We start from the raw sequence: 62,419 nt of genomic DNA, 5'->3' as shown, positions 1-62,419 counted from the left end.
AAAGATATTTAGAAGAGGGTACAAAACAGGAGTGATAAGAAATGACAGCCATGTTTCTGGTTTGGCCAACAGGGCTGGGGATGGTATCATTCATCAAGATGAGGAACTCAGGAAGCAAAACAGACTTATGGGGAACGTGCTGAGTTGAGCTTTGGACATGTTGAGGTTGAGGAACCTGTGAGACAGAGTGGAGATACATGGGTCTAGGGTTCAAAAGAAAGTTCTAGCCTGAAGATAGAGAGTTTAGGAATTGCCAACATGGGAATGGATGGAATCAGCCAAAGGATGGGTGGTAAGAAGAGATTGCTCAGGCCTGAGCACTGAGGTACACCTACCTTTAAAGAACCAGGCTGAGGAAGGTGTAATGGAGACTAGGAGTGTGGAGTAAGTCAGGTTTAGCAGGCAGGGAAAGGGGACAGACACAGAAACTAGTAATACAGCAGTGGAATCAAGATTTGCTGACTGATCGAATATTGGGGGAGAGACGAGGGGCCAGAAGAAGGGGAATGTGGGATTCTGGGAAAATAGCAATGTCACTAACTCAGTAGGGGAAAGTGAGAGAGAAACAGGTTTTGTAGGAAGATGTGTTCTACTTTGGACATGGTGGAGGGGCCTGTGGGAAACATGAGTGGAAACATCCATTAGCCACTTAGCAATGAAAGTTGCAAACTCAGCAGAAAGACCAAAAATAGATAAATTGATTTGAGAAGAATCAGTCTACAAGTAAGGGCTGATTGCAATAAATAAGAGAGAGCATAGACGGGGCACTCTTTGAAAATAGCAGGTCTATGCTTGACTCCTCAGTGTCTATTCCATGCACTGCCAGATACACTGTGGAAATGGTGCTTAACAAGACATTGGTCCCATCAATGATGCATGGGGCCTGTAGAGACCCAGGGAAAGATGCAGTTCATGGCAGTGATATCTGTAGACCACCTGCTTCAGGTGGTGGCTCACATCTGTAATCCCAGCACTTTGGGAGGCTGAGGCGGGTAGATCACCTGAGGTTGGGAGTTCGAGATCAGCCTGACCAACAGGAAGAAACCCCGTCTTTACTAAAAATACAAAATTAGCTGGCATGGTGATGTATGCCTGTAATCCCAGCTACTCTACTCGGGAGGCTGAGGCAGGAGAATCACTTGAACCTGAGAGGTGGTGGTTGCGGTGAGCCGAGATCGCGCCATTGCACTTCAGCCTGGGCAACAAGAGTGAAACTCCATCTAAAAAAAAAAAAAAAAAGAATCATCTGAAGGCTTGTTAGAGAGGTGATTCCTGGGCCAGATCCTAGACCTATTAAATCAGTATTTTAAGACAGATAGATCTGGGGATCTGCATTTTCCCCTCTCCCCTAAAAGCAGTTCTTAAGCACCATTGAAATGCAGCGGAACATGGTGACTCAGAAGCCAGGACAAGTAACTTTCTAGGAGGAGAAAAATAGTTATGTGTAGAATCCTTCAAAGTGGGGCCATGAAGAATGAGGAGCAAGGAAAGGTCATGGCATGGGGTAAACAGGAGCTTAATGGGCACTCTTGGGAAATCAGTTTAAGTCAATAATCAGAATATAAAAGATGAGGCATAATTAATCGTGAATAAGAAACAAGAAAACAAAAATGACCATAGTGTAGGGTTCAGAGGGTCCCAGACGTAGTAGTATTAGAATTACCTGGGGAACTTCTGACTCAATATGTCTAAGATCTGAGTTGTGATTCTGCTAAGTAGCAGCACTGGGGAATCATTGTTGTAGACTTTCTCAAGATGTCTGGAACTAAGAGAAATAGCAATAGGATGGAAGCTAAATAGGAGTTATAGGGTGGAATGAGAAACAGGGCTGGGGTGGGGGAGTTCTTTAGTACTGGTAATATCTAGCATAATTTGAGGCAGAAGGAAATAAACTGAAGATACAAGAGAAAGGAGATATGCTAGTATTCTTTTGTTCTCTCAAAGACATCACTACTGCAATTACTCCTAGTATCCCAGCATTATCATTTTTTCCCTCTCCACTGATTTGTTTTCATGGGCATTCAAACATGCTGTTTTCTCTCATCTTAAAACTAAACACTGGTAAACCCATATTGACAGTTACCACACTATTTCCGTGTTTCTCCTTGTAACAAAATTCTCAAGAGTTGATTCTATTTGCTGCTTCCCATTCCTCTCTGCCCATACTCACTTGACTTCATTCCAAATGGGTTTTCACCACAGACAGAACCAAAATTGGGCTTATCCAGGCCACATGTGACCTCTGCATTGCTGAATCCAATGGCCAATTCTCATATCTCACATAATCTAATGGTATCATTTGACATAGATCACTCTCTCCTCTCTGAAATACATTATTCACTTGATGTCTAAGAAACTAAATAGTGGTGGCTTTAAAATATGGGTGAAAATTCATTTGTACTTCTTCAGTCAAGAGGTGGAGTCTGTATCTGCTTTCCTTGAATCTGCATGGGCTTGTGACTGCTTGACTAACAGGGTACAATAGAAATGATACTATGTGACTTCCAAGGGTGGCTCATTAAAGGACATGCCCCTTAAGATCAGGCACAAGACAAGGATGTCCACTCTGCCCATGTCTATTCAACATTGACATGTGTACATGACATATAAGGGTAATGGAGACTAGGAGGAAAGGGTTAGACAGGAAGTTCTAGCCAGGCAAATTAGGCAAGAAAAACAAATAAAAGGCATTCAAACTGGAAAGGAAAAAGTAAAATTAATTCTGCTTGCATATGACATGATCTTGTATGTAAGTCTAAGGAATCCACTAAAAAACTATTAAAACTAATAAACAAGTCCTAAAATTTGAAGAGTACATCAATATCCAAAAATCAATAATCAAAAATCAAGTTATTTCTATATGCCAGTAATGAATAATTTGAAAATGAAATTAAAACAATTCTATTTACAATAGCATCAAAAAGAATAAAATGCTTTGAAATAAATAAATTTAATAAAACGAGTACAACTTTCACACTGAAAACTTTAAAACATTATTTTAAAAAATTAAAGAAGACCTAAATAAACAAAAAGATATCCCATATTCATAGATTGGAAGACTTAATATTGTTAATATGGCAATATTCCCCAAATTGATCTAAAGGTTCAGTGTAATTGCTATCAAAATCCCAGTTGGCTTTTTTTTTTTTTTTTTTTTTTGGCAGATGTTGACAAGCTGATCCTAAAATTCATACTAAAATTCAAGGGACCCAGCATAGCCAAAACAATCTTAAAAAAGAACAAAGTTGGAGGACTTTTGCTTGCCAATTTTGAAACTTACCACAAAGCTTCTATAAGTGAGAAACTACAGTACTAGCATAAACATAGCCATATAGATCAATAGAATAGAATTGAGAGTCCAGAAATAAACCTTCAAATTTATAGTCAATTCAACAAGGGTACCAAGACAATTCAATAAAGAAAGAGTAGTCTTTTCAACAGACAGTACTGGGATAACTAGATATCCAAATGTAAAAGAATGAAGTGGAATTCACTTTATCACACTGAATATAAAAATTAACTCAAAATTGATCAAAATGTAAAAGCTAAGACTATAAAACCCTTATAAAAAATATAGGTGTAAATTTTGTGACCTTGAGTTAGGCAAAGCCTTCTTAGATATGACACTCAAAACACAAGTAACAAAAGAAACAATAGATAAGTTGGATTTCATCAAAATTGAAAACTTTTGTGCTTCAAAGAACACTATCAAGAAAGTGAAAAGATAGCTCACAGAATGGGAGAAAAATATTTGTAGATCATGTACCAAAAGGGACTTGTGTCTAGAATATATAAAGAACTCTTACAATTCAATAATAGAGAACTGTTACAACCTAATTTAAAAATGGGTTGGCCGGGGGTGGTGGCTCACGCCTGTAATCCCAGCACTTTGGGAGGCTGAGGGAGGCGGATCACGAGGTCAGGAGATCAAGACCATCTTGGCTAACACAGTGAAACTCCGTCTCTACTAAAAATACAAAAAATTAGCCGGGCGTGGTGGTGGGCGCCTGTAGTCCCAGCTACTTGAGAGGCTGAGGCAGGAGAATGGCGTAAACCCGGGGGGCGGAGCTTGCAGTGAGCCGAGATCGCGCCACTGCACTCCAGCCTGGGTGACAGAGCCAGACTCCGTCTGAAAAACAAAAGGGCTAAAGAACTAACTAGATATACAAACGGTTAATAAAAACATGAAAAGATGTTCAATATCATTAACCATTAGGGAAACGCAAGTCAAAATCACAGTTATACCATAAAATGGTGGTTGTCAGGGGCTGGGGGAGGGAGAAATGGGGCGCTGTTTAATAGATACAGAATTTTAGTTTGGCAAGATGAAAATGTTCTGAAGATCTATTGCACGAGAATGTGAATACACTACTGAACTGTATACTTAAAAGTGAGTAAGATGGTAACTTCTGTTATGTGTGTGTTTTCTAACCACAATTTAAAAAATACACCACAATTATACCACTTCAAGGGTATTCAAGTGTGAAGTCAGGTGGTATAGGTATCTTATCCCACTAGCATAGGAAAGCTATAATTAAAAGACAATAAGTGTTGGGGAGGACGCGGAGAAACTGGAACCCTCATACATTGCCAGTAAGAATGTAAAATGGTACAGCTACTTTGGAAAACAATTGGGAAGTTCCTCAAAAGCTTCAACATAGGAAAGCTATAATTAAAAGATAAAAACAAGTGTTGGGGAGGACGTGGAGAAACTGGAACCCTCATACATTGCCAGTAAGAATGTAAAATGGTACAGCTGCTTTGGAAAACAATTGGGAAGTTCCTCAAAAACTTCAACATAAGAGTTTCCATATGAGCCAGTAATTCCACTTGTAGGTATTGAATAGGTCTGGAATAAGCCGCTGTGATATAAAAATTATTTTAAGCAGAAGATATGTGAGTTCCTGAAATCTCTTTTATGCCTAAAAGGAGAGTCTCCCAAAAGAAGTCAAAATAACCGAAACATCATAAATCCCCATCTCAGGAACAACCAGGGAAGGTTAACTATTATCACCAGAGATAAGACGTCTCCATATCACACCTAAATAGATGTTTGTTATGAAAACTATCTATCATTTCTTCCATGTAATCTCCTAAGGGCCCATTTATCTTTCCTGAAAGTCATTGTTTTCCCACAAGTGTCCTTCTTCCTCTTGCCTTCCCCTATTACGACTGTATATAAGCCCCAAATAATCATCCCTTTGAGTCACATTCCATCGTGAACTCGTGTCTGTATGTGATTAAAGTGTCTTTTCTTTTGCTAATCTTTCATTTGTCAATTTAATTTGCAGGCCTCCAATGACTGAATCTAAAAAATAGATTAAAAGTTTTTCCTTCCCCACAGTATATACCCAGAGAAATGAAAACATATATCTCTACAAAAACTTGTACCTAAATCTTCATAGCATTATTCATAATGGCCCAAAAGTGGAAAACACCAAAAGCCCATCAAATAAAAAAATAATAATAATAAAAAAAATTAAAAAAAAAAAGCCCATCAAATGCTGACTGGATAAACACAACACGGTATAGCTACAGAATGAAGTCTCATCCAGCAATAAAAAGGAATAAAATACCGATTCACACTACAATATGGATGAACCTTGAAAACATGCTAAGTAAAAGAAACCAGTCACAAAAATCTTATATTGTGTGATTCAATTTATGATTCTACATTTGATTCCATTCCATGAACTGTCCAGAACAGACAAATCTATAAAGACAAAGTTAGTGCTTGCCTAGGGCTGGGAGGATGGAGGGATTGGGAATGACTGCTAATAGGCATAGGGTTTCTTTTGGGGGTAATAAAAATGTTCAAAATTGATTGTGGTGATGTTTATAAAATTCTGTGAGCACATTAAAACTATTGAATGGTACACTTTGAATGGGGGAATTGTATGGTATGTAAATTAGATCTCCACAAAGCTGTTTTTAAAAAAGACAAAAACAGCCATGCAGCTTTTGTTTTGTTCACCACAAACACTTGATCTTAGAGCCCTGAGCCTCCGTTAAAGAAGTCTGACGACCCTAAAGCCACCAGACTGTCACAAAACCCAAGGCACATGTAAAGGCCATGTGCTGTCCTAGCTCAGCCCAGCTTTTGCATCATCACAGCCCAGGCACCAAATATCTGAGTAAAGAAGCCTTCAGATAATTCTAGCTTTCAGGCCTTTGGGTTACCCCACTAGCCATTCAAGTCTTCCCAAATAAGGTTCCAGGCAAGCCTATCTGCGCCACAGCCTGTGCCAATACCTGACCACAGAATCTCTGAGCACAATAAAATGGTGGTTGTTTTACCCATTCAAGTCTGTTAAGAAGAAATAGATCAGTGTAAAGACCACTCTTCTAGTTTTCCTCCTATCTCACTGTCTACTCCTCAGTCTATGGGTTCTTCCCTAATCTCCCTGAATGTTGGAGTATCCCAAGTGTCAAACCATGGGCCACTTCTATTCCTATGCTCACTCCCTTGGTGCTCTCAAATGGTCTTTTGGCTTTAAATACCATGCTAATGACCCTCAAATTTATATCTTCAGCCTGGACCTCTTTTCTGAACTCTAGATTAGTATATTCACCTGCTTATTTGACATTTCTACTTGACTTCTGGCATCTAAAACTTAACAAAAACACAGTTGTTCTTTTCCTCCAAACTTGCTCTTTTTCCAGTCATCCCCATCTCAGTAAACTCCAACTCCCAGCCTTGCAGTCATTAAGACCTCTTCACTGCAAACTGGCTTACTCCCTGGCCCCCTTCAGGTCTACACCAAAATTCCTAAAGAGTTATCAAATACAGTGTAACCCAGTCTGTGTCCCTCACATTCCCTACCTACCCATCCCAGCTTTGATCTCCTCCATAGCACTCACTTCCACCTGATCGTCTAACTTTTACTAATTGGTCTCTTTCTCTTTCTACTAGAATGTAAGCTCCATGAAGGCAAGGAATTTTGCCTACTTTATTCATTCCTGTATCCCCAGTGACCAAAGATATATAATATCTTTGACACTCAATAATTATTTGTTTAGTTATTGAATGAGTAATCAAATGAGTTCAGGGGCAAGCAGGGATGAAATCAACACCATAAGTAAAGTGTTAGCCTCAAAAGGAGATATAATACATCTCTTCTCTTCAGGAAGAGAAAAAAAATGTCTACCGATTTTGAACATCTAAGCAAAGAAATGACAGTAGAACCAATCTTACATGGGGCTTACTATGGAGGTCACAAGTGTAAGCACTTTACACATATTCATGGGTGTAATCCTCTCAACTGCCTGTGGGCAGGTTCTATTATCATCACTTTATAGATAAGGAAACTGAGGCAGAGTGAGGTTAAGTAACTTCTCCAAGGTGACTAGCCATTAAGTGACAGAGCTGGAATAAAAATCAAGTTATCTGACTTCAGGGTCCATCATAACCTCCACACCATACTACATCTTGAAGGTTCTTTACTGAGGGTGATATAATAGTAGTGGGATACAGAAGTTGAAAAAAGTAGGAGAGGTCTGAAATAACTATTTGGGAGTTCAGTAGGGAGTCCATTAAACTAAAGAATTGTTGAGAAGCATTGAAGGCCTGGTGCAGTTAAACTATATGGCTTTGCAATGGACTCCATTAAGTTGGGAAGAAAGGGTCACCGAAAGAGGAGGTGGCTATTCACCCGTCAAGTCTGCTTAGATGTTGCCCTGGTTCCAAAAGCTCCTACTTTTGAAAAATAGCATCTACATAAAGCAAATATTTTATCTAATAATCCATTGAAATAAATTTATAGTTGTTCTCACAAAATGTCACTACTCACATCTACTGACAAATTCTGACACAAGCCCCTAGGAATCAGTGTACTTGTTTTTACTTGACAACCTACCAAATCCTTCATATTTACAATTACTTCAGCTGCAACAAGAACTAAAGGCAAGTCATCTTTAAGTTATGAAAACGATGGATAAATAGATAAAACAAAATGTGGCATTCACATCCAGTGGAATATTATTCAGCCTTAAAAGGAATGAAATTCTGATGTAAGCTGACATGGATGAATGTTTAAGAAATGGTAAGTTTATTTTTTTATTTTTATTTTTTTTTAAATCAATTTTATTTTATTTTTTTCTTTTATTATTATTATTATTATTATTATTATTATACTTTAGGTTTTATGGTACATGTGCGCAATGTGCAGGTAAGTTACATATGTATACATGTGCCATGCTGGTGCGCTGCACCCACCAACTCGTCATCTAGCATTAGGTATATCTCCCAATGCTATCCCTCCCCCCTCCCCCCACCCCACAACAGTCCCCGAAGTGTGATGTTCCCCTTCCTGTGTCCATGTGTTCTCATTGTTCAATTCCCACCTATGAGTGAGAATATGCGGTGTTTGGTTTTTTGTTCTTGCGATAGTTTACTGAGAATGATGATTTCCAATTTCATCCATGTCCCTACAAAGGACATGAACTCATCATTTTTTATGGCTGCATAGTATTCCATGGTGTATATGTGCCACATTTTCTTAATCCAGTCTATCATTGTTGGACATTTGGGTTGGTTCCAAGTCTTTGCTATTGTGAATAATGCCGCAATAAACATACGTGTGCATGTGTCTTTATAGCAGCATGATTTATAGTCCTTTGGGTATATACCCAGTAATGGGATGGCTGGGTCAAATGGAATTTCTAGTTCTAGATCCCTGAGGAATCGCCACACTGACTTCCACAAGGGTTGAACTAGTTTACAGTCCCACCAACAGTGTAAAAGTGTTCCTATTTCTCCACATCCTCTCCAGCACCTGTTGTTTCCTGACTTTTTAATGATTGCCATTCTAACTGGTGTGAGATGGTATCTCATTGTGGTTTTGATTTGCATTTCTCTGATGGCCAGTGATGGTGAGCATTTTTTCATGTGTTTTTTGGCTGCATAAATGTCTTCTTTTGAGAAGTGTCTGTTCATGTCCTTCGCCCACTTTTTGATGGGGTTGTTTGTTTTTTTCTTGTAAATTTGTTGGAGTTCATTGTAGATTCTGGATATTAGCCCTTTGTCAGATGAGTAGGTTGCGAAAATTTTCTCCCATTTTGTAGGTTGCTTGTTCACTCTGATGGTAGTTTCTTTTGCTGTGCAGAAGCTCTTGAGTTTAATTAGATCCCATTTGTCAATTTTGGCTTTTGTTGCCATTGCTTTTGGTGTTTTAGACATGAAGTCCTTGCCCATGCCTATGTCCTGAATGGTAATGCCTAGGTTTTCTTCTAGGGTTTTTATGGTTTTAGGTCTAACGTTTAAGTCTTTAATCCATCTTGAATTGATTTTTGTATAAGGTGTAAGGAAGGGATCCAGTTTCAGCTTTCTACATATGGCTAGCCAGTTTTCCCAGCACCATTTATTAAATAGGGAATCCTTTCTCCATTTCTTGTTTTTGTCAGGTTTACAGACAAGCAAATGCTGAGAGATTTTGTCACCACCAGGCCTGCCCTAAAAGAGCTCCTGAAGGAAGCGCTAAACATGGAAAGGCACAACCGGTACCTGCCACTGCAAAATCATACCGAAATGTAAAGACCATCGAGACTAGGAAGAGACTGCATCAACTAACGAGCAAAATATCCAGCTAACATCATAATGACAGGATCAAATTCACACATAACAATATTAACTTTAAATGTAAATGGACTAAATGCTCCAATTAAAAGACACAGACTGGCAAATTGGATAAAGACTCAAGACCCATCAGTGTGCTGTATTCAGGAAACCCATCTCACGTGCAGAGACACACATAGGCTCAAAATAAAAGGATGGAGGAAGATCTACCAAGCAAATGGAAAACAAAAAAAGGCAGGGGTTGCAATCCTAGTCTCTGATAAAACAGACTTTAAACCAACAAAGATCAAAAGAGACAAAGAAGGCCATTACATAATGGTAAAGGGATTAATTCAACAAGAAGAGCTAACTATCCTAAATATATATGCACCCAATACAGGAGCACCCAGATTCATAAAGCAAGTCCTGAGTGACCTACAAAGAGACTTAGACTCCCACACATTAATAATGGGAGACTTTAACACCCCACTGTCAACATTAGACAGATCAACGAGACAGAAAGTCAACAAGGATACCCAGGAATTGAACTCAGCTCTGCACCAAGCGGACCTAATAGACATCTACAGAACTCTCCACCCCAAATCAACAGAATATACATTTTTTTCAGCACCACACCACACCTATTCCAAAATTGACCATATACTTGGAAGTAAAGCTCTCCTCAATAAATGTAAAAGAACAGAAATTGTAACAAACTGTCTCTCAGATCACAGTGCAATCAAGCTAGAACTCAGGATTAAGAATCTCACTCAAAACTGCTCAACTACGTGGAAACTGAACAACCTGCTCCTGAATGACTACTGGGTACATAACGAAATGAAGGCAGAAATAAAGATGTTCTTTGAAACCAACGAGAACCAAGACACAACATACCAGAATCTCTGGGATGCATTCAAAGCAGTGTGTAGAGGCAAATTTATAGCACTAAATGCCCACAAGAGAAAGCAGGAAAGATCCAAAATTGACACCCTAACATCACAATTAAAAGAACTAGAAAAGCAAGAGCAAACACATTCAAAAGCTAGCAGAAGGCAAGAAATAACTAAAATCAGAGCAGAACTGAAGGAAATAGAGACACAAAAAACCCTTCAAAAAATAAATGAATCCAGGAGCTGGTTTTTTGAAAGGATCAACAAAATTGATAGACCGCTAGCAAGATTAATAAAGAAAAAAAGAGAGAAGAATCAAATAGATGCAATAAAAAATGATAAAGGGGATATCACCACCGATCCCACAGAAATACAAACTACCATCAGAGAATATTACAAACACCTCTATGCAAATAAACTAGAAAATCTAGAAGAAATGGATAAATTCCTCAACACATACACCCTCCCAAGACTAAACCAGGAAGAAGTTGAATCTCTGAATAGACCAAAAACAGGAGCTGAAATTGTGGCAATAATCAATAGCTTACCAACCAAAAAAAGTCCAGGACCAGATGGGTTCACAGCCGAATTCTACCAGAGGTACAAGGAGGAGCTGGTACCATTCCTTCTGAAACTATTCCAATCAATAGAAAAAGAGGGAATCCTCCCTAAATCATTTTATGAGGCCAGCATCATCCTGATACCAAAGCCTGGCAGAGACACAACAAAAAAAGAGAATTTTAGACCAATATCCTTGATGAACATTGATGCAAAAATCCTCAATAAAATACTGGCAAACAGAATCCAGCAGCACATCAAAAAGCTTATCCACCATGATCAAGTGGGCTTCATCCCTGGGATGCAAGGCTGGTTCAATATACGCAAATCAATAAATGTAATCCAGCATATAAACAGAACGAAAGACAAAAACCACATGATTATCTCAATAGATGCAGAAAAGGCCTTTGACAAAATTCAACAACCCTTCATGCTAAAAACTCTCAATAAATTAGGAATTGATGGGACGTATCTCAAAATAATAAGAGCTATTTATGACAAACCCACAGCCAATATCATACTGAATGGGCAAAAACTGGAAGCATTCCCTTTGAAAACTGGCACAAGACAGGGATGCCCTCTCTCACCACTTCTATTCAACATAGTGTTGGAAGTTCTGGCCAGGGCAATTAGGCAGGAGAAGGAAATCAAGGGTATTCAATTAGGAAAAGAGGAAGTCAAATTGTCCCTGTTTGCAGATGACATGATAGTATATCTAGAAAACCCCATTGTCTCAGCCCAAAATCTCCTTAAGCTGATAAGCAACTTCAGCAAAGTCTCAGGATACAAAATCAATGTGCAAAAATCACAAGCATTCTTATACATCAATAACAGACAAACAGAGAGCCAAATCATGAGTGAACTCCCATTCACAATTGCTTCAAAGAGAATAAAATACCTAGGAATCCAACTTACAAGGGATGTGAAAGACCTCTTCAAGGAGAACTACAAACCACTGCTCAAGGAAATAAAAGAGGATACAAACAAATGGAAGAACATTCCATGCTCATGGGTAGGAAGAATCAATATCATGAAAATGGCCATCCTTCCCAAGGTAATTTACAGATTCAATGCCATCCCCATCAAGCTACCAATGACTTTCTTCACAGAATTGGAAAAAACTACTTTAAAGTTCATATGGAACCAAAAAAGAGCCCGCATCGCCAAGTCAATCCTAAGCCAAAAGAAATGGTAAGTTTAGACAGACACAAAAGGATATTGTATGATTCCACTTACATGAAGTACCTAGAATAGTCAAATTTATAGGGACAGAAAATAGAATGGTGGTTGCCAGAGGCTGGCGGGAGGGAGAATGGGTAGTTATTGTTTAATGGGTATGGGGTTTCAGTTTGGGATGATGAAAAATTCTGGAGATGGATACTGGTGAATGTTGCAAAACAATGTGAATGTAATTAATGTCAACTAATTTTACACTTAAAAATGGTTAAAATGGTAAGTTTTATATATGTATATTTTACTACAAATGAAGTTATGAAACATGGAATAAGAATGCAGCCTTGGTGGAGTCTACTTCTGATGAGAAACCCACTATGTGTCTAGGACAGTTAAGGTACAAAGAGATCTATAGAGAGGCAGCGGAGCTAGGATGGAGTCTGAATATTCCCCCAATTTACATGACAAAGAGAGTTTTCAAGATTGTTATACTGCTAGTTAAGGGCAGCAGGGACTGCAGCTTTGGACTATCCTGCTTCCAGTGGCAGGGTTGGAACAGAGTCTTAGGAACTTCGGGGCAGGGCAGGGGGGCGGCAAGTAGGGGGGTTCTAATTAGCCATCAATGCTCTTTTTATGCTCAAATATCTGACATCAGGAGTCTTGCCTGATTCTTTGTAGCCCAGACTCTCAACAAGTATCTGGCTCCTAGAAGGTATTTATTACATAGCTAGTGAATGTAGATGAAAGTTTGATTTGGTTTATATAATGGAGAATAGATAATGTCTTCTTCAGAGTGCTATACCTGGTTGGAATGGAATTATATAAAAATACAGATACAAAGGTAAGGCATTATTCTTAATACAAACAGGACAAAAAGAGGCTTGAAAAATCTCCCTGAAGGTCACAGTTTATTTGCCATGATCTGCTTTCTTGGTGAGTTATGATAATTCTCACTGAAAACATGGAAAGCTCTGATTTACCTTTTTCTTTTAGTTATCTTGGAAAGAGAAAAGGGTGGGGTCTTTCTGCCTACCAAGTTTCTCAATTCTTACAAAGACAGAACAATGGATGAACAAAGTAATTTACTATTCAGAAGGATACGGGGTTTATTTGGAATAAAAATACACTAGAAAAAAATAGTTATTTGTTTCTTTTAGTGACTTTTCTAGCTCTATAACCTCCACCTCCCACCTCGGTTCTGGATGGATTTGCTGTGCAGGCAGAAATCTAAGGTAAGGCATTAAAGGTCTCACAGATCTTCCCTGGTAGATCACATTCTGCTAATCTAATCACACTTGACTATCAATTTAATAAATTTAATTATCCAAAAAATCTTATTATCCAAATTTTATATATCTGCCTCCTATAGATGAGTATCATTTTATAATACACTGAGAACAGTCAAGAATTATATCTTGTATTTATGATGTAAGAACCTATATTTAAAAACTATGACCTGTATTTATGTAACTATAATAAGGGACATTAGAAACCAAACAGATGGATATTTATAAAAACTGTTATTTCAAGAAAAGATTTAAAGAAGCTCATTCCAACTCCTTTGTATAAACTAGGGAACACACAATTACTTTAAGTAGAATTAAGTTTTTTCTTAATTGCACTCCAGATTACATCAAAGGTAAAATATTTAGCGATCTTAAGACTTTAACCTCCTCAAATTTTCAATGGATTGCCTTTCAGAATGATTTTTCTAATTAACATGAGAGGAAATCTAGCTAACAAAAGGCCAAACTCTTAGATTCTTTTCAAGAGTTGAATGAATTTTTATGTATCAACACAGGTGGATTCCAATATTCATTCACTAAGCAGAAAGGAATAATTAATTTTTATCATCCAAGTACCATACAAATAGGAAGTTAAAATAGAATTTTCATTGATGGTCAGTACAATAGATTCCATGTTATGATGAATTCCAAGATCATCAATTTCTGCATGTTTAGTAGAAAGTGTACTTTTCAGTGTTACAATGTCTTCAAAGAGTCTTCAGTTTGTCTTTATCTTGCTCTTTTTGACTGCAAAGTGCAAAAGATTCCTGAACAAACTGCCTGCACATTGGGCACTGCTGAAAATACTTCACACAGCCATCACACAGGCATGTGTGTCTGCATGGTAAGAGCACCCAGTTCACAGTCCCATTCTGGCAAACAACACAGTCCTTGCTGTTCTCTTCCGATGGCTCAACTTCACTTTCAGAGAGTCCCACCTTTTCCAACAAACTTCTGTCTGTGTTTTTTTCTTCTGAAGAGGAATTGTTGGAGGGAGTGAAATTATTTGCAGACATGAAAAGTTGCTGAAAATCAAAGAAATAAATTTAAAGATTATTATAAATAACAATTACTCTTTAAAACTGGGGGTCATAAGAAGCGGCTCAAAATTTATGAGCTAGCAAATTCAATTGCAAAGAATAGTTAGTTATCTTCTATAATTATTAACTGAAAAATATAATCATCTTTTCATAAATGGCCATTCTTTGAAACTCTGTAAACAAAAGAGACAGAGATAAGACTACAGAGTACGACTTACCTTAAGATCATGAAATTGACCTTGAGCCAAGAGTAAATATTGATACAATATTCTGCAGGATAGTTTATAAGTCCTATCAGGAATATGAATCACTGACACCATGGAAATCTAAAATAAAAATTGAACACTGGTCAGTACTTAAAATATATTATTTCACAAATATGTGAAAAATGCTTTTCAACTGCTTCTAGACACTGTCTTCTGCCAAAAAAAAAAAAAAGAAAAATCCTTCTCAAAAATAAAAGGCTGATAAATTAGAAAATTTACGTCAATCTGATTAAATCAAAATCACTGCAGAGGAATCAGTTACTGACATATTTTTGGCAGAGTTATTTTAATTGTACTCAAATTTACAAATTTAATGTGATCACAATGGACAAAGGAATCTTTGAGAGGACTGAAGAAGGAAATGGAGAGGAATTAAAATCAGTATTAAACAGTCTTTTAAGAAGCTTGGACGTAAAGGGACCAGAGAAAACACTTTTGCTTAGAGAGCTACATGCATTGACTCTAAAATTCTCATATAGAAAAATGAACACAAAAGAACAGCTAGAAAAATACTGAAAAGAGAGAGCTATGAGGGCGACTAGCCCCATCAGATAATAAAACAGACTACAAAGCCTTTAAAATTAAAGCAGTATGGTACTGGCACATGAATAGACAGATGGATGAAACAGGATAAACAGTCCAGAAACAGACCTAACTATGTACAAAAATATAATAAAGGTGTGATGTCAAATCACCAAAGAGTTTTTTTTTAATAAACAGTATTGGGACAATTGGATAGCTATTGGAAAAATATATAATTAGATGCATTCCTCATAGTGTACATAAGAATAAACTCCAGACACATAAGAGATCTAAATGTAAAAAATAAAACTGTACAAGTACTAGAAGAAAATCAACAAATTCCATTTTAGTCTCAGTGTAAGGAAAGACATTAACTACAACTCAAAGCCCAGAGGAAATACACTTGACTATATAAGAATTAAAAATATACATGATAAAAAGCACCATAAACAAAGTCAAAACACATGACAAACTAGAATAAATATTCACAAGGTGTGTCACAAATTAAAGGTGAATATTCCTAATTTATGAAGAACTTTTAAAAACTGAAGAAAAATGGCCAAAATCCTGTAGAAAAATGGGCAAAAGACATAAAGGGACAATTCAGAAAAAGATATAAACATGAGCCTTGACCATATTAAAAGATGTTTAATTAAAATTAACACTGCACCATTGTTCACTCATCAAAGTAACAAAAATCCAAAAGCTTGTCAATACACTCTGTGGAAATACACTCTCATATATTGTTGGTGGAAATGTTTTTTTCCAAAAAGGTACAATTCCAATGGCAATATCTAACAAAACAACATGCATTTACACTTCAACCATACAATTCCAACAATATTAAGATATGTATATATGAATTATTCAGCATAAGATTATTTGTTACTGCAGAATACTGGAAACTACCTGAATGTCCAAGCACAGGAGACTGGCAGAATAACTATGGAATATGCACAGCATACACACAGTGCAGTGCTATGCAGCTATTAAAAAAAAAAAGTGAAGACAATCTCTGCAAACTGGTGTGCAGTGATTTCCAGGAGATTTTCTGAAATGAAAAAAAGCAAAGTACAAACCAGCATACGTAGCATAGAGTATGTGCTATCTTTTGTGTAAGAAAAAAGAGAAAATAAAAAACAGGGAGGAAAAATCGGAAAACAACAACTATCTCTAAGGACTGGGGTGTGTGGGAATGGCGTGGAAGGGATATGGAAGAAAACAACATGAGTATATTTCTTTATATGGTTTTCTGACTTTTGAGAGAACTAATCCAAGTAATCTGTGGGTACAGTTTGACTACAAACCCTCAGTCTTGGCAGGAAGCAGGGAAATGGCAGTTTGAGCATCAAAATAATTAAATTCAGCCATGAATTATAAAACACTGGGGGGAAATTCATGAGGCCATAGAGACAACAGATAAGCAAACAAACAAATGCGAGAGACAGGAAGTCTCTTGCTTATAGAATGCCAAGAACTGACTGGAGGGCTGCAGTTGGAAAATAATTATTTTGCAACCATCACCGTAAAGATGAAATCTGGCAAGAATCATCAATGGATGTTAAATCTAGGACAAAAAAATTTTTTTAATAAACAGCAGGATATTTACATGATCTTACAGTGCCTCCTCACAGACCAACGGGTAGAAAAAAACAGAAGAGTGGAGAAATTAGTTAACACCTTGACTAAGAGATCAAAATTAACACGACCAATTAGAGAAAAGAACATTGCATGCTTCTAGAGGTGGCACTCTGAAAAGGACACATCACCTGGGCAGCTCACTGGCTACAGATGTAAAACTTTGATCTGATCATAAGAAAAATCAGACAAACAAAATGAGAATGTTTTAATTTACAAAAAGGGTGTGTGTGTGTGTGTATGCATGTGACTATACCCTTCAAAAATGCTCATGTCATAAAAGACAGAGTATGGAAATGTTCCAGGCTAAAGGAAGCTAAAGATCCATGACAAATACAAAATCTGGCTCTAGACTAGAACCTGAACTGCAGAAGAAAATTGGTTGTGAATTGGATAAAATACTGTATCAATGTTAAATTTATAAAGCAGATGACTATATTGTGGTTATATAAGAAAGCATCCTTATTTTTAGGAAATACACACTGAAGCATTTAGGGGTAAAGAATCATCACGTATGCAACTTATTCTCAAATCGCTGATTTAAAATATATATACGATCATATATATGTGTATGTATAAACATATGGGTAGGCTGGGTGTGGTGGCTCACGCCTGTAATCTCAGCCCTTTGGGAGATCACGGTGGGAGGACTGCTTGAGCTCAGGAGTTTGAGACCAGCCAGGGCAACACAGTAAGACCCTGTCTTTACAAAAAAAATTTTTTTAAATTTAGCCTGGCACAGTGGTACATTCCTGTTGTCCCGGTTACTCAGGAGGCTGAGGCAGGAGGATCACTTGAGCTCAGGAAGTTGAGGCTGCAGTGAGCCATGACTGTGCCACTATATTCCAGCCTGGTGATAGAGCAAGACCCTATCTCAATCAATCAATCAATCAATACATACATACATAAATGGGCGAACAATAATGCAAAGGACAGAAATGTTAACAATAGGAGATCCAGGTACAGGGTATACGGGTACTTTTTTACTTTTTTATTTTTGCAACTTTTTGAAATTATGCACAAATAAAAAGTTTTAAAACTCTATTAGTTGCAAAAACACAATATTCTTTACAAGTTTATAAAGATTTATTAATTTAGTAATGGCACCAGAGGATTTTAATACTAAATCAAAATGATGGGGTTAGTAGAAAATAGTAGTTATCACTTCATACTAACAATTTTGTCGTCTGGGAGCAGTGGCTCACACCTGTAACCCCAGCACTTTGGGAGTCCGAAGTGGGTCGATCATGAGGTCAGGAGCTCAAGACCAACCTGGCCAACATGGTGAAACCCCATCTCTACTAAAAATACAAAAATTAGCTGGGTGTGGTGGCGCTTGCCTGTAGTCCCAGCTACTCAGGAGGCTGAGGCAGGAGAATTGCTTAAACCCGGGAAGCAGAGGTTGCAGTGAGCTGAGATTGCACCACTGCACTCCAGCCTGGGCGACAGAGCGAGATTCTGTCTCAAAAAACAAAAAAACAAAAAAAAAACAATTTTGTCATTTGATTTAATATTAAAAGTCTCTGAAGCTATTATCATACTAGTTATATATGTAGTTGTAGGTAAATATTTGATATGGAAAAAATGTTCGAATATACTATTAAGTGAAAGCCGGTCACAAAATAGTACAAAATGTATAATTTTATCCTGTTTTTTTAAAATTACATATATAAAGATTTGGAAAGATACAGAAAAATACTCACAGTGATTATTTTTGGATGATAGAATACAGATTATTATACTTCTCTCCTTTTGGCTTATCTACACTTTCTAAATTTTTTTCCTGCCACAAATGTATTATTTGAATAATACCGAAAAAAAGCCAATGTAATTAAGTAAAAATGAAAACATTTTAAAGTCAAAATTTTGTAGTAACAATTCCTGCTTTCCTTTTTTTAACCTAAAACAACAAAGTGGTTCCTAACTGTACTACCTAAATATAATTCTTTGCTGTCAAAATAAAAATGATATTTTATTAGTAAGTTTTTAAAAAAATATATAGTCCCTGACGCGCAGATAAAATACTGAAAAAACACATATGAAAAAGAAATAGGAAATGGTCCATTTGCTTTTAAAATTATAAAAACAGAGAACATTAATACAAAATACACTAATAAATATATTTGAGTGCCAATATTACCCCCAATCTGAGAAATAAGACAAGAGAAGCAAGGATTAACAGGAAAAAAGGAGGCAGCCCAGAGATGAGAATAAAAGACATTCAAAAGGACCCAGACACAGAGACATATACAAAGCACCAGAGAAGATGGCTGTTAACCCTTGGGAGACACTCAGGCTTCCCTATGGGAACAAGCCTCCCACAACTACAGCTGGGCCACACAGTCTTCATCCAGTGTGATCAGAGACCTGAGAGCAAACTCTTCTCTGGCCTACAAGGCCATTGACCCGAAAACACACACACAAAAATGGTTAAAATGGTAAACTTTATATATAAAATATATATATTTTACCACACAGATACACAATCACTCCCTGTTTGGACAGGGGAAAAAAGTCAGAAAAAAAAAAAAGACCCGAGCACCTAGACAGCACTATCAGTGAAGGGAAAAGGAATGCAGTGGGGAAGCTGGGAGAGAAAATGACTGTGATCTGATCCTTTTGTGTTGAACCAAAGGAAAAAGGAGAACAGAACCCAAGAAACTTAGAAGAGATGGGGCAGACAGTGGGGGCAGAAGGGCTTCCTTGCCCAAGTACACAGGGTCAAGAACAAAGAAGCTAGAAATACGAGACACCAATTTAACAGGCTTTATTTATCTCTAACTGAAACGGAGAGAAAGCAGGGAGGAAGCCAGAAGGCCTCTCATGCACGCTAAGGTGCATGCGATGTATAGCTAAGGTGTTTCGCTGTCAAGTTCTATGAGGCTCATTAACATTGACTAGTATCACTTTTTTTTTTTTTTACTTATCAAACCTTTATTGAACCCCTATTGTATCCTAGGCACTGTACTAGGTTCTGGAAATACACTACTGCTGTTATGACTTTTGTATTTTGTATTTTTATTGTATATATTTAAGGTGTACAACAGGATGTTTTGATATATATATACCTAGTGAAATGTTTACTATTATAATGCAAATTAATATATGCATTATCTTACATAGTTACTTCCATTTTGCATGTGGCAAGGGCACCAAAAATCCCAAAAGCAATACCATATTAACTATAGTCCTTATGCTGTACATTAGATCTCTAGACCTGTTCATTTTATATATCTGTAACTTTGTTTCTAGTGACCTATATATCCCCATTTCCTTCCCCTCTGCTCCCCATGACTTGGAAAAAATAAGCTCACCTCAGCTCAATGGAACTTCAGTTTGAAAATATTAAAAACCAAAAACCTAGATGTTTAACTGCAAATGAGGAAGAAGGGTCTAGATTTCCCAAAGAGTTTGTACCTTCCAAAGCTCAATGTACACTTGTTGCAGGAAGATATTCCTGCTAAAAAAAAATAAACTCAAAAAACAAAAACAAACAAACAAACACAAAAAGCTCAGAGTCAAGCCCTTGTTCCATCTCTTACTGCCTGAATGACTGGGATTTTTCTTGACTCTGTTTCAGTCTGTGAAAGGTGAATATTTGCCCTATCCTAAGAAACCAGGTTGTTGGAAGAAAAAAATAAGTTAATGTTTGTGAACACACTTTGCATATTACCAAGTATCACAAAACAATGTTACCATATGTTTATTAATGAATAATCTATATTAAATACTTCAGAAAAGTAGTCAATTGTGTGTAAGGACATTTTTACCATGATATAATTTCATCAAAAGTTTATTTCATGTCTAAGTTTCTATTATACTCAGATGATTGTCAAAGTTTCAGTCCTCTTAGATCTCTAAGATACTTTTAACTTCCTAATAGGAATCAACTACCAGACTGAAAAAATAATTAGCACATAATGAGGAAAGCAGATTACTATAATTACTGAAAATACAGGGACCAGACATATAAGATATAGGTGCAGCAGGGACCTTGATGGAAACAAGGTGACTGCAAGCAGGCAAAAAAACAGTGGATACTATCTTAAAATTGAGCACTTTAGATCATTATTGTGCTTATTTATTCAGTGCTAAACATGTTCAGAATAAACATGCTTCCCAACAGACTGTTTCTATACAGCAAATATGAGAGAATACAGAATGATGAAATTAACTTAATTCAACCATTATATATCTTTTATTTCCCAAATAAAGTCATATTACTGTGATCCATAAGGCAAAAAATGAGTCATACTCTGAAGGTACTGTTACATATATAAAAACCAAATAGGTGTATACAGCCAAATAGGTGTTAATGATGAAATTAACTTAATTCAACCATTATATATCTTTTATTTTCCAAATAAAGTCGTATTACTGTGATCCATAAGGCAAAAAATGAGTCATAATCTGAAGGTACTGTTACACATATAAAAACCAAATAGGTATATAGTTTCTAGGCCAAATGCACATCCTCAGAAATTAAAATAAAACTTTTTCTATTTATCAAATAATGAAGAACCACCATTCAAATCACTTAGAGGTAATGCTTTCAAATTTTTCAATTACTTACAATATCATAAATTTCCCGGTCATCCTCATCAGCTAAGGTCAATAGCGCTACCAATGGATAGCGAGATCTGGGTACTGTACCAAAGTCTTCAATTTTTGTATCTCTTGGCAACTGGCAATATATTTCTTCTTTGCTATCCTTTTTAATACTTTTTGAAAACGTAAAGGTAAATTGCCACTACAACCATAAGAACAAAAATATACCAAAAATGATCAATAAGTTAGCAACACTTTATCCATAAGAAGTCTAATTTTCAGTGCTAATGGGTATATCAGATAAAAGGATACAAATACTGTTCCTGATAGAGATATTCACTATACAGAGCATCTTCTAATGCTTGGGGAGTGCTTATTCTGAAGCAATAAACGTGCTTCTGCAGAGCTTCATATAATTTTTGAACACTGCACCCCCAGTAGCATGTAAGGAGGCTATCTTCAAGGCAATCTGTTGTCAAGGTTATGCCAGCTGTAAAAATCAAAGGAGAAAGAATGAAAGTGATTTAATGCAACTTCTAATACAATCATACAGGATGAGTAACAAAAGTTTCCTTCTGGATGCTGGCCAGGATGATGGCAGTTAAAAGAACTTGTTAAAGGGTATGCCCCCTATAAATGAAGGAACTGGCCTCTATAACAAGATATAAAAGCTCAATGTCTACACATTTTTTGAGAGCTATCAAAAAACTATTTCTTACTATTTATCTATTTAGGCTTAGAAACTGTCAACTTAATTTTCTTTTTTGGTGACTCTAAGACATTTCTCATCTAGATTTTTAAAACTAAAATACATTTCACTATTGATAACCTACCACTCTCATAGTGTATATGATCCTAATGACAAGAAACAGTGCAGCAGAATAGAGCTGTCCTCTAAAGTGGATATGTACAACCTATATGGTCCACAACATGATCACTGTTGTAAGAAAAATATTAAAAAGAAATTGAGCTTTACTAACATTAATATATACATTGACAACATTAACATACAGGCTTGTCACAGACTTAATGTCCCATGTAATATGCAAAATATCCTGAGGAATAGAGTGGGGATTCCAAAACATAAAGAGTTTAATAGTGGTATCTTAATTCAGTTGTTCACTTTCAACTTAAGAAGATATAACAATTTGAGTAGACCTGATTAAATGGATATACAAATTGTAAGTAGACATGAAATTATATTATATAGTTTTATTTAACACTTGCATAGGACTTACTTTGTGTCACCTATGTGATTTCCCCCTCCTAGTGGTATTTGTAGCAATATCACATTCAAGGGTAGCAACATCCAGCCTTTCATACTGCTGGGGGTGCAAACTGTAGCAGCGCAAACTGTAACATGTAGTACTCCTTGGCAATGATATACTGACTAGATCAAAAGGGCATGGTTTTGGTCATTGTTCCTGGCTCAACAGTCTTGGTGTCTGATTTTGGCTCTCCAAACCTGCCAGCAATTCTGTAAGCTACCCAATATCCTTTTATTGAAGTTGTTCCTGTTGCTTGCTAATAAGAATTCTGATTGGTATATTACCTATTTTTTAAAATGTGATCAAGAGTATATGTTAGAAGAAGATACATAAATACAAGCAGATGCTCCACAGGATACCAAAAACTGATTTTTGCAATTTTACTCTCAGTATTTAGTAGTATGTATACAGAGTCTGAGAGTCTGAGTAGCATTGATACATGGCCACTTCTAATCATATTTAAGCAAAAATTTTAATCGGTAGGAACTTTGCATAGGTTAATTGGAGCAGGCTTTGATTTCAAATTTTTATGATTCCAATCATCAGGTATTAATTCAAGAATGAAAAATTCCATTTGATATTAAATAGCTGAAGGAAAACATTTTATTTATACATACACAAATACATGTATACACATACACACACACACATAAAATCACACATATTTTTCCCTTTGTCACTGTAGAACCACACAACATGAGGGAGAAGAAAAAAGCTGGAGGTAGACATGAAAGGAAAAAATAGAAAACGCATATTTTAAAACGTTGAAAAAGAAAAAAACAAGAAACACAAAATGATTATTTATTATTGTATTACCAGCAAAAATGTGAAAAGATATATGTACAAGGCTACTCATTATAGCATTAGTTATCATAGCAAAATGCTGGAATAAACCCAAATGTTCAACAATGAGGATTAAATGAATAAAATATAGTACTCTACAATAAAGTACTAAGGAGGTATTAAAAGTGAATAGGGAGGCGGAGGTTGCAGTGAGCCGAGATCGTGCCACTGCACCACAACCTGGGTGACAGAGTGAGACTCTGTCTCTTAAAAAAAAAAAAAAAAAAGAATTGAGGTATATCAGAGTATCTGCACACACTATTATGAAATGATCTTCAGAATATATTAGTAAATGAAAAAAAGCAAGGTAGAGAAAATTAAATATATATGCTACTGTTTATCTCACAAGAATGGATACCCATATATATGTTTGTTTACATTAAAAAAGAACAGGCTGGGTGTGGTGTTTCATGCCTGTAATTCCAGCACTTTGGGAGGCCAAGATGGGCAGATCGCTTGAGCCAGGAGTTTGAGACCAGCCTGGGCCAACATGGCAAAACCATGTCTCTACAAAACATACAAAAATTAGCTGGGCATGGCGGCACGCAACCGTGGTCCTAACTTCTTGGGAGGCTGAGGTAGGAGGATCACGGCTGCAGTCAGCCATGATCACACCACTACACTCCCACCTGGATGACAGAGTGAGACCCTGTTTCAAAAAAAAAAAAAAAAAGAACAATGGAAGGATAAGCCTTTTAAAACTCAACTTACAGCTTACAGAACATATAAAACTACCCTGTTTATTTGCTTTGTAAAAAGAAAAAAAAGCCAGAGTCCCAAAGATTCAGAGCTACTTAAAAGACCCATTTATAGACTTTGTATACTTAAATAAAGTGGGAAGAGTATCAGAGACCTTTGACAATTGGAGATTAATCAGATTTTTAAATGTCTCTGAAATTAATTTAAAAAGAACTACAGAATCTACAAAATCATACTCTCCGTATTTTACAAACTTGTCCATTACATAAACTGAGGGGAGAATGTAATGATTTCCACTATCTGAAGATAGTGTCAGTACCCCTATCAAAACTATTCTCCCTTTACCTTTTCCACTTTTTTGCAAAGAGTTTCAATTTTTATATAATTTTTGCCTTCTAAAACTCAGTATGCACACAACATCATTTTAGATCAATAGCATTAACAGAATTGGGACATAGCTGTAAGAAAATTCAGAATCAAACTAAGTGAAGCACATGGGTGTGACATCTCTCAAACTGTCCTTACCCCGACTATCTATAACAGGCAAATAAAGCAGAGTGTAAGAGACAGCCTTGCAAAAAAGTGAAAAAATAAGGACTGTAGAAAATGTGCTAAGCCACTAAAAAGGGAGAAACGATGGGGCGGAAAAGCCACAAACCTTCTTGAGGAAGGATCCCTGTGAGAGAAGTAGTAATAAAACAAGGAGACCATTTATGAGGATAATAAAGCCAGAGTATTGGGAGATGAAAGTTTTAGGTTGTAGGGAATGGAAGTTCACAAACGCCTCCAAACATGCCATGTACATTGTGTTTTTTTCCTAACCCTTTTGCTTTAATGTTAGCTCTTACCAGAGTGAATAAGCTAAAATACAAGGAAGCTATTTACAAAAAGACAGCAGAATTCCTGAATCAAATTAATTCAACTCAACTAATATACACTGAGTACCTAACTTTCAATTTCATTAAAGACTCTATATTGCAGACATGGAAACACAAATCCAAATATATCATTACATAATAACAACAACAAAAAAATCCCAACAACCCACCCCTACTAAACAGAACTAAATGACTAAGATTAAAATGGATTCTCTGGTTTTCTTTTTTTAATTATAAATTTTAAAATATGGCCAGGGCGCAGTGGCTCACGCCTGTAATCCCAGCACTTTGGGAGGCCTAGGTGGGCAGATCACAAGGTCAAGAGATTGAGACCATCCTGGATAACACAGTGAAACCCTGTCTCTACTAAAAATACAAAAAATTAGCTGGGTGTGGTGGCATGCACCTGTAGTCCCAGCTACTCAGGAGGCTAAGGCAGGAGAATTGCTTGAACCTGGGAGGCAGATGTTGCAGTGAGCCAAGACTGCACCACTGCACTCTAGCCTGGGCGACAGAGCGAGACTCCGTCTCAAAGAAAACAAAACAAAACAAAACAAAAATCTTAAATATAAATAAAAAGCATGTGTGTTTTTTTGTTTTTGCTTTTTGAGACAGGGTCTCACTCTGTTGCCCAGGCTGGAGTGCAGTGGCATGATCTCAGCTCACTGCAGCCTCAACCTCCCAGACTTAAGCAATCCTCCAGCCTAAGCCTCCTGAGTAGCTGGCACTAACAGGTGTGTGCCGCCACGCCCAGATAATTTTTTTATTTTTAGTAGAGATGAGGTTTTGTCATGTTGGCCAGGCTTGTCTTGAACTCCTGGACTCAAGGATCCTCCCGTCTCAGCCTCCCAGAGTACTGGGATTAAAAGCATAAGCTACCACGTGCAGCCTCTGGTTTATTTTCAAGTTAAATCAGGCCTCTAGATTATTCACCCTCTTCTGCTATATGTCAGGCAGTTTGGGTACAGTGGTGAAAAAAAGATTTTTAAACTATCTACACATCAAATGAAATAACTTTTTTAAATGTCACAAATATTGTTACAACATTATTTTAATGTTCTGTGTAGACATCTTTAATGATACCCACTTTTCCACAGTTTAAACAAATGAATTTTACTCTGCTGAGTATAACTCCTATCAAAATCCTTCTATTTCCCCATAGGAGAAAGATAATAAATGATATGCATCAGTATTTTAAAGATTAAAATATTTCAGTGTTCATGCTGTATATCCACACATTTAAATAATTTTTCATGACTTCAGTAATACTACCGTTGGTTAGCAACTAGTGTGCAGGCATAGCTAAGAGGGCTACTTACTGGCTATCTTTTCATTTGCTTCAAACATTTGCAGGGCTGGCTCAATTTGTGACTATTTCTGCCTGAAAAGCAGATTGATGGATTTCCTCACACTTTCTGCCTCACCAGTGCCCTGTGTTTTGTTCACAATGTATCAGCTCTTCTCAGTTTTTCAGTGTATTTTCAGACCTGTGGAACTGTACTGCAGGAAGGAAGGCCTTGCAGCTGATAGGTTTTTCATTGTGGGTCCTGCTCAAGAGCCAGATGTGACTTTGTAGCAGGTTCCAGCCTGTGGCCACAGAGGTGGGAGGTTATTGAACCACCACTATTCTGTACACTTGATTTTTTATTTTATTTTTTGAGACAGAGTCTCACTCTGTCACCCAGGCTGAAGTGAAGTGGTGTGATCACGGCTTACTGCAACCTCCACCTCCTGGACTCAAGCAATCCTCCTACCTCATCCTCCCGAGTAGCTGGTAAGCTGGGTGTACACTTTAATCAGGCATGCACAACCTACTATCTTTTAAACAAATTAGTTTTCTCTGTGTCATATCTCAAAATCTGGTTTTCCCAAGTAAAAAATATCAGAATGAACTGTTATCTATTATAGGGAGGGAGCGGGGAGGGGAGTGGCCGAGATCCTAGTTTCCATCAATTCATAGGGTAATAATATTTACAGCTAAAGAGGATGAATAAGAAATTTTGTACTTTTTGCGGCCAAGAACGGTGGGTCATGCCTGTAATCCCAGCACTTTGTGAGCCTGGGGCAGAAGGACTGCTTGAGGCCAGGAGTTTGAGACCAGCCTGGGCAACACAGCAAGACCCCATCTCCACAAAAAACATTTTTTTTTATTTAGCCAGGCACGGTCATGCACAACTGTAGTCCCAGCTACTCAGGGGGCTGAGGCAGGAGGACCACTTGAGCCCAGGGTGTTGGGGTTGCAGTGAGCTATGATCACACTACTGCATTCCAGCCTGGGCGGAAGAGCAAGATCCTGTCTCAAAAAAAAAAAAAAAAAAAATGTATTTTTCCTCACAAATCAAGACTTACTTAAGCCTGATGATCTATATTGACTAAGTAAACTGATTTCTGACCAGTTATTAGATTCTGAGAGTTAGAGGCAGGAAGGATGAATAGACAAGAATGGTCCATAGACGTAAGGGAGCAGGATGTTGCAAAGGAAGGTCAACTCTGTAAAATACTACAGAGATAGCATTAACTCAGCCCTGAAAGCCTCCCACTGGATTTGATGACTGCTGGGGGTCGAAACTGCAGGGCAGAAGTCGTAATTAGTGACCTCAGAGAAAGCCATTTCAGTAAAGGGATACAGGGAAAAGTCAGACTGCACTGCACTGAGGAGTAAAAATGAAGCAGGCTAAGAGACGGAAAATGCAAACAGCTCCTAAGAAGCTGGCTGTGAGGGGAAGAAGAGAAATACAGCAGTAGCTAGAATAGGATGAAAAGCAGAGAAATATCTGGCTTATTTGTTTTCAAGAAACCAGAAATGTAAGCAAGTATAGAAGGGACAGGGTCTTGGCCCAGAAAAAAAGCTACAGAACTGTATCTAGGAATGCCTACTCTTTATTTCTATTGAACTGTCACGAAAGAATTTCAAAGTCCAAAAGTTCAAAACTGAATTCATTGCCTTTCTTTGGAAACTTGCTATTCTTTCTGTACTCCTCATTTTTGTAACAGGATCTGGCTATGGAGGACCCACAGTAAGAACCTGAGTCTTCTTAGACTCCTCTCTTACCTGTCTCATCCTATGCTTTACCATAACTACTGTTTCTTTAACGTATCACTCCATTTCTCATCCAATTTCTCATCCAAGAGGTAAACACCTATCTTTCAAGATTCTACTCAAAAAAAAAGGAGGAAGGAAGAAAGAAAAAAAAGTAAGAGAGACTCAGCATATTCTTTTTTATGAAGGCTTTCCTGAATATGCCTCTTCACCTTAACAAATTTAAGCATCTCTTTCTTTACAATTCTAATGGTTCCTATATGGTCCTGCAGACAACTTATTTTTCCAAGCAAGTACAAAAGCAAACAACTGCCATATATTACCTACCATCTACAAAAGAACATGTTATATCAAAATAATTTATACCAAAATACCATAGTTTCAGATTAAATGACAATCATTCTGGCCAGGCACGGTGGCTCACACCTGTAATCCCAGCACTTTGGGAAGCCGAGGTGGGTGGATCACCTGAGGTCAGGAGTTTGAGACCAGCCTGGTCAACATGGTGAAACACTGTCTCTACAAAAAAACAAAAATTAGCCAGGCATGGTGGCACATGCCTGTAATCTCAGTGACTTGGGAGGCTGAGGCAGGAGAATCGCTTGAACCCAGGAGGCGGAGGCTGTAGTGAGCCGAGATTGTGCCATTGCACTCCAGTCTGGATGACAGAGTAAGAATCTGTCTCAAAAAAAAAAAAAAAAAAAAAGGTAATTGTTCTTCAAAAGGTTAGCAACCTTACGTTAACTATATTTAGACATAATACATCATTTCTCACTTTACTACAGACCAATAAAAATAGCATAGTGTCCTAATAGACTTCACTATTAACACCTGTAATACTTCATTCTGCTCCTTTGTATACACATCTACCTGTTTATTAGGTGATAAAAATTCTTCAGGAGTAAAGTTTGTAACTTCTTAATCTTTATATCTGTCATACACAGTACAGCACCTGGAACAAAACAGTTGCCCAACAAATGTTTGTTAAAAGTCTAATGAAGGGAAAGAAATAGAGAAAGAAAATAAAAGGGCTAAAAAAAGAGGGCAAACAATGAGAGAAAATCTTTGGAAAATAGCCACCAACTTGTAATTGAAGCTGAAGATGGATTAGTGATCTCTACGCCAAAAGGATTCTTGACTTGTCTCATTTGCTTTTTGAAAACTCTTGTGCTGAACTGGGTCTCTTCTGAATTTCTCAGAATTACTGGAACATCCCAACCAAACCTAAAAAAAGGTAAAAAATAAAATATTATTTTAACAAATGATGAAACTTTGTGTTACGTGTAAAATCTGTTGTGCTTCATTAGCGATTCCTTTTAGCATTAAGTATCAGAAAAAGAGGTTAAATTTCTCAATTTACGTTATTTTAGAGATCCCACAGAACTGCAAAACAGTTGGCCCTCTGTATCAACCAACTGCACATCAAAAATATTTGGGGACGAGCAGGAAGAATAAAAAATAACAATAAAAAATACTACAAATTCAAAACCAATACAGTATAACAACTGTTTACACAGCATTTATATTTTACTAGGCATAAGTAATCTAGAGATAATTTAAAGTATACAGAAGGACGTGTGTAGGTTATACGCAAATACTATGTAATGTTATATAAGGGACTTAAGCATCCTAGAATATGGGGGGTGGGTATCCTAGAATCAATCCCCCTCGGATATCAAGGAAGCACTATGTATTGTTCAGCTGGCTGAATCAACATATTCTTGAAAACAAAGAGTTCTATTGTTAATACTGTTGATAACACCAAAGGAGTATGGAGATTATAGATAAATTATACTTAGTATAACAGCAAACACACGATGAACTTATTGAATTTTTTTAAATGTGAAAAATAAATATATATTCAAGAGGCAGACTATTGGCTGGGTGTGGTGGCTCATGCCTGTAATCCCAGCACTTTGGGAGGCCAAGGTGGAGGATCACTTGAGGTCAGGAGTTCGAGACCAGCCTGGCCAAAACATAGTGAAACCCTGTCATTAATAAAAATACAAAAATTAGCTAGGCATGGTGGCGTGGACCTGTAGACCCAACTACTTGGGAAGCTGAGGCAGAAGACTCGCTTGAACCTGGAAGGCAGAGGTTGCAGTGAGCCGAGATCGTGCCACTGGACTCCAGCCTGGGCAACAGAGCAAGATTTCGTCTCTCAAAAAAAAAAAAAAAAAAAGAGGCAGACTAATATGATTTATGGGACAACGGAACTTTTTTTTTTTTTTTTGAGATGGAGTTTCACTCTTGTTGCCCAGGCTGGAGTGCAATGGTGTGATCTTGGCTCACTACAACCTCTGCCTCCCGGGTTAAAGTGATTCTCCTGCCTCAGCCTCCCAAGTAGCTGGGATTACAGGCATGTGCCACCATGCCCAGGTAATTTTTGTATTTTTAGTAGAGAGGTGGTTTCACCATATTGACCAGGCTGGTCTCGAACTCCTGACCTTAGGTGATCCGCCCACCTCAGCCTCCCAAAGTGCTGGGATTACAGGCGTGAGCCACCACACCCAGCCAGGACAATGGAACTTTTAAAACACCAACTATAGCTCTTCATTTATATATCTTCTACTTTTAAATTTCATGTAAAAATGTAAACTCTGACAATGCCCATGGAACAGATTTAAAAGGAAAATGAAAGGGGCTAAATTCAATTCCTAGTAAAATTAAAAAACAGCTAGTTTACTCAATTTACATAAAATAATCTAAAATTAATATACACCAGTTAAACTAGGAAACTTTAGTTTAAGACGGCACAGTTAGGGGCCTATTTGATGCACTCCCTTCTCTCCAAATACATATCAGTGATAGATAAAAAATAAAAAGAAAAATTAAAAAGACCCCACAGATACCTGAGTCCCATATGCTTTAAGAAAAAAAAAGACTCCGCTGAAATGAGTAAAAAAAACTGTGGTATATTTAAAGAAAAGAATAGAAGTATTCAGCACTGAAAAGGAACAACTTATTACTACAATCAAATGGATAAATTTCAGAAACATCATGCTATGCAAAAGAAGCCTTACACAAAAGAATAAATGCTGTATGCTTCTCTAATATAAAATTCTAGAGCAGGAACAACAAATTTATGGTAGAAATAAAAATGAGAACAATGGTTGCTTCCAGAAGTACAGGAGTAGGACTGACTGGGAAAGAGCATAAGAAAATTGACGGTAATGTTCAGTATCTTGACAGAGGCTTTAGTTGTATAGATGATGTGTTTGATAACACTTGGTAAATGGTACACTTAAGATTTGTACATCTTGGCCGGGCGCGGTGGCTCACGCCTGTAATCCCAGCACTTTGGGAGGCCGAGGCAGACGGATCATGAGGCCAGGAGATCGAGACTGTCCTGGCTAACACAGTGAAATCCCGTCTCTACTAAAAATACACACACACACACACACACACACACACACACAAAATTAGCCAGGCGTGGTGGTGGGCGCCTGCAGTCCCAGCTACTCGGGAGGCTGAGGCAGGAGAATGGTGTGAACCTGGGAGTCAGAGCTTACAGTGAGCCAAGATCACACTACTGCACTCCAGCCTGAGCGACAGAGCGAGACTCCATCTCAAAAAAAATAAATAAATAGAAAATAAGACTTGTGTATCTTATATGTAAATGTTACTTCAAAAAACTATAAACAAAAACAAACACTGAACTCTAGTCAGTAATATGTAATGTTTTAGAACTTACAGGTGAAGAGTACAACTTACTTTGAAGGGCATCGTGAAATAAGATAGACCAATGTGTGGATAAAAGAGTGGATTAATGTGGACAGATATGTAATAGAGAAATTACAGTAAAATGCTGATCGTAGACTCTAAGTGATGGGCAGATGTGTGTTCACTGTATAATTCTTTCTAGTATTCTGTATGTTTGAAAATTTTTATAATAAAATGCTGGGAACAAATACCTTTATGGACCCCAAAAAAGCAAAGAAACAAAGTAATGAGTAAGGCTATGCCATGATTTCATGGTTCTCAGTCTGGCAGCAGACAGTGGCAACCAAGCCTTCATGTATTAAGGAGACCAGCATAGGCTGTCTTCTCCAGACAAGGGCCAGAGCAAGGTTTATAACTTGGAACCAGGAGGTGGATTAGGTCAATACCAAAATAGGCAGAACTGTCGTTATAAGACTTGGTCCTAGGCTGGGTGCACTGGATCCTGCCTATAATCCCAGAACTTTGGGGAGGCTGAGGAGGGAGGAATGCTTGAGCCCAGGAGTTCGACACCAGTCTGGGCAACAATAGTGAGACCCCATCTCCACAAAAAAAATTGAAAATTAGCTGAGCATGGTGGTATACACCTGTGGTCCCAGCTACTTAAGAGGTTGAGGTGGAAGGATCGCTTGAGCCTGGGAGGTCAAGACTGCAGTAAGCAGAGATTGTGCCACTGCACTCCAGCCTGGGCAACACAGTGAGATTCTGTCTCAGAAAAAAAGGCCAGGCACAGTAGCTCACGCCTGTGATCCCAACATTTTGGGAGGCCGAGGTGGGCAGATCACCTGAGGTCGGGTCAAGACCAGCTTGAAAAACATGGAGAAACCCCATCTCTACTAAAAATACAAAAAAAATTAGCTGGGCATGGTGGTGCATACCTGTAATCCCAGCTACTTGGGAGGCTGAGGCAGGAGAATCGCTTGAAACCAGGAGGCAGAGGTTGCAGAGAGCTGAGATCATGCCATGTACTCCAGCCTGGGCAACAAGAGTGAAACTCCATCTCAAAACAAAACAAAACAAAACAAAACAACAAAAACCTAGTCCTGGTCTGGAGGTCTAGGAATCTGGGTATAAATAACTATAAAATGTTTTTGCAATCTATCCATCTGACAAGGGTCTAATATCCAGAGTCTATAAGCAACTTAAACAAATTTACAAGAAAAAACAACCCCATTAAAAAGTGGGCAAAGGACATGAACAGACACTTCTCAAAAGAAGACATTCATGCAGCCAACAAACATACGAAAAACAGCTCAACATCACTGATCATTAGAGAAATGCAAATCAAAACCACAATGAGATACCATTTCACGCCAGTCAGAATGGAGATTATTTTAAAAATCCAGAAATAACAGATCTTGGCAAAGTTGTGGAGAAAAAGAAACACTTCTTTTTTTTTTTTTTTTTTTTTTTTGAGATGGAGTTTCGCTCTTGTTGCCCAGGCTGGAGTGCAATGGCATGATCTCAGCTCACCACAACCTCCACCTCCTGGGTTCAAGCGATTCTCCTGCCCAGCCTCCCAAGTAGCTGGGATTCCAGGCATGCACCACCACGCCTGGCTAATTTTTTTTTGTATTTTTAGTAGGGATGGGGTTTCTCCATGTTGGTCAGGCTGGTCTCAAACTCCCGACCTCAGGTGATCTGCCCACCTCGGCCTCCCAAAGTGCTAGGATTACAGGCATGAGCCACTGCGCCTGGCCTAAAAGAAACACTTCTGCACTGTTGGTGGGAATATAAATTAGTTCAACTATTGTGGAAGACAGTATGGCGATTCCTCAAAGATCTAGAGGCAGAAATACCATTTGACCCAGCAATCCTATTACTGACTATATATCCAAAGGAATATAAATCATTCTATTATAAAGATACATGCATGTATATATTTATTGCAGCACTATTCACAATAGCAAAGACATGGAATCAACCCAAATGCCCATCAGTGATAGACTGGATAAAGAAAATGTGGTACATATACACCACAGAATACTATGCAGCCATAAAAAGGAACAAGGTCATGTCCTTTGCAGGAAAATGGGTGAAGCTGGAAGCCGTTATCCTCAGCAAACTAATGCAAGAACAGAAAATCAAACATTGCATGTTCTCACTTGTAAGTGGGAGCAGACAGTGAGAACACGTGGACACATGGAGGGGAAACAACACAGACTGGGGCCTATCAGCGTGGGAGTTGGGGGAGGGAGAGCATCAAGAATAGCTAATGGATGCTGGGCTTAATATCAAGGTGACTGGTTGATCTGTGCAGCAAACCACCATGGCACACATTTACCTATGTAACAAATCTGCACATCCTGCACATGTACCCCAGAACTTAAAAGTTGAAGGAAAAAATAAAATAAAATACTCAACTAAAAATAATAATAATCATAATAATAATTGTAAAGTGGAAAAACAGTGAGGGTGATAACAAAGGGAGAAAAGTAAAAAAAAAAACAAAACGAATCTTCCACTAAAATTTAGGTTGAAAACTAAAGTTTCAAAACACACAAGTCTAACACTGAGAGACAACCAATAAAATTAACAAATGAAATAAAAATTCACTTTTGATGACTCTGATTTTATAAAAGAGTTGGGTAAGACTGCTCTGGTCCTGCCTAACAAAGCTGAAAAGCAAGCCTCTAACAGACTAAACTATTTCTGAGTAACTTAACAGTGTAAAGCTCAAGAATATTTAGAGGAATACAAAAATATCCAGCACCTAGTAAGGTGAAATTCACAATGCATAGCATCTGATAAAAAAAAAATCAACAGGCATGCAAAGAAGCAGGAAAATATTACCCACAATGAGGAGCAAAACTCTATAGAAATAGATCCAGAAATCATACAGATACTTGAATTAGTAGACAAGGATATAAAAATAGCTCCTAGAACTATACTCCATATGTTTCAGAAGAAAAGTAATGACTGCACATATGATATAGAGGAATGGAAGATATTTAAAAGGCCCAAATCAATATTTAGAGATGAAAAAGGTAATGTTTTAGATAAAAAATATAGTGGATGAGATTAACAGCAGATTAGGTATTGCACAATAAAAGATTAGTAATCTTGAAGACAACAGAAAGTACTGAAATTGAAACACAGAAAGGAAAAAGACTGAACAACAACAACAAAAAGCATCAGTAAGCCAACTTTTAGGCAGCCATGTAACTGAAGTCTTAACATATCACTGAAGTTTGCAGAGGACAGATAAAGTAGTTGAACACATAATGGCCAAAACCTTCCCCAACATGTTGAAAACTATAAAAACCTACAGACCCAAGAATCTCAATGAGCTCCAAGCACAAGAAACAAAAAAAATTACCTAAGGTACATAATAATCAAATTGCTTAAAACCAGTAATATAGACAAAATCCTAAGAAAAAGAAAGAAGATATGCTACAGTAGCCAAAGAAAAGGAAAAAAGGATATACTACATATAGAGGAACAAAGATAAGAATGACAGTAGCTTTTTAATATTAATAAGAAGTAATGGAAGGCAGAATATCTTTAAAGAACAGGAAAAAAATCTTGTCAATCTAGAATTCTATACTATATTTTTCCAAAGCAAAATAAAGACTTTTTCAAACATAACAAAAGCTAAAAGAATTCATCACCAACAGACTTGCACAACAAGAAAAATTAAAATATGCCTTGGGGAGAAGAAAAATGATACCAAATAAAAATCTGGATTGATACAAAGAAATAAATAGCAGTGAAATGGTAACTACGTGAGGAATTATAATGCTTTTCTTATATCTCTTTAAAATATTACCTGAAGGTAGATGGTGATAAGTTAGAGATACATTATAAACTTTCAAGCAACCACTAAAATAAAGTTATTGCTAATAAACCAACAAAGGAGATAAAATGGAATCACATAAATTATTTAACTAATGTAAATGAGGGCTGAACAAGGGAAAAAGAAAAAACAGACTAGTAAAATAAAAGAGGGAAAAAGAAACAAAGAACAGACAAAACAAACAAAAAATGAATAGCAAGATGGTGGAATTAAATCTAACAATATCAATAATCACATTAAATGTAAATGTTTTAAACTCCCTAGTTAAAAGGCAAAGATTATCAGATTGGATAAAAACATAAGACCTAGCTATATGGTGCATACAAGAAACCCACTTTAAATAAAAAGACAAAAAGAGTTTACAAGTAAAAGGATGAAAAAAAGATGTATCTGCTAACACTAATCAAAAGAAAGCTGAAGTGGCTACATTAACACCAGACAAAGTAGATCTCAGAGCAAAGACTATTACTAGGATCAAAGAGGTCCATTTCATAGTGATATAAGGGTCAGTTCATCATGCACACAAAATAATCCTAAATGTTTATGTACCTATTAATAGAACTTCAAAATATAAAGCAAAAACTGATACAACTGCCAAGAGAAATAGATAAATCCACAATTATAGTCAGAAATTCTAATATTTCCCACAACTTCAATAATTGATAGCTCCAATATATAGAAAATCAGTAACGACATCAAAAACTTGAATAACACTATCAACCAATTTGACTTAATTAACACTTATAAAACATCTCACCCGGCCGGGCGCGGTGACTCACACCTGTAATCCCAGCACTTCGGGAGGCCATTGCGGGCAGATCATGAGGTCAAGCGATCGAGACCATCCTGGCCAACATGATGAAACCCCATCTCTACTAAAAATTAAAAAAAAAATTAGTTGGGCATGGCAGTGCGCACCTGTAGTCCCAGCTACTCTGGAGGCTGAGGCAGGAGAATTGCTTGAATCCAGGAGGCGGAGGTTGCAGTGAGCCGAGATCGTACCACTGCACTCCAGCCTGGTGACAGAGCAAGATTCTGTCTCAAAAAAAAAAAAAAAAAAAGTCACCCAACAATAGCAGAATATATATTATTTTTAAGTGCATTAGGACATTTACCAAAGAGAGAATATATTTGGATTATAAAACAAGTCTCAATAAATTTACAAGATGTCAAATCATAAAAAGTATGCTAACCACAATGGAATCAAATTATAAATCAGTAACAGAAATATCTTTAAAATTTCCAAATATTTGGAAACTCAATAACAAACTTCTACATAACTTAGAGGTCAAGAAAAAAAATCAAAAGGGAAATTATTTTAAATTATGACCCGAATAAAAATGAAGACATATGTGTCAAAATGTGGGGAATGCTGATAAAGCAGTACTTACAGGGAAATTAGAAGGCACTAAACATTTCTGTTCCATCTCCTGGAAAAGAAGACCAAATATGGCATGTTCTCACTTATAAGCGGGAGCTAAATGATGAGAACTCATGAGCCCAAAGAAGGGAACAACAGAAACTGGGATCCACTTGAGGGTGGAAGTTGGGAGGAAGAACAGGAGCAGAAAAGATAACTATTGAGTACTGGGATTAACACCTGGGTGATGAAATAATCTGTACAACAAACCCGTGACACGAGTTTACCTATGTAGCAAACCTTCACATGTACCTCTGAACCTAAATGTTTAAAAACAACAACAACAACAACAGAAATCTCAACATTATAAAATACAGGCCACCAATGAGTCCAAGTTTCCATCAAACAAACAAGTATGACTTAACGCTTTAGATGCAGAATTTCTTGAGAGTATACCCAGATCAATAAATATGATCTGATCTAGTGTTACATTCTATTCTCCGGCTTACAATCCATCCTCACATATATTCCTCAGGATTCCACAGATATAAATTAGCAAAATTTTGCAATTCTTTTTAAGGATAGACTATTTCTAGTCAGATCAGATTTTGTCCCTATACTAGGCAGCATGCAGAGATCTGGGCCTCACGACAAGATAACAGAGGTAGCTCTTAAGTGTGGATAGCCCTTTGCAAAGCAACTGCCCTAGGTGAGGTTATTACAGGATCTTCAAGCAAGAGAAGGCTAATTTTCGAAAGTAAGCAGCTTCTGTCAACAATGGAGGCTCAGAGTGACTGGAGTTTTTTTCAAGATTCTCAGCTCTGTCCATGTCTACCTAGATGTCCCCATTCCAAGTCTCAGGGTTCTACTTCTTTCCAAACAATATTCTAAATGAGGCACTGACAAAGGCCAGGTAATTCTATTATTATCGCAGTTTAAACTGTGTTCAGGCACCTGCCACCACGCCTGGCTAATTTTTCTATTTTTTGTAGAGACCGAGTTTTGCCGTATTTCCCAGGTTGGTCTTGAACTTTTGGGCTCAAGCAGTCCTCCTGCCTCAGCCTCCCAAAGTGCTGGGATTATAGGCAGTGAGCCAAGATCATGCCACTGCACTCCAGCTCAGACGACAGAGCAAGACTCTGTCTCAAAAATAAAATAAAATAAAATAAAATAAAACTGTGTTCAATTTTTAGCAAGTCTTTCTGTGGCTACACAAAATAAAGTGCTTTAGAACCATAGAAACGTTCTGATTCTCTAAGACCTGACTGATCTAACACTTTGAAGACCTGAGTTTGTCATTTTCTTTCTGTTAGTGCTCCAGTGAACACAGAAGCACCTATCTCACTTCTCCCTCAGTCCCTGTAGTCATTACTGCCGTTAACAGTCAAGCACTTTAGCCACTTGGTCCTCCAGCACACAGCTTCAGAAATACTTTTATCACAATCAACCAAATGTATCAATTTGATTGTGATGCCACTACATGTTGTGGGTTACTAGATTATTTCCCATTGGCAAAGAGCTAAAGAAATTACCAAACAGACCCCCTCAAATTCTATCTTTGAAAGTTTTCTCACCAGGATCCCATTCTTAGTGACAATTTCTTTATCAGTCAGGGTCCAGGCAGGAGTCTGAAAATGCATCCGTTATTTTAACAGAGAGATTTGACTTGATTTTTAAAGTTGCCAGCATCAACATCAAGAGAAATTTTCATATGAAAAATGTTAACCATATGTTGAAGAACTGAAAAGGCAAAAAGAGGACACTGAGTTACTACTTATGTGATAAGAAGCAGTAACAGCAGGAAGCAGCTATCACTCCTAGGACAAGGGAACAGAGAAAAGAAAATAAAGAGAATTTACTATAGTTTAGAAACGTGGAGGAGACTCTATGGAGCTCAGGACTCAGGTCTGAGGAAAGGATACTGGTATCTTTAAGGGAGTGCCTAAGGCTGATTCTAGCAGAGTAGGAAAGCATAAACTGGAACAAGTGGGACCAACTATTAATGCCAGAGTGAGGCACTATTATGGCAAGTGACAGACAAGAAAAGGAATCAACAGGAAGCAGCAAGTCCCTTCATCCTCTTCCAGCTTTCCAGTCTCCCTCCCTTGTTGGCAAAGCCCAATAGGCAGTCAGCTTGCAAAGAAGAAATGTAGTTTAGAGTTCTGCCCTAGATTCACAAAGCAGAGGGTGGTATGAAGTTGAGGTCAACAGCTTAATAAAATGTGGTCAACAGGAGGCCAGGAGTAGCTACTGGAGTCGCAGTCCTGATTATTTGAAACTGTTAAAGGACGTAAATGGACTTTTGGGCTTCTTTGTGCTCAGTGCCTGGAGGAAGCTATCAGAGATCACAGAAACCACCACATGGAGAAAGAAAAATACTATATTTCCAGTTGCATGCTTCTTTGCTATTGCTATTGGGATTCTAATAATCATATGCTCCTGTTTTTTCTCCACTCCCACACAGTGCAGGCAGACATGGCAAACAGTGGAAAGAAGCAAACAGTGAAAAACTCAGAGCAGTACTAAGGGAAAAACCATGATAGAAAACACATGAACAGTAGAGATGGTATTATGGGAGGTTAAAACAAAACAAAACAATGACAAGGGTGAAAAACATGCATATTAACTAGTTTACCCTTCTGACTGGGGTACTATTGGTACTATTAGAAAGATGTTTTTATGAGATTTAGACGGTGTCCAAGTTTTCATCATTTCTAGTCAATAAATACGTGGCCTTGGCTTAAGTTAGCAAATAAACATAGTAAAAAGTTTATCTACATGGGCAAAGCTAACTCAGATGGAGAGAATGGTTGGGTTAGGCACAAGATGACTGGTTAGGCCTAAATTAGGATGGAAGTGACTGGATTTACACGGTCTTGTGGCCTCAGCAGTGCTTAGCCCAGACTTCCAAACATTCTATGATTACATGGGCTTCCACTCTTGTAAAAAGTCTTACCTAAATGGGGTGATTTGACAATTGTTAAATTTTCAAACCAAGTCTTAAAGCTGGCAGAGCCAGGATTTGAACCTATGTTTGTCGGACTCCAAAGTCTGTCTGTTAACCACTACAAACATGAGGCTCCTGACTACCCTCTTCCCAATACTAAAGATTGATATCTAAGATATCTAATTAGTTGGCCTATTTAAAATAAAAATTAAAGCACATAAGGCAATTATCAACTAGTTACTATTTTCCTTAGTGGAGGAAAATTATGCTTCATTAAGAGAATAACACTAACATTATAGTCATTTAAAAATCTTGTGTTAAGACTGCTTTTCTCACATGGGCAACAGCTTCCTAATTCCAATTACAAACTTTTGTGTAATGAACATTAGCAATAAAATCTGATGGGTCAAGAATAACCAATTGTGTAAGATTGGTCTTTGTTTTCCAATCTTACCCCCACATATAAGGAATTTGTATCTCCAATCCTCACCCACCTACAAGGCAAGGAATTCTATGCTCTATTGCTGGTAGGGTGAGGAGCAGTGTGGACATGTTAAAACTTTGGTCACTTCCTAAATATGGCATATATTTTCAGAAACTGACAAGGGCCCGTGTTCTTTATTCAATCACATATATGTGACCAAAGGCTATTTTAAAACTCGTTTTACGTAGCCTTCTTTATTCACTAACATGTTCTCTGCCCCTATGCTCATGCTGTCTTCTCTGAAATGCCTTTTCTTCCCTACCATATACATTTAACTCCATTTATTTTTCAAAATGCTCATTCTCCAAAATCCAGCTCATGTCCCTCTTCAACAGAGTCCCCTCTGACCTCTTCAGACCATGGCTGTTATCCACTTAGAACTGCTGTTTGATCTTTTTGTAACTATTATCTTCTCAAAGGGATTTTGGAGGCTGCAGCCTAGAAAAACTGTTGTGGGCTAGTTACACAGTTTCAACTCGCTGTTATTTACAAGGCTTGTCTAAACATGATACAATAGCATCTCCTCAAGAGAGAAATTGAACCTCTAGGCTAGAAGAATTGCTCAGCGATTATCTAACAGACCATTCTCCTTGTCCCAATAGGCAACTGTCCTACCCTCGGTGTAACGTATTTCTAAGGTCTCTTCCAGCTCTAAAATCATGATTTTACAATTCTATCGACTAAATATTACTTTAAAAGGTGTGGAATGTATACAGAAACCATTAAATTGTCAAACGGTAACAGTTCATTTACAAGTTACTCTGAAAGATCTGAGGCTAAGGGCTCCATTCAGGTCAGAATCACAACTGTTAACCTCGCTTACTGTCCAGTCTGTGCACTGTAGCACAGGTGACTAACTCATCCAGGACACACAGTAGGCCCGAATCCGGGACAGAAGACTACTAGAGAAGCACTTTCTCCCAACACTAAGCCCAAGCCCAAGCCCAAGGCCTTCCTGGGTGCTTTATCGCCTAGAAACAAAGCTGAGTACAACACCCCAATGCGGTACCACCTCAAGATGCCCCAGCGACGCGGACCAAACGGTGATGCAGGGCAGTGACGCAGGTGCAGCGTCCACCTTGTTTTCCTCCCAGAGAAAGTCGGAGTCCTAGGCACCCGGGGACACCGAATCCCCGACGTCCTCCGGCCCGCGGCCCTCCGGCTCCTGTGCCCCCTGCTGCTCTTCGCGACCCCACTCTGGCGGTGTCCGCCCCTTCGTCTCTCACCCCTTAGACACTTACCATCCCAATACCAGGCCGGTGGTCACGATGAAGCAGGTAAAGACCACCGCGATGTAGAAAAGCGGCGAGTATTCATAAAGCGTTACCAGAAACACCGCAGCCATCAGGGTCTTGCTCTGGCTAGAGCCCGGCTCCAGCCGCGTAGCCCAGCCCAGCCCGGCTGAGCCCAGCCCGCCCGGCCAGGGTAAAAGCCACTACGGTGCCCCGGAGCGGACAAACTTTGTAGGTCCGCACTCGCCTGGGGTTCTCGTAAGCTAGACTTTAGGGCAGCCTCGCGGGCAGCGGGAGCCGGCGTGCCAATCACGGCGCCGCCTGCAGGACACGCCACGCCCCTCCCGCTCCCGTCCCGAGCTATTGGCTACGCAGACCTGGGATGGAGGGGACCCGACTCGCACCACCCCCGACTCCCAGGATTGGTACCCAGCGGGCGTCTTAGGCGCTGTGGCCCAGTGGTCATTGCTGTTCCGCCGGCAAATTCCATGTAGACTTTGGGGCCAACTCTGTCCCAGCCTTAGGCAATGTAGGTTTTCTGATGTCAGAGAGAGGCGCAGTCTGAAATCTACGTGCATCGTTTCTAAATCCTGAAACCCTGCCTATTACATCTTAGGCAAATTTGGGAGAAGGTGGAGGAGGAGGAGGAGGAGGAGGAGGGCGGGTATCTTGGGTTCTACAAAATGAAATAACCATAGGCACAGTGAAAACACAAAAAAAGGAGTCTCTACCACAAGCAATTTATACGAGACTTGTCAGCCTTTTCAGATTGGACTTAATCATAGAGGAAAATCAGCATTGCTTATCCAAGATTCTCTTAGAAATAAAGCATCCACTTCCTCCCACATCCCCCTCCTTTTCTCCTCTTCTTGTACTCCTCAAATTAGAATTAGCCAAACATTTGAACCTGTATTTGTTTCCACTTTAAGAATAATTTTTAAAAAACTTTTTTAACCACACAGAAGCTTTTTAAAAAGTACAGAAAGTAGCTAAATGGTCACTCCCTTGTCTCAACCCTGTGAGTCAGCTCCATCAACGTGGCCTCCCCGAAAGTCTTTCATAACACTTCATTGACACCTCGTTGGTTTGCATTTAATCCTAAAGCCACATCTAGCTATATCAGAGAATGGGGATATATAGTCTTATTATTCATGAGCAGCAACACACCCTGCTACAAATCAGGAGTGTTGTTACTGAGGAGGAAAGAGAATGGACATTGGGATAGGTAACTAGTAGCCTCTGTCACACTCCTAAATCACCAGTAAAATTCGTGATGAGAAAGATGAACTAAGTTTGTCCTATGGCCTCACATATTCCTTGGCAAATGACCACGTAGTCTCTGGAGCAGCACTGTTTGAGAAGCTTGCTTCTATAACACAATTTTTAATTACTATATATCTGATTTGTGAAAGTATATAATTTAATCAGCTCTCAATTGTTGGACAATTTTTCATAGCTATAAATAACACTGCAATGAACATCCCTACAGCTAAAGTATTTCCTTAGGATAAATTACTAGAGGTGGAACTATGGTTTTAAAAAAATGTACATTTTAAAGATTTTGTAAAAACACTGCTCTCCAGAAATGTACCAATTTGTATTCCCAGTTTTTCATCCACAGTTTTGCCATCATTTGATATTGTTACTTAACAAAAATATTGGCCAATCTGGAAGGCAGTTTTATTGTAACAACAATAAAAAAACAAGAATTTTTATAATGAAATGAAAATGTAGGAAGTTCCAAGTTAGAGTGGCATTAAACACATACATCTAATTTTTCTTCCTTCTCAAGTCCACTAAAACTACAGTAAAGAGATTAAAAACATAAGTCTACAAAAACAAGAACAGGAAATATAAAATAGCAGCAACATATTGGGATGATGAATGAGCATAATTCACTAACCAATACATGAAAGCCAAATCCCAAACCAGTTGTGGAGAAAACTGAGACCCAAACTGAATTACTTTGAAGAATTCTCAAAAAGAACAAGATCTAATACAAACTTAACTAGAGTCTCTATCATTTCTCACTGGGATATCTGCTATGGCCACTGAAACTTGTCTCTCTAGTTCCAGCATAGATTTTCCAATATATTCTGCACAGTGATAGCAAAAATGATTTTTCCACAGCACGTACTTTACTCCGTTGCCAAAAACCCTTGATTGTCATGTTCTATTTCCTTGAGGACAAAGTTCCCAAGATCCTTGTCTGGCATACTCACTTCTTCATGACTCAACTTCTGATTTTCCCTCATTTACTCATTCGGAAAATGTTTATTGAGTGTCAGATATGTGCCAGACACTCTAGAATACAATTAGGGATACAATAACAATCAGAAAATGACATATCCTTGTTTTTATGGAGCTTAGTATCTCAGGGAAGAGATAAATGTTAACCAAAGAATCGTGAACAAAATATAAAAGCAGAATTATGACAAGTGTTGTTAAAAAGAGAAACATGGGCAGCCAGCCATGATGGCTTACGTCAGTAATCCCAGCACTTTGGGAGGCTGAGGCAGGCCAATCACTTGAAGCCAGGAGTTTGAGACCAGCCTGGGGAATATGGCAAAACCCCGTTTCTACTAAAAATACAAAAATTAGCTGGGTGTGGTGGTGCACGCCTGTAGTCACAACTACTTGGGTGGCTGAGGCTCAAGAACTGCTTAAACCTGGGAAGTGGAGGTTGGAGCAAACTGAGACTCACTGCACCACTGCATTCCAACCTGAGTGACAGAATAAGGCTCTGTCTGAAAGAGAGAGAGAGAGAGAGAGAGAAAGAAAGAGAAATATGGAGCTATGAGAGCATATAATGGGGAAAATGAGGAGGATATAATGTAGAACAGGGAAACCTTCCTTGAAGAACAGATAGTTGAGATGAGGGCTGATGGAGAGAGGCAAAGGAACAGGAGGGGAGGAAGAGCATTTAGGGCAAAAGCTACAGAACATGCAAAGGCCCTGAGGTGAGAAACTGAAAGACTAGTATGGGGAAAGCATAGCGAGTGAGAAGGAACAGGGTATGTGATGAAGATGGACTGATAGGTAGGGCCCAGACCATACAGGAGTCATGCCATTTTAACCACATAAATTTACACTAAGAACAATGAGAATCCACTGACAAGATTGAAGGGGGCATGTGTGACAATTTTGTAACAATCACTTTGGCTATTGTATAAAAAACTAATTGGAAAGAGGCTGAGGCAGATATGAGTGAATATAGAGACATCAATTAATAGATTCTTTCGAAAGGCCAGGCAAGAAATTTTACTAACACTGATTAGCAAGTCATCAGGACTTGCAGCAAAGTGAATTATTAATTAGAAATGGTTTTATTTGTGAATGACAGAAAACCAACAAAAATAGTATCTTAATATGAAGATAAAAGTGTATTTCTCTCTCAAGTGAAAGTCCAGAGTTAGGCAATACAGGGCCAATATAGTGCTCCACAGTGCAAGGGACTCAGGCTTCTATTTCGCTCTACCATGTGCAGCTCCCATTCCTAAGACCACCTCATGATCCAAGATGGCTGCTCCAGTTCCAGCCATCAGGTTCATATTCCAGTTAGCAGGGAGGAGGAAGGGGAGGGAAAATGAGACACCATTTCCATTTAAGGATACTCTAGGGACACACCATACATTTGAATTCAGCATCATGCCCACATTTAACTGCAAGAGAGGCTGGAAAAGACAGTCTTTGTTCAAGATAGTCATGTGCTTGGCTACACTAGAGTCCTACTACTTATAGATGGAGGGAAAAATTTAAAAGAGAAGTAGGAGTCTCTGTCATAAAAGTATATAAGACTTCATGCTAGATTGGACATGGCATATGGGAGACAGGCAGGAGTTGAGGTTTCTGGCTTCTTTCCCAAGAAGAATGGATGTCTATCTTTCACTAAAATTGGATTCTAAATCTCGTCTCTCATCATTCATCCTTGTTCCCCTTCCCACATCCTCTCCTTATTACAAACACTAATCTTAGCCCAACTGAATTACCAGTCTTCTAAAACACACTAGAGATATTGCAGATGTAGATTTTCAAGGCCCGAAGCTCATACCATTTGGGGGACCCGTTCCAAGAAGGTGAACATAAAATTACAATTACAAAATTAAGCATAACGCCTTGGAAAGGCCCCAGGCAAATGAGGGGCCCCCAAACTTAAATAAACTTCATTCACACTAGGATATTTTAAGCTGCACCTTTACTTTATCTATCACCAAGGTTAAACATTATAAGATGTCATAGGTTTTTAGGTGCATCCTGACTTCAGAGAAGTTAAAATTTGGGGTTGGGGATGGGGAAGAGGACACCAATCTTTAACTTAATGAAATAAGCCATTTGCAGATCCCAGAATTAGACATGCATATTTCTTCCAGTGTCTGGAAAGCCCTTCTTCTTTCCTCCCCTTCCTTCTCCTGGCTAACTTTTAGTTACCTTTAAGGACTCAGTTCTGAAGCCCCCTTCTCCAGCAAGCCTTCCTGGATGCTTCCAAACCCTTGGGGAGATGCCTCTCCCAAAGCACCCAGTATGTAACTGTATGGGAGCCCTCTTATTTCTGGCGTGAGCACCTGCTCACTAGTGTATTTAGCCTGCTAGGAACCCAGCTCTCTGAGCACAAGAATGACACATAATTGATGTTTGTGCCACCGGTACCTAGCATATGTCGGGTAGTCACATTACTGAATTAATAAATAAACGAAATAAGCTTTTCTCCATGAGATTACTTGGAAGCACAAAGTATCTATATTAGAGTTTTTTTAAAAGAAGTTTGACTCTCAGATGAACAGGAAGAATGGCTGTTCTTTATTATCTATAACTGATCTAGTTTAGCTTGAAACCCCACCCTAGACCCAGCATGGTGGCTCATGCCTGTAATGCCAGCACTTTGGGAGACCAAGACAGGGAGATGGCTTGAGCCCAGGAATTGAGACCAGCGTGAGCAACATAGTGGGACCCTGTCTCTACAAAAAATTAAAAAATTAACTGGGTGAGGCAGGAGGATTGCTTGAGCAAGGGAGGTTGAGGCTGCAGTGAGCCACGATTGTGCCACTACACTCCAGCCTGGGTGACACAGCAAGACGCTGTCTCAGAAAAAAAAAAAAGCAAAGCAAGACCCTGTCTCAAAAAAGAAGAAAAAGAAAGAAGCCCCACCCTACTATTAGACGGGGTAAAAAGAGAAGACAATGTGAGCTTAAATTTATCAATAAAAAGTATCTTAGGCCAGGTGTGGTGGCTCACGTCTGTAATCCCAGCACTTTGAGAGGCTGAGGCGGTCAGATAACTGAGGTCAGGAGTTTGAGACCAGCCTGGCCAACATGGCAAAACCCCGTCTCTACTAAAAATACAAAAATTAGCCCAGCATGATGGCGGGCGCCTATAATCCCAGCTACTCGGGAGGCTGAGGCAGAAGAATTGCTTGAACCCGGGAGGTGGAGGTTGCAGTGGGCCGAAATTGTGTCACTGCACTCCAGCCTGGGCGACAGAGTAAGATTCTGGCAAAAAAAAGAAAAAAAAAAAAGTATCTTAGACTCTTCAAGTTTAATTGCACGTTTTAGGAAGCTGGTCTCCTTTAGGAAAATGTTTAGTCTCTCCTCTCTCTTCTCTTGATTCTTCCCAAGACAGTATCTGATTGTACAAGGTGTTCATATGACCTGATGGTGGAGGTCAGGAAAATGAGACCTCAGCTCTGCATGACACCTGTAGGTCCTCACTAAGGGGAAGCGGGTTTCATCTGGTTTTTTGTGGTACCAGGCCAGCCCTCACTGCGGAGATTCAGGGTTCCAGCAATTTACCTCTGGTTGTAAAACCCTCATAAGCTATGGTTCCTTAGCTCTACTAGCTCACCAGACTGCTTACCATCTCCAATGTTACTTACTGGGGCAATATGTAAACATGTAGATTCTCACATATGTCACATGCAGGCTACTGAGAAGCAGCAGTTATCTCAGGATGCCCAATCAGGCTACCTCAGCCACTGAACGCCATTGCTCTAGCACCATGGTGAAGGTAGTGTGAAGCAAGCCAAATGCAAGGCCTCTCCTCCTTTCCTAGAGGGAAAGTGGACTACCAGCTCCAATCTCTTCAGTTTCTCCAGTACCCCACCTATTTGTTTTTTAATTTTTTTTTTCTGGAGACAGAGTCTCATTCTGTTGCCCAGGCTGGCGTGCAGTGGAGCAATCTTGGCTCACTGCAACCTCCACCTCCTGGGTTCAAGCGATTCTCCTGCCTCAGCCTCCCGAGTAGCTGGGACTACAGGCACCCGCCATCATGCCTGGCTAATTTTTTTTTTAGTAGAAACGGGGTTTTACCACATTGGCCAGGCTAGTCTCAAACTACTGACCTCAAGTGATCTGCCCGCCTTGGCCTCCCAAAGTGCTGGGATTACAGGCATGAGCCACCACACCCAGCCCCAATAGCCCACCTATTTGGATCCTTCCACTACAACCACCTGCTTCCCTGAGATTCCAGCCTGGAGGGATGTGGGGACAAAACTGTCTTTATTTTATTTTAATTTTTGAGACAGGGTCTTGCTCTTTCACCCAGGCTGGAATACAGTGGTGTGATCACAGCTCACTGCAGCCTCAACCTTCTGGGCTCAAGTGATTCTCCTGCCCCCGCCTCTCAAAGTGCTGGGATTACTTACTCTTTATGTAGAAACATTGCTGGAAAAGATGGTCCCGATGCAGACCCCAAGAGCGGGTTCTTGGATCTCGTGTAGGAAAGATTTTGAGGCAACTCAGAGAGAACAGTGAAATAAGCAAGTTTATTGGAAACTACTGTGTTACAAAGTAGGAGTCTTCAGCAGGAGAAGGAACATTCCATTCTTTGTTAGTGCCTCTATACTTATAAGAAACTAAAAGGAGCAATAATAAACTTGGAACATGCAGATGTGCTACCCTAAGAGAGCTAGGGTAGGGGCTATTGGTGTTACAGATGACCATTAATCCTTCAACCTAAGCCTCCTAGTTAATGGTATCTTTAAGTAAAGTGGGCTGCACTGTTAGGACATCTGGACATTCTGAAGGCTTGGTGGGAGATGCTCTGTTTGGTTATAAATACTCTGCATTTATAAGTGGTGGTCAGCTTGAGATGTGACTATTTTCAGACCAGAAGTATTAACCTTATAAGTGCCTTGTGAGTGCTTAGTTACTCACTCAAGATGAAGTCCCTCTGTTCATGCATTATTAAACCAGAGGCCTGAAAAGCAGGGGTTTCTCTAACAGGAACATCTATTCATTTTAAGTTTCCTCCAAAACAACCCTTGTTGCAGAAATCATAGGCTCTCCTCTGACACCCATAGCCACCTACACATTCCTTCCAGAGCACATATGCTCTTTTCCCAAGATATAAGCCCTGGGTCTGGGGTGTTGTAGTGCAGAGATCTAATTGTCTTGGGGCTGCCCAAGACAACATTTCTGTCTGTAAGTTTCCCTAATAAATCACACAAAACCAACAAACTGGATTTGTCTGCCTCCTTCTTTGGTTTCTCTGCTCCTTCGGCTTTTTATGGCCTTTTCATGGAACAAGGCGGAAGCCAGAATGGGTGGATATGATGCTGCACCTGCTCTAGCCCTTTCTCCTCTCCACACTCCAGCAGATCCCAAGCAGAAGACTTTCCTTCCCTCCCACTTGGCAGGTACTTTCCTTATGTCATAGCCTCACTTTCCCTGCCGTATGGCATACATTAAATACCACTCTTACTGTTGCCAAAGTCTCGATTTTGAAATGTTAACTGAAATTTAAAAGTTTATAAAGCCTTTATTTCTTGGTAGTGTCAGGCTTTTTCAAGATGACTGTGTTTCTTGAGATTCAAACATCTTATTTTAGAAGTCAAAAGCTGCTTTTTTTTTTTTTTTTTTTTTTTTTGAGACAGAGTCTCGCTCTGTTGCCCAGGCTGGAGTGCAGTGGCATGATCTCAGCTCACTGCAACCTCTGCCTCCTGGGTTCAAGAGATTCTCCTCCCTCAGCCTCCCAAGTAGCTGGGATTACAGGTGCCCACCACCATGTCCAGCTAATTTTTGTATTTTTAGTGGAGACAGGGTTTCACCATATTGATCAGGCTGGTCTTGAACTCCTAACCTTGTGATCTGTCCGCCTTGGCCTCCCAAAGTGCTGGGATTACAGTCATGAACCACTGCGCCCAGCCTAGCTTTTTCTTTTTAATTTCTGACATCACAGTTCTATTTCTCCTTTAATGCTGATAGATGCTTCTGACTGACCAAGGAGAAGACCCCATAAGAGAAATGCAAAATATATATATATGTATTTTGAGACGGAGTCTCACTCTGTCACCCAGGCTGGAGTGCAGTGGTATGATCTTGGCTCACCACAACCTCCGCCTCCCAGGTTCAAGTGATTCTCCTTCCTCAGCCTCCCAAGTAGCTGGGACTACAGGTGCGAGCCACCACATCCAGCTAATTTTTGTATTTTTAGTTGAGGTGGGGTTTTATCATGTTGGCCAGGCTGGTCTCAAACTCCTGACCTCAGGTGATCCACTCGCCTTGGCCTCCCAAAGTGCTCGGATTACAGCTGTGAGCCACCGAGCCCGGCCAAAAAATGCAAAAATATTAACATGTTTTTGAAAGTTATAATCTCCCTTATGTTATTTTATCTTGGAGCTGCCAACTCTTTCATTCATATTGTCTTTCTATAGTCCACATTCTTTCCTGGAAGGTCAGAAGGTCAGATCTCAATTTGGAAATATAAATAGGTAGGAATATAAATAAGTGTCCTAAATTTGAGTTTCAAACATGAGAAACTGGCAAATGGAACTGAATGTGCAATTTTGATATGAGGTCATAGATAACAGGAATTGTGAAAAATCTTATAGTACTTTGGCAGAACCTAACAGCTTAACTCTTTATAGCCTGTTGAACTTCCAAGTTCCTGAAACTCTCATTGTTTCAGGTGTTGGGCTTCTGTTATCTATACATACTAAGTGGTAGGAGGCTGCCTGAAGCCTGCTCCAACTGAGCTGATACTGATGATTAATGTGGTATTTAGTCTGTGGCCCAAAGCTTAGGACATTCATCTAGAACAGTGATTCTCAACTCGGAGTGTTCCTCCCTGCCACTTCAACATTTGGCAATGTCTGGAGACATTTTTGTTTGTCACAACTATGAAGCTGCTACTGGCCTCCAGTGGGTAGAGGCCGGGAATGCTGCTAAACATCCTACAATACACAGTGCAGCCTACTCACAACAAAAAAATTATCCAATTATCCAATGTCAATATTGCTGAGGTTGAGAAACCCTGGTACAGAAAATTCTATTGGCCCTGGGCACTTTGCACCAAATCACTGTTTCCACCTTGGTCCAGGCCATGTCTTTTCCTGGGTTACCACAGTAGCCTCCTGAATAGTGTCCTTCTTCTGCCTCTGCTCTCCACAGTCTATACTTTTCCTTTTTAAAAAATACTTATTTAAGGCCAGGCACGGTGGCTCATGCCTGTAATCACAGCACTTTGGGAGGCCGAGGTGGGCAGATCATGAGGTCAGGAGTTCGAGACCAGCCAGGACAATATGGTGAAACCCCGTGTCTACTAAAAATACAAAAATTATCCGGGAATGGTGGTGCATGCCTGTGATCCCAGCTACTCAGCAGGCTGAGGCAGGAGAATCGCTTGAACCCGGGAGGCAGAGGTTGCAGTGAGCTGAGATGGCATCACTGCACTCTAGCCGGGGTGACAGAGCAAGACTCCGTCCGAAAAAAAAAGAAAAAAACTTATTTAAAATTTAATTTAATTTTTTATTTATACACAGTAATGTTCATCATGTTTGGTGTACAGATCTATGAGTTTTCACAGATGTATAGAGGTCATGTAACTGTAATCACAATCAAGACACAGGAAGGCAGCTCAGTTTTCAAAGTCTCTACTTTGCTGTCTGAGTCAGCTTCTTTGATTCAGCCTGCTTAGGTCAGAGTCAGACAGTAAAAGAGAAAAAAAAGAAGTAGAAAATTTGGGTGTCATTCTAGTCATTCTACAAGTTTTGACTTCCAGTGGTGCAAGTCCTGAAGTTAAGATCTAATATTATGTGCTGTCTTGACATCTGGTGAAATTGGGAAAGGCTTAACCTCAAGTTCCTTTCCCCACTCTGCTCCCATGGATAAAGTCCCCTAGCCAAATAGCCCTCCTTATCAGGAGTACCAGGCACAGTGTCTGCTTGAGTAGTGGGTTTCAGTTCCCTGCCAGCCCACGGGATTATTTAAACAAGCCCATCACATCCTACTGCAGGAACCAAAGAGCTGTAGAGGAGGGAAAAATAGCTTCCCTTTACCCTTCTAGGTTCTTTGGCTGGCCCCAAATTAAATTGACATGCAACAGATTAAGAGGAGAAAAGCCATATTTAATAACGGATGTGCACATGAGAATCCCACAAAATATGAGACTCGAAGAAGAGTCAGATGATTGAAGCTTATATAGCATCCTGAGCTACAGAAAGGAATAGTGGCTCGGGGCTTCTGAGGGGTGATGATGATATAAGTTATGGAAAAGCGAGGGGAGGAAATTTTGCTGAATAAAGTTGTCTTGTTATACAGATAAAAAGTCCCTTGGGTAATAAAAGTTGTCTTAAAGCAGCCTTCAAAAACACAGGTGATAGTCTGTCTGGGCATGGGTCAACCTCTAGTCTCCTCCCCTGCAATCCAAGTTCATCTTCCCTGGTTGATATGGTTAATAAGATTCCCAGAAAGGGGATTCATGACAATCGAATTCCTTTTGGAGGATTCATCTTCAGGCAGACTGGGGGATGCTCAGAGAAAGCCTCTGCCTGCAACCCTTGTTCCCCACGTGTCCTCAGTTCAAAGTAATCTACACACCAAAGCATCATATTTGGGGGTGGCATTCCCTGAACTCCTTTGGAGTATCCCACCCTCTTGAGTATCCCACTCACTACAAAGCCTGCCTTCCACAGCTCCTGATTGTTCATTCCGTTCCCAAGTACAGCACCCTTGGGCCATGCTGTGTCCTCTTCCCCTTTGCTGGAAGTATATAAGACCAATAAACTGCTGTTGATCTCACCTGTCCAGTGTCAGGTGGGGTGTGTTCAGCCATCCCCATAACCCTAGGGTGGGCAAAGTCCTTGTGATCACTTAAGGAGGCTCTACGTGATCCAGCCCTCCAATCCCAATATGACCTCATGTCCTCCTACAACTCACCCCCAGCTCATGCTGCTCCAGTCATTTGACTATCTTCTTGTTCCCTAAAACAACATACATGCTTCTGCCTCATGACCTTGGCAGTGAAGTTCCCTCTGCATAGGATGTTCCTCCAGATATCCACATGGCTAATTCCCACAGTTTCAAAATCTCTCTCTCTTTTTTTTTTTTTTTTTTTTTTTTTTTTTGAGACATGGTCTTTCTCTGTCACTCAGACTGGAGTGCGGTGGCACAGTCTTGGCTTACTGCAAGCAGCCTCGACCTCCTGGGGTCAAGCAGTCCTCCCACCTCAGCCTTCTGAGTAGCTAGAACTACAGCCACACACACCATGCTCAGATAATTTTGTTCGTTTTTTTTGTAGAGACAGAGTCTAACAATGTTGCCCAGGCTGATCTCAAACACCTGGACTCAAGGGATCCTGCTGCCTTGGCCTCCCTAAGTGCTGGGATTACAGGCATGAGCCATTGCACCCAGTCCCCCCTTTTTTATTCTCAGTTTCAAATATTTGCTCAGACATGACCTTCCTGGTGAGGACTACAACTATCCTATTTAAAATCGCAAATCCCTCCTTCTTTGCACTCCCAACCTCCCTTTTCCTATTTTTTCTCCCATAGCACTAATCACCTTCTAACATACAATATTGTTTACTATGCTCTTGTCTGTCACTTCCTCATTTCCACTAGAATGTTACTTCCAGGAGAAAAGGGCTTTGGACCTTAGCATCCAGGAAGGATACAAAATAGGCCCTCAGAAACTATTTGTTGGCTGGGCGCGGTGGCTCATGCCTGCAATCCCAGCACTTTGGGAGGCCAAGGCAGGTGGATCACTTGAGCTCACAAGTTCGAGACCAGCCTGAGCAACATGGTGAAACCCTGTCTCTACTAAAAATACAAAAAAATTAGCCGGGAGTGGTGGCATATGCCTATAATCTCAGCTACTCAGGAGGCTGAGGTGGGAGGATCACTTGAGTCCAGGAGGCGAAGGTTGCAGTGAGCTGAGATCACGCCACTGTACTCCAGCCTGGGCAACAAAGCCAGACTTGTCTCAAAACAAAGCAAAAACAAAAACAAAACAAAAAACTATTTGTTGAACTAATGAATGTGTGGGAATATGTAAAGAAAATTGTGAAAAGAAAAGAAAATTTCAGGACTTTCCAAATTCATCATGCCAAAAGGAAAAGCTCAGCCCTGGAAACTGAGTCACATAACACAACTGTTTTTCTTCTTTAGTGCATGACTGTTGCTTCCTGACCTTTGCGTTGAGTTGTTATACATTAACCAGAATCCCTGTTCTTCATTCAAACCTAGACTAAATGACTTGGAGATAGACACCTTTGTGATTGTTACCTCTTTCTAATAGAATGTGAAGGAACCCCTTTAGAGAGTAATCAGTAGTAGCCAATCAAATCTTATGTCTGTATGTTAGCCTTTTTATGGAACATGTTGTAATTCTGTTCAGCATGTCCATTTTTGCCTAGGCAAACAACCTTCACTTTCCCCCACATAGGAGAACTACTCACCATTCTTTGGTGTCTGTGTGCCCATGGACAGCCTGTTACCCTCATACCTTGCACTCGAATAAACTCTTAACTGGATCCTGATCTTTTAAATTATTTTAGGTTGACAATACAAACATACTAGCAAGGCTGCTAATTCAGAGAATGAAGAACTTAGAAAAGTTCAAGCCAGAAATGATTAATCTAATTCTGATCTTTCCCCAGTTTTTAATTAGAATACTCCTTTTCTTTCTACCCTGATCTTGTCTTACGTCAAATCTTTTCGTGAGATAAAGCACATTTCGGTGAACTCGACATGGCTTAATACTGATGGATTCTTGTGTTTGTTACAGAGGTGACCTAGGGCTATTTCCATGGCAGAAAAGTGCTGGAAAACATTCTGGAACTTGCTCCTTACCCTACAATAACCCAAGCCAGAATGGCATTCCCAAACCTCATTGTAAACAGAAATATGTTTTTCTGAATAAATATATTCTATAGACTGAGTGCAAATAGTCTATATTCATTTCACACCTCTCATATACTAAATCACATTTTCATCAATTTGGCCTCCTTGTCAACACATCAGTCTCTGCAGCCTGTTTCGGGTCTGTATGAGACCAGCCATTTTATAGCTCATACTGTTTGGAAAACTTTTTTTTTTGAGATGGAGTCTTGCTCTGTCCCCCAGGCTGGAGTGCAGTGGCACGATCTTGGCTCACTGCAAGCTCCGCCTCCCGGGTTCACGCCATTCTCCTGCCTTAGCCTCCAGAGTAGCTGGGACTACAGGCACCTGCCACTGTGCCCGGCTAATTTTTTGTATTTTTAGTAGAGATGGGGTTTCACCGTGTTAGCTAGGGTGGTCTTGATCTCCTGACCTCGTGATCCGCCTGCCTTGGCCTCCCAAAGTGTTGGGATTACAGGTGTGAGCCACCGTGCCTGGCCTGGAAAACATTAAAAAAAAAAAAAAAAAAAAAAAAAAAAGAAGGAAAAGGGTGTTTGAGCCAAGGGGAAACTTCCGCTTTGCCCTATGAAGTTTTGCTGAAAAATCAACTGACAAAAGGCAAATTAATTGGAGATAGGCTATGTAAATGTATTTAATATTGCCTAATAAAAAAGCCCCACCAGCTCTTTTCAGAAGTTGAGTCAGGGAATTCTCTGTCTGTCTCGTGCTGCCTCCATTATGCCTGGACATAAACTCCAATGAAGCCTTGTCTAGGGAAACTATTTTGGCCTCATGTCAATTCCTATTGCATTGAGAGCCCCAAAACTTGTGGTCAGTAACATATTCTTTGGGGGCTCATCCAAGATCACAGGACATGGAGAGCCTTTCTCTGTCTGAGAGGGTGACTTGTGAGGTGACAGGACTGCTGGAAAAGATCCCTTTATGGCTGACAAGCGGCTGCCTGAAGTTCTGATTCAGCGTCACCGCAATGGGTGAGTCTTTCTCCGGCCTCCTGGAACTCCTTGCCTTCCCCACACAGACGATGCCTTTCTCCCTTCCCTTTCCTCCCTCTGTCTCCTTTCCTCTTCCTATCTTTTCTGTCACTCAGGGTGCTTTGCCTCTCCTCTCCTAATCCTTACTGGTTTGGGTTGCTTGAATAGACATCTGTGAGGGATGGGTTGAAACAGCCTCCCTAGTTTACTGGTCTGGGTCACCTGAATAGCCATCCATGCAGGAAGGATGAAAACAGTTGACTATCCAGGTCTGATCAACTCAGCAGGCATTGGGACAGGTCACATCCCTCCCTGGCCTAAGTTGTTGTGGGTTCAAATCCCAAGAAAAAAATTATCTCTCTCTCTTTTCCTCTCGCCCTCTCTGGCACCCTGAACTTTGATCCTGTAACTATCTGAAATCCCTCATTATGTCACTTCCCTAGGCCTGTAATCTTTTAGAGTTTCTGTCTGTACAAATGTATAGTCCTGTCGGTTTGGGGAGACTGCCTGAGACACAGTGCTGGGGACGCCCATCTAGTCTTCAGGAAGGCACCAGGGATGCCTGGGTGTGACTGCCAGTATTGGTTCTCTGCATAATAGGAAAAGTTCAGAGTTCAAATGGTTAACCTGCAACTATAGAGATAAGTAAACTTAACTCCATAAATTTAAATTTGGGAGGCTTTCACCTATGGTTCCATAAAACAGAAAAGATGATTTTCTTTCATAGGCACCTTGGCCCCCACAGGTATGGCACAGAGAGCAGGGTCACCTGAGCCATTCAGAGAAAGATAACCCAAACCTCTGGCATGCTGGTAAAAGGGTAAGGATTCCTTACTAGCCAGGCTTCTGGCCTCCCTCTCTCTGTGCAAACCAGTTAAGTAATAGTGAAAATCATTGTTTGTCTCCTCTGCAAGGTTTTAATGAATGGGAACAGGGATTTGTGTGACAAGTCTTAGGTTGTAGTGAATCTGGTGTACTTTGCGCTGTGAATTTGTCTTTCTATGTCATTCTGTCAAGGAGAAGCATACCACAGGATAGAACGCAGGCTTAGGACTTATAAAAGCCCGCTGCTTTCAGCAGCCTGGCAAACTGGTTAGTTACAAACTTTGCTGTGGATCCCTGAACCAAAAAGTGGATGAGGTTTCCCTCTCATCTTGTTTTATGTCCTTAGGAGCATGACCTTGATATCATATGGGGATACTCTCTCGTGATCTCTTCCATCCAGAGGGCAGGAATGATCAGGTTCATATCAGGAGGCCAGTCTGAAAGGACCGGGAGGTTGAGATGAGCCAGGGGTGAGTTTTGTCTTAAAATGTCCCATCCCTATGGGGCTTTTGTCGTCTTTTGCTATCTTAAGCTCATTTCTGAGAGTTAATTCTTGGGGACCATGAAGATGCCTCCTTTACCATCTCTCTAGAAATACCTTTAGCTCATATGGTTAAAAAAAAAAACAAACCTGAAAGATTACCATCTGGGCTCTAAAAGGCTTTTGGATTGAGTCTCTATCAGAACTAAGTACACCATTAAGAGAAAAAGGACTTTAGAGATCGCATATTCTTAACAATTTTTCGAAAAGATTTAAATTAAAAGAAGAATGTATAATAATGTCATGATTAGCCTTAAAAATCATGTCAAGCAGTGGCCAGGCATGGTGGCTTGTGCCTGTAATCCCAGCACTTTGGAAGGCCGAGGTGGACGGATCGTGAGGTCAGGAGATTGAGACCATCCTGACTAACACGGTGAAACCCCGTCTCTACTAAAAAATACAAAAATATTAGCTGGGCATGGTGGCGGGCGCCTGTAGTCCCACCTACTTGGGAGGCTGAGGCTGAGGCGAGAAATGGCGTGAACCCAGGAGGCGGAGCTTGCAGTGAGCCGAGATCATGCCACTGCACTCCAGCCTGGGGGACAGAGCAAGACTCCCTCTCAAAAAAAAAAAAAAAAAAAAAAATCATGTCAAGCAGTTAAAAGCCTGTGTAGGCTTGAAAATGACTGCTCTAGGTTCCTTCGGAGAAGAGCATGGTAACAACCCCATGTGTTAGCTCAGTAGCTAGGGCTTTCCCCCCTTCACTAGCGGCTGCCTGGGTTCAATTCCCAGGGAATGAGTCTTTTCTGGTTTGTTATTTGTGTGATCTTTGCTATTTATTGATTCTTTTCCCCTCTATAAACAACTTCTGACTTTCTGTCTTGAATTTTCCTTTCTCTAAGCTACCTTTGGGGTGATTCTAGATCATGTAAAAACCACTTGACATCTCTTTGAAGACACCTCATACACTCGTGGTTAAGTCATAGCTTGAGTTAAGGCTTATTGGTTTCACTAGGGAAAATACCTTTGGAGGGACTGGAGAAGGGGGAGTAGGGGGTGGGGGACATATACATATACATGAAAGGTTTAAAAGACAGAGGTGACCGGGTGTGGTGGCTCACGCCTGTACTCCCAGCACTTTGGGAGGCCGAGGCGGGTGGATCACTTGAGGCCAGGAGTTCCAGACCAGCCTGACCAACATGGCGAAACCCCATATCTACAAAAATACAAAAACTTAGCTGGGCGTGGTGACGTGCACCTATAATCCCAGCTACTCAGAAACTGAGGCAGGAGAATCGCTTGAACCCAGGAGGCAGAGATTGCAGTGAGCCAAGATCACGCCACTGCACTCCAGCCTGGGTGACAGAGTGAGACTCCTTCTCAAAAAGTATACGAATATTTTTAAATCTTTTGTTATCTGGGACAAACAGCCGACTCCTCTGGCTTTTTTTTTTTTTTGAGACAGAGTCTCACTCTGTCACCCAGGCTGGAGTGCAATGGCATGATCTCAGCTCACTGCAACCTAAGCCTCCCAGGTTCAAGTGATTCTTCTGCCTCATTTTCCTAAGTAGCTGGGACTAAAGGTGCACACCACCATGTCCAGCTAATTTTTGTATTTTTAGTAGAGACAGGGTGTCGCCATGTTGGCCAGGCTGGTCTCCAACTCCTGGGCTCAAGTGATCTGCCCGCCTGGGCTTCCCAAAGTGCTGGGATTACAGGCATCAACCACCACATCTAGCCAAGTTTTTTGTTTTGTTTTGTTTTTAAGAGTTCTATGGTTAAAAGTCAGCTAATTTTATAAGGCTTTTAGGCTTTTTTCTCTTCTTAGGTCTTGTTTTTTGGGGGGAAAAAGTGTTTTTTTCCTTCTCAGTTGAGTGAATCATTTCTCCACTTACTTCTGTCTTCTTGCCACCCTGTATATCCACATGAGAGGACCTAAGGTAATTTCTGACAGCCTGGGACTCCTTGGGAGAAACATGGGAGGTGCCACCGACCCTGTTTTGGGAGAAAATTTTGTTGTCCTCGTGGAACCTCAAGAATTGTAAGAAGATAGTTTCCTCTTAAAATCGAAGGGTTTGCTCTGTTTTGCATTGTGTTACCTGACCTGTTTTACTTTTGGGGGTATCAAAAATTATTTTGCTTTGTGAGAAAACTTTTAGCTTTTGTGTTTAATAGCTAGGTAGGCAATACACTTTTAGGGATGGCTAATGACATTTGCTTACAGTGAACAGTTATTATTACAGGGTAATACTCCTTTCTTTGCACATTTAGATGAGAAAAACAGGCTCTTGGGCACCTGGAAAGTATGAAATGTGAGATGGGCTGATTACAGAGCTGGCTGACAGGCATTTGGTTGTCCAGCAGCTTCAGAAAATGTCCTTACAATGAAAGACACTGTGGGCCGGGCACAGTGGCTCAGACCTCCCAACACTTTGGGAGGCCGAGGTGGGCAGATCACTTGAGGTCAGGAGTTGACCAGCCTAGCCAACATGGTGAAACCCCATCTCTACTAAAAATACAAAAAAATTAGCCGAGCATGGTGGCATGCGCCTGTAATCCCAGTTACTAGGGAGGCTGAGGCAGGAGAACCGCTTGAACCTGGGAGGTGGAGGTTGAAGTGAGCCAAGACTGCGCCGCTGCACTCCAGCCTGGGCAACAGAGGGAGATTCTGTCTCAAAACAAACAAACAAACAAACAAGCAAAACAAAAAACAATGAAATACAGTGTGAAAGCATTACACTGTCTCATCCTGTAGTGGTTTCTTCTTTTTGAGAACCCAAAATTTGGTATAAAAATGAGCTCCTTGGCTTCTGGGGTTCTGTTCTGCCTTTCATCCATGCCCACCTATTAGGTCTTAGAAACTGCATGCTTTCTGGGCCCTGTTCCTTAAAAGGCTCCACTCTAAATCCAGTAATCCAACTTTTAAAATTTACATCTTTAAGGAAATCTCAATGTGTAAGAATGTCTGCTTTTCCTGGCCATCTTAACTTTTACTCAGGCCATTTTTTCTTGGTTTGAGTAAAATGTGAATTCTGTATCTTGTTTACCTGAGTTGTCTTTTGAAAAATGCAAATTTAGAGTTGCCTAGCTGACAACTGTTTAAGGCAGAAAACAGGTAATCAAGACACTGATAGTCTAAAATGGGAAAGAAAAACTTAACTGGCAAATGAAAAATGTGTAACCCTACCATACCTGCTTCTGCCTGTCTGTGTCTGTGCTTATATGTAGTGTGTGTAATGTTTATATAAAAGAGCTCTCATCAATTGGCTTAAAGAAAATTCAGTGCTTAAATAAAATATTTGGTCAAAAAAAAACTTTAATGCCTTTTAGTCCACATTATTTTAGTAATCTTTGGTACAGTTTTACAAATTATTAATAAAATAAAACATCTTCAAAATTTAGGCATTTTATCTAAATTAGGCAGGTCAGATACTGTCTTTACTAGATGCTTTAAAGTCATGATACTGTCTTTACTAGATGCTTTAAAGTCATGAACTCCTCCTCTTGCTACAGGTAGTTAGACAGGCATGGGTGGGGCAGGAGAGGGCTCTCCCCCACCCACTAGGAACTTGGAGTGATGGTTTGACAATTATCACATTGCCTCTTAAAAGTGATAAATTGGGAGCTGATGCCAGGGAGAGACTATTTCCTAATGGTCCCCACCTGTTCCACTAAAGTGTTAACTGAATGCGGGTGCCTGGGAGAAACAACTTCCTAGGCATGCCCATTAAGAGACAAAATGGCGGCCAGGCACGGTAGCTCACGCCTGTAATCCCAGCTACTCGGGAGGCTGAGGCAGGAGAATCACTTGAACCAGGCAGTCGGAGGTTGCAGTGAGCTGAGATGGTGCCACTGCACTTCTGCCTAGCGACAGAGCCAGACTCCATCTCAAAAAAAAAGAGAGACAAAATGTTAAGAGTATTACTTTGGGAGGAGGGGGCACTCCCCCGGAAAAAGGAAGAAAGCCTCAGATGGGCATGCATACAATATCCTAAACAAACCGTGTGTGCGCACTTCCCAGGGGTAAGGGGACACTGTGGGCGTAGGCAGCCCACCCTAAGGGAAGGAAGAATCGTGGGAAAGGAGCCAGCCTGTAAAGGCCCTAGGATCAAGGTTAAACACTGCTTGGCCCTCTTCCAAGTTGTACGTACCTTCTTTTCTTTCCTCACTGTTCTAAAGCTTTTTAATAAAATTTCACTTCTGCTCTGAAACTTGGCTCGGTCTCTACTTCTGTCTCTGCCCCTCAGTCGAATTCTTCTGGTCTTGGCCTCCCAAAGTGCTGGAACTACAGGCTTGAGCCACCTCACTTGGTCTGTTATTTTATTTTGATCCTTTTCAAAAGGCAGTTTATAATCAGCTATAAGACTGATGGATACTCTTAAATATAGTTCTCTAATCACTTTGGAGAGTGGGTCATTAGAATAGAGGGAAAAACTTCCAGGGCTCTCTTGGAGAGCTAAGGTGTCAAATATCAAGAACAGAAGTTAATTACGTGGACTGAACTAATGAAAGATTAAAACAATCATTTTATGACTTTGCTTGAACTGTTGCTGATCCTTTTGATTTTTGGAATCAAGAAAACTTTTTTTTTTCTTTTGAGCTTTTTACGGCTTTTAACAATTGAGTAAGGTATAATCCTGTGAACAAAAATTGGAGCATTATTTCTTTTTTTTTTTTTTTGAGATGGACTCTCGCTCTGTCACCCAGGCTGGAGTGCAGTGGCGCAATCTCGGCTCACTGCAAGCCCCACCTCCCAGGTTCACACCATTCTCCTGCCTCAGCCTCCCCAGTAGCTGGGACTACGGGCGCCTGCCACCACGCCTGAGCATATTTCTTTCTATCTGACTTCTCCAGAATTTGGAAACTATTCCTGAGTATTCTTAACTTATAGCAATACAGTTATTTGCATAATTATTTGCATAATTGCAATAAGAATCTGTTTCTTTGATAACAGAACACAATTGGAAACACTCGTTATTTTACCAAAGCTTTCACTGAAATGACATGCTTTCAAATATAAATAGACTAGGGAATCAAAGTTGACTTATACAGCCCATAGGAGTCCTTTAGGAAAACTGGCCTCATAGTCTATGCAGTCCCTATACAGAGTTCCCAACCTGTGGTATGTACAGAATGTCACTTTCTTCTTATTTTTTATTATATTTATTTATTTTGAGACAGGGTCTTACTCTGTCACCCAGTCACTGCAACCTCCACCTCCCAGGCTCATGCAATTCTCCCACTTCAGCCTCCTGAGTACCTGGGACCACAGGTGCACACCACCATGCCC

General features: G+C 39.7%; 1 protein-coding gene across 3 annotated transcripts; it reads right to left on the bottom strand.

The window, feature by feature from the left end:
- Positions 1-13,065: 13,065 nt before the first annotated feature.
- CGRRF1 (cell growth regulator with ring finger domain 1) lies at positions 13,066-42,045 on the bottom strand. Of its 3 annotated transcripts, XM_054530103.2 has the most exons (7): positions 41,751-41,875; positions 32,801-32,897; positions 29,287-29,426; positions 21,787-21,964; positions 21,500-21,647; positions 14,719-14,826; positions 13,066-14,485 (listed from the first exon to the last, which is right to left on the bottom strand). In XM_054530103.2, the coding sequence occupies exons 3-7, from the start codon at positions 29,348-29,350 to the stop codon at positions 14,168-14,170; spliced, it is 816 nt and encodes a 271-aa protein (XP_054386078.1). In that variant the 5' UTR covers positions 29,351-29,426; positions 32,801-32,897; positions 41,751-41,875; the 3' UTR covers positions 13,066-14,167. The 3 variants fall into 3 exon arrangements, with proteins under 3 accessions (XP_054386078.1, XP_002824802.1, XP_054386079.1); XM_002824756.5 differs by lacking the exon at positions 32,801-32,897 and having other exon boundaries at positions 41,751-42,045; XM_054530104.2 differs by lacking the exons at positions 32,801-32,897; positions 41,751-41,875 and adding an exon at positions 36,637-41,700.
- Between the last annotated feature and the right edge of the window lie 20,374 nt (positions 42,046-62,419).

Source organism: Pongo abelii, chromosome 15 (genome assembly GCF_028885655.2).
Source record: "Pongo abelii isolate AG06213 chromosome 15, NHGRI_mPonAbe1-v2.0_pri, whole genome shotgun sequence".
Lineage (NCBI taxonomy): Eukaryota > Metazoa > Chordata > Mammalia > Primates > Hominidae > Pongo > Pongo abelii.
This window is presented reverse-complemented; position numbering and strand designations above follow the sequence as displayed.

Excerpts from the sequence above, each read along its gene's own strand:
- CGRRF1 (XM_002824756.5), bottom strand. The coding sequence starts at position 41,854 with ATGGCTGCGGTGTTTCTGGTAACGCTTTATGAATACTCGCCGCTTTTC. Across the intron at positions 29,427-41,750 it reads ACCGGCCTGGTATTGGGATG|GTTTGGTTGGGATGTTCCAG; the intron begins GTAAGTGTCTAA and ends ACCTTTTTTTAG. Across the intron at positions 21,965-29,286 it reads ATCTTCAGCTTCAATTACAA|CTGGCATAACCTTGACAACA; the intron begins GTTGGTGGCTAT and ends TGATTTTTACAG.